The sequence below is a fragment of the Pantherophis guttatus genome, chromosome 13, assembly GCF_059756535.1.
Source record: "Pantherophis guttatus breed Tessera chromosome 13, ASM5975653v1, whole genome shotgun sequence".
NCBI lineage: Eukaryota > Metazoa > Chordata > Lepidosauria > Squamata > Colubridae > Pantherophis > Pantherophis guttatus.
In genome coordinates this window covers 6,660,578-6,732,666 of record NC_142075.1, presented here as the reverse complement: position 1 = coordinate 6,732,666, position 72,089 = coordinate 6,660,578, and the positions used below count along the sequence as shown (strand labels likewise).

Here is a 72,089-nt window from a genome sequence, read left to right as displayed (position 1 = left end):
TCCTATTTTTATTGCTATTTAGCCACAAAGAAAGGCTCCAGATGGATCTCCTTTCCCATAGATCTTTTTTCTAGTTAGGAACCATGAATAAACAGGGAAGCTATGGAGTCAAACAAAGATCACCCATAATGCAAAATTCAGCTGATAAAATTACCTTCAAGCTGAGATTGACTTCTAATGGCTTTATTGGCGACAAGGTGGATGTCCTGGCCATTGCTTTCTTCCAGAATTTTCTTTCTAGGATTGCCTACAGTTCTGGAATTTCTTAATTAACCCTCCCAAATATTAACCAGATTTTGATTGTGCTTAGTTGTTTGAGATCAAATATGTATCGACACTTGGAAAAGTAAAGGAAATTCACATCTCAGAGAAACAACAGAGAGACATTCAAAACAAAATTCTTAAGCTTCCTGAAAATAAGGTAGAAAGCCATAACTTCTTTTCCATGGGAACAAAACTCTTGAGAACTTGAAAAAGAAACTTTGACCACAAAAAAAATAAAAATAAAAAAATCCACAGTTTCTGGATAAGTGGCCAGTTCCTGAATGCCCAAAGCAGACTTGATAAGAAAGATTTTTCTAGGACTGCTAATACACGTCGCGGATATACTTTGATATGGAAAACTGAACCTTCCTTGCTGAAAAGATTAATTACAAAGTTAAATAGCACACAGCTGAACATCAAATTGGCAGCCATTTCAAGACAGGAAACTATTAATTATTTAGACGGAGAAGTGATAAATCAAGACAGCATCGAGCATTGTTAAGAAAAAGAGCAAATTTACATTCACCATCTTAGTCTTGAAAGTCTAAGGCAGGTTCGGCAAAGATATTTCAAAGGGTGGCCTTTATTTCACGGTAGAGTGGTAATTCATTTAATTTTGCCTTCTGATCTTCCTCTTTCTCGGGGGAATTTCACTTCTAGACCATAAATTTAATTTACCCCTTTGGTTGTCTAGTTTACCCTATTGGCAGGATTCACTCCGCTCGTTCCTGAAAAAACCTGCGTGTTTTTCTCACATTCCTGCAGCTTCTCCGAATGCGTACAGGTGTCTTGCTGGAGGGAAGGAACCAGATTCCTTCTCAAGAAAGTGGGAGGGTGTGGAATTTGAGGGATGCTACAAATATTCAATGGACGGCTGCAATTTATTACAGCAACGGGTGTAGCAGGGAATTGCCAACGCAGAGTGAAAACGGATAACACCCCATCTGTATTGTTCACCTTGAGGCCTTAAAAATGCACTCTTGGGGCTTCCTGAGTAGTTTCTTCTAAGGCATCATTTGCGTTCAGGGAGACGTAGTATCAAAACACATACTTGGGTTAGCCCTGTCATGCCCATTTTTTTTTATTATTTTTTTTGGAGTGGTTAAAGCACCAGGCTAGAAAGTGATAGACTGAGTTCTAGTCCTGCCTTAGGCACAAAGCCAGCTGGGTGACTTTGGGCCAGTCACCAGGAGAGTGTGAGTTCTAGTCCTGCTTTAAGCACAAAGCCAGCTGGGTGACTTTGGGCCAGTCACCAGGAGACACTGAGTTCTAGTCCTGCTTTAAGCACGAAGCCAGCTGGGTGACTTTGGGCCAATCACCAGGAGAGAGTGAGTTGTAGTCCTTCCTTAGGCATGAAGCCAGCTGGGTGATTTAGGGCCAGTCCCTCTTTCTCAGCCCTAGGAACGAGGCAATGGCAAACCATTTTCAAAAATGCCAAGAAAACTTCAGGGATTTATCCAGCCAGTCTCCGAGAATCGGACACAATTGAACAGAAGAAGAAACACACAATTCATATGCACCCTGCCCCTTTTCTGTTTGCTACTGTCAACATGCAGAACCACAAGCATGGCACGTTGTCACGAAATGAAGGCGTCCTCCAGGATAACGTTGCAGGATCTAATCTGGGTCGGTCCCCGGGACCAGACGTTTTAATCTTCTGAGCTTTCAGATTTGTGCTGCAACCCATCCTCGGGGAACTTCTCTCTCACCAGAAGGTGTCCCTTCTCTACTTCTGCTCTGCCCAAGTCTCTGCGCTATTGCAGAAGTCAACCTCGGGGCAGGTGGCCATGCCAAACCCCTTGCATCATTTGAACTGGATGAGAGATCCTTGACTGTTGAACTCCTTGTTAAGGGAGGGAAGGAAGACAACCTCTCCGATTGCTTACCTGTCATCAATTAACAACGCCTCATTACGTAAGTCACCCCGAAAGCTGATGAGGTTTCACTCCAACAAGAGAAGCCGGGGGCAATCAATTGCCATCAAACCTGTGGATTATCAATGGATGCAGAAAGGTTAACCTGGTTCTGAAGGCCTCTGCCGTGTCAGCAGAAATTAGCAAGGAAGTAGCTGCTTTGTCAATAGAGGACCGAGACAATTAGTTGATGATTAGAACGGGAGCACTTGGGGGAATTGATAACTGAATGAAGCATCGTAGATACATTTCCATGTATTTAGAAAATCTATATTGGCCTGCCAGGGGTGGGAATCAGGAGGGAAACTGGCAAAGGAATAAAGTCTAAGAGGGATAAAATAGTACTGCATAACTTAGCAGAGACACCAAAAAAATCCCTTCCATATTTTAAAGTTAGGATTCAAGGCTGAGAAGCATGTTTGCTTTCATTTGCTGGCAGAGTCCAGTAGTTTGTTCCTTCCTTCATTCATTCATTCATTCTGTTCTGACCCAGCTCCCCGAACACGACAAACCGTCTGAAGTGAACTCAAAAGATTCCTTTATTAGGAGTGCCGGCAGCCCCGGCAAAAAAGTTTCTCAGGCTAACAAGTCTGTCCAGCAGGGAGATGAATAGTTTATTTATTTATTTATTTATTTATTTATTTATTTATTTATTTATTTATTTATTTATTTATTTATTTATTTATTTATTTGTTAGACTTCTATACCGCTTCAAAGTGCTTTACAGCCCTCTCTAAGCGGTTTACAAAGTTAGCATATAGCATATTGCATATTAACATATTGCATTAGCATATTGCCCCCCAACAATCTGGGTCCTCATTTTACCCACCTCGGAAGGATGGAAGGCCGAGTCAACCTTGAGCCGGTGAGATTTGATCTGCTGAACTAGCAGTCAGCTGAAGTAGCTGCAGTACTGCACTCTAACTACTGCGCCACCTTGGCTTGTTGTCTGCCACATCTATTCATCTCTGCCCCCTGCCTTTTATCCCCAGAGCTAGGGTGGGGCTTCGCTAGCAGCAGTGACTTTTCCTTCCTGAGGATCGGCCCATGGATTTCCACTCCTCTCCTCTCCATATTAGGCCAGAAGCTTCCATGCTTCCACCTTCTCATTTTTTAATTTGATTTATATGCCGCCCTTCTCCAGAGACTCAGGGCGGCTTACAATGCATTAAGCAATAGCGTTCATACTTTTGTATATTTATGCAAAGTCAGCTTATTGCCCCCACAAACTGGGTCCACATTTCACCTACCTTAGAAAGGATGGAAGGCTGAGTCAACCTTGAGCCTGGCGGGATTCGATCTTACTTTAATTGCAGACAGCTGGTGTTAAATTACAGAGCTCTGTCTGTTAAACTATCCAGGCTCTTTTTGGGAAAATAGGAGGGGGGATTTAGTAGAGGGTTGTCTGTAGACCTAATAGCATTCTTCCTGTCGGTCAAGGTTAGGCTGATCCTGCATCTGGAGAAGGAGTGGTCGGAGTGATGTCTCGAGATGGGACAGTGGTGAGACAGAGCAGGTGATCGACTGAGGACTGAGGGGATGGTTTTAGGGGTTTTGATTTACTGAGGGAAAACCCGGACCTCTCAGATTCGGGTTTTCCCAGGTGTGCCAGTTTACCTATTCTAGTAAATAGAACTTTGAAAATGTTTGCTTCAGAGTCTTTACTTGGAGCTCGGGGGGTTCCTAGAATGCTGACACTCTGGCTTCGTGCCTTGGCCAGGATTAGAATTCACTGGTTCCTAGCCTGATATCTTAACCATGTTATCAAACTGTGTTTTTTTTTTCCCCTTACTGCTTTCCTAACCTCATTTCAACTGAACAGTTATGGATTTAGCAGAAACACTGGCTGTCCGTGTGGTTTTTAACTAAATTGGAGCTGTGGTGGCACAGGGGATAGAATGCAGTATTGCAGGCTAACTCTGCCCACAGCCAAGAGTTTGATCCTAATCGGTTCATAGTTGACTCAGCCTTCCATCCTTCCAAGGTCAGTGAAATGAGGACTCAGATTGCTCAGGGGAAATATGCTGACTCTGTAAACTGCTTAGAAAGGGCTGTGATGCACTATGGAGTGTACGTAAGTCTAAGTGCCATTGCTGTTAAATTGCAATCAATCCAAATACTCATTTTCCACTTTTAGATGTCTTATTATGCATTTGCAATTCAATCCAGAACGTGGCCTCAAATTGCCTAATGGAATTCCCTGCCCTTCAATCTTCTTCAAAAAGTATTTGTATTCCCAAGCTTTTTCTGAGCACCCTGATAGAAAAGAAACGTTTTTTTTTCCAAGACCTGCCCAAAAGAGTTAACTAGATAAGGTGATTGAATGGGTGAGTAGGTTGTTAAGTAGATAGACAGATAGACTCAGGCCTTCATCCCTTACGCAGAACCTTCTGGGCCTCTTCTCAATGCTCATTCTTCAACTGATCATGAAAAGAAAGGAGAATATCAAAATAACAGAGTTGGAAGGGACCCTAGAGGTCTTCTAGTCCAACCCTCTGCTCAGACAGGAAATCTTATACCATTTCATACAATTGGTTGTCTAATCTCTTCTTAAAAACCTTCAGCGATGGAGCACCCACAACTTCTGGAGGCAAATCATTTTACTGATTAATTAGTCTTTCCTTTCTTTCTCTCTCTCTCTCTTGTTTCAGAATGACTTTATATGTTGACCTATCTGCGTATCAGTGGAGCTTGTAACTTCTGACTGCACTTTACTGGAATAAAATCTGAAGGGCTGATTTAGGTAGGACATCCTGTTGTGGCCTGCCAGCAGCCTGCGCGGATCGTCGCTGATCCCGATGACGAGGAGGCTGGTGTGGTGTCACACCAGCAGCTGGCGCAGCCGGCACTCGCGTCGGACAGCGTGGAGGCTGAAGAGGATGTGGTGCCAGAGGCAAAGACTCAGCCAGGGCCTTCAGAACCTCCAGAGGCTCCTTCAAGTGAAGAGGATGAAGTGGAGGAGCCTCTTCTCAACGCTCGAGCACGCAGGGCTGCCAAAAGGCAGGAGTGGCTACTCAGGAGGAGGAGGTCTCTTCGAGAGTAAGACTTGAGGATAATAGGCCACTCCCTTAGCCTATTTAAGTCACACACCGTTAGTAAGTTTCTTGCTAGAAACAACTTGTAATTATCATCAATTAGCATTTTTGGAAAAGTCTTATCGTATATTGCTTTCTGGGCTGGTTGCCAACTTTTGCCGGACTTTGGTTTATTCTTGCTACTTAATAAATTTGATAAGGACCATTGGTGTGTGTCAATATCTTCAGAAATCCGGAGCTGGGGCAAAACACATCCTTTGCTACAACTGAGGAAAGTGGGATGACTGCAACTAAGAATCTCATCTAACTAATGACCTGCCACTTTGGAAGAAAGTTACTTGCAAAGCTGATCTCTGCCATCGGCAAGACAGTATAGCTCTGTGATGGCAAACCTATGGCACGTGTGCCAGAGGTGGCATGCAGTGCCCTCTCTGTAGGCATACAAACCATCATCCCAGCTCAGCTGCATCATGCATCCACGTGCACCTTCCACCAGCCAGCTGGTCTCCAGGTCACTGCCACGCATGCATGGGGAGATGGGGCTCACGCAGTGGGCCGCGCACATAGGGGGAACCCATGCGCATGCACGGGGGCAGGGTGCATGCACAGGGGCTGCACAGGGGTGGGGCACATACGAGGGGGTCGCATGCATGGGGGTGGGGTGCATGTGCAGGGGCCACACATGCATTGTATTTTGGAGCTTCGGGTGCATGCATGTGCGCTTTGGGCACTTGGTCTGGAAAAGGTTAGCCACCACTGGTATAGCTTATACACAACAGGAGTCCTGGTGGCACAGTGGTTAGAATGCAGTATTGCAGGCAAACTCTGCCCACAGTCTGGAGTTCGATCCTGATGGGGCTAGAGGTTGACTTCCATTCTTCTGAGGTTGGTAAAATGAGGGCCCAGATTGTTGGGGGCAAAATGCTGACATTGTAAATTGCCCAGAGAGTGCTGTAAAGTTCTTCTTCTTCTCCTCCTTCTCCTCCTTCTTCTCCTTCTTCTCCTTTTTCTCCTTCTTCTCCTCCTTCTCCTTCTCCTTCTCTTTCTCCTTCTCCTTCTCCTTCTCCTTCTTCTTCTTCTTCTTCTTCTCCTCCCTCCCCCTCCTCCTCCTCCTCCTCCTCTTCTTCTTCTCCTTCTCTTTCTCCTTCACCTTCTCCTTCTCCTTCTCCCTCTTCCTCCTCCTCCTCCTCCTCTCCTTCTCCTTTTCCTTCTCCTTCTCCTCCTTCTCTTCCTCCCCCTCCCCCTCCTCCTCCTCCTCCTCCTCCTCCTCCTCCTCCTCCTCCTCCTCCTCCTTCTTCTTCTTCTTCTTCTTCTTCTTCTTCTTCTTCTTCTTCTTCTTCTTCTTCTTCTTCTTCTTCCTAGCGTATTCCCACAAGTGCAGAGTCCGCTTTTCGGATCATTGAATGCCACTTTGCATGATCAGCAGTGTCTCCAGGGCGCAGGCCTGCAGCTTGCATATCTTTGTTGATGGTGTCTTGCCATCTCTGTTTTGGACGCCCGTATGGTCACCGGCCACTGACTTCTAGTTGGTAGGAAGTCTTGGCCATGGTGGAAGGTCCTGCTCTCTGGACATGTCCATACCAGCGGAGCTGCCCTTCTCTCATCTTCTCTATAATTGGTGCCATACTAAAATGTTGTTGAATGGTGTCATTTCTGATGCGGTCAAGAAGAGAGATGCCTGATATCCAATGGAGCATTTGCATTTCCATGGCATGGAGAGGGCTTTCGGTCCCTGTTGTTGCTGCCCAGCATTCCGTGCCATACAGTGTAACAGGGCGGATGGTTGTCTTGTAAATCTTAGATTTAAGACAGGTTGGCATTTGTCTGTCAGATAACACACCAGTGAGTTCTCGTCAATGCATCCAGGCTGCATTCACTCTTGCTCGCACCTCGCCATTGATGTCACCATTGCCTTGGTGGTGGGATCCCAGATACTGAAAAATACCAGAAAAAAGAGTGCTGTAAAGTGCTATGGGACCGTATATAAGTTTTTACTATTGCTAACTACACTGCAGGGCTCTTGAGAGGATCAAAGTAAAGGATACGAACACACTATCACTTCAGCCTGAGACTCTTCCATCTCCACTCTACACCTGGTTGAAAATTTCTGCACATAGTAGCAAATCAACTGGACCTTGGTCTGAATATTCAGTATAAAGGTAAAGGTAAAGGTTCCCCTCGCACATATGTGCTAGTCATTCCCGACTTTAGGGGGCGGTGCTTATCTCCGTTTCAAAGCCAAAGAGCCAACGCTGTCCGAAGACGTCTCCGTGGTCATGTGGCTGGCATGACTCAATACCAAAGGCGCATGGAACGCTGTTCTCCTCCCACTAAAGGTGGTCCCTATTTTTCTACTTGCATTTTTTACGTGCTTTCGAACTGCTAAGTTGGCAGAAGCTGGGACAAATAATGGGAGCTCACCCCATTATGCGGCACTAGGGATTTGAACCGCTGAACTGCCGACCTTTCGATTGACAAGCTCAGCATCTTAGCCACAGAGCCACCGCGTCCCTCGAATATTCAGTATAGACAATAATAAAAACTGTTTCCAGGGCACAATCTTCTCCACCCAGTAATATGGGGAATGAGATACATTGAGAGGAATGGGGCACATGAAATAAAATCTGACTTAGAAAAAGCTGTTATCTTTCCAGAGAGAACCTCACCGGACAAATTGATATCTTACCCTAACTACATCAAATCTCGGACATCTCCTTTTATTTTACAAACAGTTCTCATTTCCATCCCTGGTGACATTTTAAATAGCTTCTCAGTATGAACCAAGAAATTACCTAATCAGGCAATTTAATAGTTCTTTCTGTTTGTTTCTATCTCCATTTAGCTTTTTTTTTCCAGTCCACTCTCTCTGCAACCGGAATATCAATTGCTTTCTGCTTCTTCTTGCCCGTCTTTCTGTAAACTCTAACGGTGAGAATGGGATTTTTTAAAAAATGCTAGGTTTATTCCACATCCATTACTATATGTGAACAGTAGAAATGAAAATTGAAAAAAAAATAAAAAAACATTTTGGTAGATACAGAAAACTCTTGGATGCACACTGCTCGCCTGCTAGATATGAAGGTATAGAGCAGTGATGGCTAACCTTTTTGTCGTCGTGTGCCAAAAGTGCATGCATGTGCCTGCACCCATAATGCAATGCGTGCGTGACCATCCCCCGTCCCCTGCCCCCAGGAGGCTGCAGGGAGGCCTGCTAGGCCCAAAACGGGCTGCAGGGGGGCCTGCTGCACCCCCCACGCTCCCCCCTTCCCCCCATGCATGTGTGTATGACCCAGCCATGCATGCACACATGACCCCCAGGCATGCATACATGTCTCCCGCATGCGGCCCCCCCTCCGCAAGAGTGGCAGAGACCCGAAAATCAGCTGGCCAGCAGGAGACACACATGCATGCAGGGTGGAGCTGAGCTGGGTGACGGCTCCCATGACCACAGAGAGGGTCCGCATGCCACCAGTGCCACGCCTGCCATAGGTTCACCATCACGGGTATAGAGGAAGAAGGTAGACCTTGCACATGAACTGGACTTCCTCTCTTGTAAACATAGAACATACCTAGAAAATAGAACATAGAGTAATAACATTGGAAGGGACCTTGGAAGTCTTTTTTTGTCCAATACCCTGATGGAACAGGAGATACCATATCATTCTGGATAAATGGATGTCCAGAAATCTCCAACAATGGAGCACCCACAACTTCTGGAGGTAAGTCGTTCCTGTTTGTTTGTTTGTTTGTTTGTTTGTCACCCATCTGAACCACAAATATTCCTTTCAGGTAGTCCTTGACTTACAACAGTTTTGGAAGACAATTTTTTTTTTGCTTCTAAACTGCCACATATTTTAGCTGGGGAAGTTGGGAGGCGGTTGTTGTTGGAGTGGTAGAAAGTTAGTCATAACAACATTCCGTATTCAAGGACTTTTGCCTGTGTCTAATGGAGACTGCCTGAAGATTGTATCCGGTGGAGTGTGAAGAGTTGATTGGACAATGTGATGAACTTGTTGGGTGTGGGACAGGGCTGTGAACTCTTAGCTGGGTGGGGGAAACCTGGAAGCTTTCAGATTCGGGTTTTCCCAGATGTGCCAACATGACATCTCTAATAAATTGGAACTTTGAGGAACCTCAGGCCTCAGAGCTTTATTTTGTTGGGGGTTTTCCTTGGAACCCTGACAAGTTCATTTAGTGACTGTTCAAACTTATAACGTCACTGAAAAAAAGTGACTTCTGACCATTTTTCACACTTATGACCATTGCAGCATCCTCATGATAATGTGCCAAGATTTGGACGCTTGGCAAGCTGTCTCATATTTATGACGGTTGCAGTGTCCCCAGATCATGTGATTCCCTTTTGGGACCGTCTGACAAGCAAAGTCCATGGGGAAGCCCAGATTCACTTAACAACTGGGTTACTGACTTAACAACTGCAATGATTCACTTAACAACGGTGGCAACGAAAGTCCTAAAATGGGTCAAAACTTACTAACAAATGTCTCACTTAGCAAGATAAATTTGGGGCTCAATTATGGTCGTATGTTGAGGACTACCTGTATACCGCCTTTTGACATTATGATGGTGGACACTCCTTAAATTCCAGCAATGGAATAAGTGACAAGCTCATTCATGGGTTATTTAGGGAGCATTGAAAAATCTCAAAAATGTCTGTAGCTTTTTTTTGCTATCTGGTCTTAAGCTTGGGAAATGCTCTATCGGTTGACTTTGATGCTGCTTCATTGATTAACTACGGCCGTTTTCAAATTTCTCACAGTGTTTGGGCCCTCAGGAAATTTATTTCAAGCTCGTATTTGATAGAGAAATCAAACTGGCTCTTCGTTTTATGGGAGGCCATTTCTAAGTTTTGTAACTAAACGCATCGTCCAACTGTACATCCACCCTCGTTCAAAAGGCGTTAGTGACTTGCTTGTGGGTGTAACAAGCTATTTCTGTGGGTTTTCAGAAGGAGCTTAAGAAGATTTCGTAGAAGCACAGAGACCCTCGAACACATTATAGGTTATCTTCTGACCCAATTGCCAATCTCTTTGATGCGCAGATACTTTCCTTTATGTGTCCGAGAGCTTTGACATACAAGCATCCAATTATATTCAATTTAGTTTCAGATGGCAAGGACCTTTGATTTATTTTTTTTTTAAAGCAAGCTTGAAACCCATAGGTTGTGAGAGAAATGTTACAAAAGGAAGACCATTTTAGATGTTTCAATCCTTTTTAGTTCTCTACCAGCCCATGTCCCTTACAAAGAGAGAGAGAGAGAGAGAGAGCAGACAAGATCTTTCATGATTTACCTTGCCACCATTGAAAGGTGATGTTTGCCATCAAGGACACCCAAAACAGCAGAAAGTGCCTTCTGTAGAAGACAGAGAGACGATTTCTGGATATCGCCGACCAACGTTCACGTGCTTTTCTGTCCATGTTAGATAAACATGAAACGCCGGTGTGTGTCTGTTCTTGTGAAGATGAGGGGAGAAGAATGCAGTGCTTCAAAGACGCAACTCCTTGAATTGCCCCATTTGAGAGAGAAAGCCTAATTGTGTGGAATATTGATCCCTCCGGGCTATTGTCACAACTGTCTGTTGAAGATCCCTTTTTCCCTTGCATCTTTTCTTCCTCGCAAGGAAATTGTCAGCTCTGCACAACTCTTGAGTCTTCTTAATAGCAAACTCCACAGGTTAATGTTGTCATCCTCAGAAATGCTTTCCCTGATTTTGTGAATCGCCCCCAGTGGAATTAACGGTGCTTTGGTGGGAGAGGAGGGAGTGAAAGGCAGAAACCTCAACCTTAGGACTGTGCAAAGCAGCTTTGGCTTGTTAGGTAAAGAGGGAACACAACTGCACAATTGGGTTCAATGAGGCACTTTGCATTGACTCGCACTGTGCAGATCTTGTAGTTGGAAAACTTTTCTACACCACCACTGAGCTTGTGGAGGGCGTTGTTGAAACAATCACAGGGAAGTAATGCAGCATTTTTTGAACTAGAGTTTAGATGGGATGGGATGGGATGGGATGGGATGGGATGGGATAGAATAGAATAGAATAGAATAGAATAGAATAGAATAGAATAGAATAGAATAGAATAGAATAGAATAGAATAGAATAGAATAGAATAGAATAGAATAGAATAGAATAGAAGCACCCACAACTTCTGAAGGCAAGCTGTTCCATTGGTTGATTGTTCTCACCATTTGGAAATTTCTCCTTAGTTCTAGGTTGCCTCTCACCTTAATTGGTTTCCATCCATCGTTTCTTGTCTTAGCTTCTGGTCCTTTGGAAAATCAATTGACCCCCTCATCTTTCTAGCAGTCCCTCAAATACTGAAACACTGCTATCATATCTCCCCTAGTCATGATGATGATGATGAATTGCCAGCCTTCATTACTGCTCTAGAGCCGTGATGGTGAATCTATGGCACGCGTGCCACTGGTGGCACATGTAGCCATATCAGTGGGCACACGAGCTTAGCTCCGGCACACATGCATGCACTGGCCAGCTGATTTTAAGGCCTTCTGGGCCCACCAGAATGGGGAAACAGGCTGTTTCCTGCCTCCAGAGGGCCTCAGGGGGTGGGTGGGGAAGGCCTGTTTTTTGCTGTCCCTAGCCTCCAGAGCCTTTCTAGCAGTCTGGGAAGGGTGAAAACAGCCTTCCCTACCACCACCACCCCGGAGGTCCTCCAGAGGCCAGAAACGGTCCATTTGCCAACTTCCAGTGGGACCAGAAGGCCCGTTTTTTGCTGTCCTCAGCCTCCAGAGCCTCTCTAAGAGTCTGGGGAGGGCAAAAACGGCCTTCCCCACTCCCCCAGAGGTCCTCCAGAGGCTGAAAACGGCCTGTTTGCCAACTTCTAGTCCCACCAGGTAAGACAGAAAAACGGGCCTACTGGGCCATCACGTGCCAGGAGTGGGGTGAGCGGGGGGGGAGTTGCATGTGCATGCATGGGGGCGGGGCACATATAATTATGGGTGTGGGCATGCACACACGCGAACCACACACATACACACCCATGGCACACGATGTCAAAAAAGTTAGCCATCACTGCTCTAGAGTCTAGACCAAGGATTCTCAACTTTATCACCTTTAAGATGTGTGGACTTCAATCCCCCAAATTTCCCCAACCAGCCAAAAAAACCATTTGTTTGTTTGCTTGCTTGCTTATTTACTTAAAGTAAGCAAATAAATGTTATTAATTAGTTGCCTGACCGTATCGAAAACCTATAAAAACAATACAAAAGGAACAGTGGAACATATTCATGAGATATTGTCACCACTGCAGTCAACTCCAATCTGTTTTACTTAGTTTTGTGATTTATATACTGTCTCAATCCAGAAGGAACCTGAGGATGTTTATAAATATTATGTACATTACCAAAATATTGGTAATACATTAATATTTTATGAGCTGAATGCATTAATTATTAATTGTTATTAAACTAAGATGGTCACTAATGCTTATACATTCTTGGACTATGATCCAAAATGTATAATTTTAGATAATGATCTAATAGAAGGTTTCTTCTCTTTAGATGGTAATAGGTAATAGTTTTAACTTTATATAGTTCAGATACTACCCTCATTCATCACCCAGGAAAACGATGAATTATTCTTTCAAATGTTCAGGACTTACTCATGTTAGTCCTATTTGTCCCCCAAAATTTTATTCGTCCTGCTAAAAGCATTTAGAGAAGCTGCTCGGGAGACCCATTTATTAATTTTTAAATTGGTGGCTGGGAACAGAACAGAAGAGCAAAACTATCCAAAGCCAATTATCGTTGGCTACATCAAGCAGAAAGGAAAGATATTCAAATTTCTACTCTTTGATCTAAATAAAAGTTACCCTTTCGGAAGTGTTTTCCAGCAGCCTCGAGAGACCACAAAGAATTAACTAGAAACAGATGATTGGAACTTTTAAATTAGGCCTCCAGCTGAATGTGAATTAAGAAACATAACTGCCTAAAATGAAAAGCAAATTACAGATAAATTCAAGCTGAGGATCAGGAAAGAAGGAAGAACTTGGCAGATGATTCAGAGATTGGTCAGGAACCTTAATAGCAGGGATGGTATTCGGCCGGTTTGTTCCAGTACGGGAAAACTGGTAGGGTTAGGGCTAGGGTTCTGCAACCCAACAAGACAGACACAGACTTCAGAGGATAAGTAGAACTGCAGAGAAAACAATGGCTACCAACCTGCCTTCCATTGAGGACCTGTATACTGCACGAGTCAAAAAGAGGGCTGTGAAAATATCTACAGACCCCTTGCATCCTGGACATAAATTGTTTCAACTCCTACCCTCAAAACGACACTATAGAGCACTGCACACCAGAACAACTGGACATAAGAACAGTTTTTTCCCGAACGCCATCACTCTGCTAAACAACTAATTCCCTCAACACTGTCAAACTTTTTACTAAGTCTGCACTACTATTAATCTTCTCATCGTTCCTATCACTCATCTCCTCCCACTTCTGACTGTATGACTGTAACCTTGTTGCTGGTATCCTTACGATTTATATTGATATTGTTCCTGATTGCTTATTTGTACCCTATGACCAGTGGTGGGATTCAGCCAGTTCGCACCACTTCGGGAGAACCGGTTGTTAACTTTCTGAGCAGTTTGGCAAATTGGTTGTTGGAAGAAATCATTAGGGCAGAGAACCGGTTGTTAAATTACTTGAATCCCACCACTGCCTATGACTATCATTAAGTGTTGTACCTTATGATTCTTGACGAACGTATCTTTCCTTTTTATGTACACTGAGAGCATATGCAACAAAGACAAATTCCTTATGTGTCCAATCACACTTGGCCAATAAAGAATTCTGTTCTATTTTCTATCTTCTATTAAGAAAGACTTAATTAAGAAAGACTCAGGGGCTGCTTCCTGCTTCTATAAACATGTTTCTCCATTTCTCCTCTAGGGAAATAACATAATATTCTGCCTTTTTTTAATATTTCCCAAAATATTTCATTCTTCTAGGAGCGGCTTCACACACACACACAACACACACACAAGCAAAAGAGGGAAGAATTTTACATTACGGAAAATAAAGAAGTCGTCTGCTGTGATTCCATGTCCTTGAATCAGTTCAAAATATAAACTAGTCCCGTCTATCTTTTCTTCGAAGAAAGAGATAGAGGTTTCAATCTTCCCCCAGTGAACGCAACCCATTTAAATAAGTCCCATCTTTTCGATCAGTCCTCTCTTTTGTTTGACTTGTCAGTAATAACACTTGAGCTGACATTGTACAGGCGTCCTGCTAATTTAGTAATTATTGACATGGTGGCGGGCAAGAGATGATAGCAAACAGAAGAACGGTTAGCAGGAAATGAAAAAGAAAAGAAAAGAAAGAAAAGATCTTCCTATTGTTGAATAGTAACCGAGATCGGTTCTTTGTGGGGTTTGCGTTCTAAGCAAACCTTGGGTGCCGTTTCCCATTTTTTTCTGAAACATTTATAATTTATGCTCTGTAATAATTCCAAATATTTTTTAAAGACTGTGTCGTTTGAGAAACTGGAAGCACTGAATGAAGATGATGGAATGCACACAGTAAGACATTGATTTCTCTTGCATTCTTAAAGATTTTTAAAAAATGAGGTGTTATTTCTTTTTTCCATCATTTCTCAATTTTTACTTGCATTTAGATGTGATGGTGACGTTAGCCAAGAGAGAATTGTGGTTGATCTCTTCCTCTAGTGAAGTCTATGGCAGGCAAATGATGCTTCTTTGAATCATAGAATCATAGGGCTGAAAGGCACCTTAGAGGTCTTCTAGTCCAACCCCTTGCCCGAGGCGGGAGACCAATAGTGGGTTGCTACCAATTCAACCCGGTTCGGGCAAACCGGTAGTAGCAACAACAGGAGGCTCCGCCTACCCACCTGGACATCATCAAATACACTCTGTGCATGCACAGAAGCTTCACGCGAGCGAACCGGTAGCAAAGGTAAGTGAAACCACTGCAGGAGACCAGGGGTGGATTCTACTTACCTTTACTACCAGTTTGCAATGGGGCCGCACGCACTCGCTTCACTCACGCGTGCATGCGCAGAAGCATTTTGATGATGTTGGGGTCGGTGGGCGGAGTCTCCCCCGGTTTTACTACCGGATCTATAGAACCGATGCGAACCAGGGGCAACCCACCACTGCAGGAGACCTTATACTATCCCAATCTAAATGTCAAATGATCAAATGATCTGTTTTTGAAAACCTTCAGTGATGGAGCACCCATAACTTCAGGATGCAAGCTATTCCATTGAATCACCATCAGGAAATTTCTCCTTACTTCCAGGTTGCATCTCTCTTTAACTAGTCTCTACCCATTACTTCTTGTCTTGCCCTCAGGTGCTTTGGAAAATATATCAATCCCCTCTTTTTTGTGGCAGCCCCTCAAGTACCAAGAGCCTTGGTAGTACAGTGGTCTAAGGCACCCTGTTATTAAGCTGGTTATTAAGACCAGCTGCCTGCAATTACTGCAGTTTCGAATCTCGCCAAGGCTCAAGGTTGACTCAGCCTTCCATCCTTTCTAAGGTAGGTAAATTGAGGATCCAGTTTGTGGGGGCAATAAGCTGACTTTGTATAAATATACAAAAGGATGAAGGCTATTGCTGAGCACATTGTAAGCCGCCCTGAGTCTCTGGAGAAGGGCGGCATATAAATCAAATTAAAAAAAAAAAAGATAGTTATCATGTCCTCCCTAATCCTTCTCTTCGATAGGGTAGACATACCTAGCTCCTTCAACATCTTCTTGATTGATTGAGCCTCCAGACCAGGGGTAACCCTATTCAGCAGATTCTGACAGGTTATGGAGAACCGGTAGTGGAAATTTTGAGTAGTTCGGAGAACTGGCAAATGCCACCTCTGGCTGGCCCCAGAGTGGGGTGGGAATGGGGATTTTGCAGTATCCTTCCCCTGGAGTGGGGAAGGAATGGGGATTTTGGAGTATCCTTCCCCCTGGAGTGGGGAGGGAATGGGGATTTTGCAGTATCCTTCCCCTGCCACGCCCACCAAGCCACGCCCACAGAACCGGTAATAAAAAAATTTGAATTCCACCACTGCTTCAGATCATCTCTCTTCTCTGCACACTTTCAGGGCCTCGGTATCTTTTTTTGTTTCGTGGTGACCAGAACTGGACGTAGTATTCCAAGAGTGGCCTCACTAGTTTGGTATAAAGCGGTATTATCACCGAGTATTAAAACAGAGCTGAAAACTCAAGAAACAAACCAGAAGTTATTCTGGTCCTCCATCTTCTGTACTTTTAATTAGGGGCCTGCTGTCTTTTCTCTACTGGGAGCCCAGTAAGTTAAACAGAAATGAGGCAGGCCTTAAGGGGCCATCTACCTTTCCCCCCTGCATATTTGAGAAAGTAAAATAAAAGTCATAAAATGCAAACAAACCTCTTCCTCCCACCTGAAGTTCCCCCGTTTCCAGCCGTTCCTTTTCATCTTAATTCTCGAACAGTTGTTACTCCAATTAAATTCTACCACCTAGCATTTTCAAACAGGGCTCTGTTGTCGTGGCAAAACTCTTTTTAACGGACAGCTGTTTTTGACATTTCTCTCTGATTTGCCAGATCTCTGTCATCTGCTGCGCTCTGTTTGGAATTTTGCTGCTGGCATGGGAAGGGATGCAAATCTCCAGATCAATCGCGCTCGCTGCCGCTACAGATCCCCCCCCCCCGCGCATAGAAATGAGGAGGTGGCGTTGGGAATTCAATGAGCTTAAAATGGGAGTGAGAACGCTTGCAGGAATCAGAGGCTGGGAGAACCATCCTAGCTAGATTCCTTAAAGTGGTTTCTTCTTTTTTAAACCATTTCATTTCCAGCGCTTCAGATCCCCTCATTCCACGTTTGAGGGATTGTCAGAAGAATTAGGGGTGACATGATAGCAGTATTTCAGCATTTAAGGGGCTGCCACAAAGAAGAAGGGGATCAAATTATTCTCCAAAGCACCAGAAGGCAAGACAAGAAACACTGGTTGGAAACTAGTCAAGGAGAGAAGCAATCTGGAATTAAAGAGAAACTTCCTAACAGTGAGGACAATTAACCAGTGGAACAGCTTGCCTCCAGAAATCATGGGTGCTCCATCACTGAAGGTTTTTAAGAAGAGACTAAACAGTCACTTGTCTGAGATGCAGAGGTGAAATCCAGCAGGTTCTGACAGGTTCTGGAGAACCGGTAGCGGAAATTTTGAGCAGTTCGGAGATCCAGTAAATACCACCTCTGGCTGTCCCCAGGAGTGGGGAGGGAATGGGGATTTTGCAATATCCTTCCCCCAGGAGTGGGGAGGGAATGGGGATTTTGCAGTATCCTTCCCCTGCCACGCCCATCAAGCCACGCCCACTAAGGCACACCACACCCACCAAGGAACACCCACAGAACCGGTAGTAAAAAAATTTGGATTTCACCACTGCTGAGATGGTATAGGATCTCCTGCTTGAGCAAGGAGCTGGACTAGAAGACCTCCAAGATCCATTCTATTCTATTCTATTCTATTCTATTCTATTCTATTCTATTCTATTCTATTCTATTCTATTCTATTCTATTCTATTCTATTCTAATCTCTTGCTTGGTGATCAATTTGCACATGCCTTTTTTAAAAAAATAATAATTGCTAAATTCTCCTCCCCTTGCATAATGGGTCTGCAAATAGTTATAATCTTTCTCGTCCTTATTTAACAAGGAAAATATGTAAAGAAATATTTCAGATGAGGTGTTCTCTATCTAATAATCAAATTAACCTAACATCTAATATATAGAAAAAGTGAAAGCCAGAAAAAAAGTATTTAAAAAAAAACCAATAGTCAATAGGTTAGCCCAAATATTACACTAGTCTTCAAATCCCTCTGTTAACCATCTGTTAACAATGAATTAAGATGGAAAATTTATTAGTTTTTTAAATTTTCTTTTCAACATCCAGTTAGAGTGGATTTTTTTTTTTTATGTTTAATGTTGGACTTATCAGTAGTTTGGGTCATTTTTTTTTTCCTTTTTTGTACATTTCTTTTTTGTTGTTACTATTGAATATATGTTTTTTCCGGGGTTTTTTTTTTTCCTGTTTTGTATTTTATTCCCATTGATAATAAAATATATACATATTTTAATCACAAGAATTATAGAAAGATTTATAGAAATTGATTTATCTATAGAAAGATTTAATTCCCCGTTGAATTCTGAGCTTATTGAAGTACCTTCTGAGATTCAGAAATTACTCTTTGTGAATTTAAGGTACCTTAAATATTACAGTTAGCTTAATGAATTTGGTAGGACTTCAGTTACCATTAACTGATATTCTCTTCTTTGTATAAAAGAATCGATTTGACCATCTCTGCTTCTCTTTGCTGTGGGGAGTAATATATACTTCTGTTAACTCATTAATCTTTATCATAATTTATATTAAGAAAATCCTCTATATTGTTTCAATTTTTTTAACCCTAAAGAAAGAAAACACCTTTTTTGGTTTTGATATTTTGCCAAATTTAAAAAGAACTCAAGTATTATATATAAAGAAGGGGGAAAAAAGACCTTTCATTTTAAACCCAGAACCCAAAACACAATACTACATTAGTACAATAATATTTTCATTCAATGATAGAGAGAGTGGGGGGGGGATGGATTGACTGATAGATTGAAAGATGAGAGAGAGACAGAGACAGAGAAAAGAAACAGAAACAGAGACAGATAGACAGGTGATAGATAGGTGAAAGATAGACAGATAGCTATATAGATAGACAGATAGACAGACAGACAGACAGACAGACAGACAGATGATGGATGGATGGATGGATTGACTTATAGGTTGATAGATTGATAGATGAGAGAGAGAGAGAAAAGAAAGAGACAGAGATAGATAGATAGATAGATAGATAGATAGATAGATAGATAGATAGATAGATAGATAGATGATAGAGAGATAGAGAGATTATATATAGAGAGAGAGATGAGAAAGAGAGAGAGAAAAAAAACAGAGACAGAGATTAGATGGATGGATGGATGGATGGATGGATTGACAGATAGATTGATAGATTGATTGATAGATGAGAGAGAGAGAGAAGAAACAGAGACAGACAGATAGAGATGATAGATAGATAGATAGATAGATAGATAGATAGATAGATAGATAGATAGATAGATAGATAGATGATAGATGAGAAAGAAAGAGAGATTAGATTGTTGGATGGATGGATGGACGGATGGATTGACTGATAGATTGATTGATAGATGAGAGAGAGAGAGAGAGAGAAGAAACAGAGACAGAGACAGAGACAGAGACAGATAGAGATGTTAGATAGATAGATAGATAGATAGATAGATAGATAGATAGATAGATAGATAGATAGATAGATAGATAGATAGATGGATAGATGGATAAATAGATAGATAGATGGATAGATGATAGATAGATAGATAACAGAAGATGATAGATAGAGATAGATAGATAGATAGATAGATAGATAGATAGATAGATAGATAGATAGATAGATAGATAGATAGATCACACCAATATAAGTCCAATTAACTCCAATTAGCAATGAGATCGCAATTTATTACATTTATGGCAAAATTTCCATTTACGACTGTCCCATTTGTATAACGACCCCTGCCAAAAAAGATGGTAAAATCCTGTCAATCACATGATGATCCATTTTATGACCATCACGGGTTACAACTCTAGTTGCCAGGCTCGGTTATAATGATAAGCCGAGGGTGACCTCCATGCATTCTTTTTTCACTTGGTCTGATTTTTATACTCTTAATAAAACATTTGTCTAAGGATCACGTGATTAGTTGGCTTGTTCTACCTTGTGAACAAAGCTCCCTTTGCCATGAGAGGGTTCCTATTTGTTAGATTTGTGTGGGTGTGTGTAACTTTATTTATCTGTAAGAATAATCAGGGCCTGTGAGTGCTTTAACTTTGCACGCACATCTTTTACGTGAAGAGGAGATGGAAGGGCCTTGAAAGATATATATTTTCAATTAATAATTCACCGTGGAACAAGGAAAAAAAACCAGAAACGCTTCATGTAACAGCAGCACTGAGAAAACAGACCATTCAGCGAAAACCTCTCAGCTTATTACAGTTAATTATATTTAGATGCAATATTTTATAATCACCATTGAAAGGACATTGTTAGTTTTTCTTCTATAGTATCTAGAGAAAATGGACCTTGGAAATCCACAAATAAATGCGTTAGAGATATTTAGCTTTTTGAAGTACAAGGAGAAGCTTGGTCTATTCATTAATTTTTGATATCCTGGATAATGGAAAAAAAAAGAGAGTTTCTATTGTTCTTTGAATGTTGCACTATTGATATAAAGCTTAAAAATTTCTTGATTCACTGGTGTGCTCATTGTCTCCAGAACCAAAATAATTGCCTGGGCAACAGATCTCTGTTCTGCACCAGTGGTGCAAATTAATGGAACAAGTGGGAAAAAAAACAGTGGAACCAGTGGGGGGAAACGGTGGAATGACTTGTTTTCAGAAGTTGTGGATGCTCCATCGTTGAAGGTTTTTAAGAAGACACTGGACGGTCACTTGTTCAAAATGGTCTAGGATCTCCTGCTTTGATTGGATTACAAGATCTCCAAGGTCCCTTCCAACTTGGTTATTCTGTTAAGTGGAGTTTGGATAGTATTTCCAATCGTTCAGACCTGGTCTTAAATCTTAAGGTACCGTGAGTACAAATTGTTTTTTTGCCTTTACTTTTTCTGATCAGTTTTATTTTATTTTTTATTTTATTTTATTTCAAATTTATATACTGCACTTTCTCCCGAGGGACTCAGGGCAGTGTACAGCCAGATAAAAACATACAATACAAACGTTAAAAACAATTAAAAGAATGTATATTAATTTGGCCCAATTTAAAAAGACAAACCAATTAAAATATTTAAAAATATGTTAAGCCAGCCCGGCTTGCTGAAAAAAGAAAGTTTTAAGGGCACGGCGGAAGGCACCGAGGTCTTGGATTCTCCTTATCTCTGGGGGAAGCTGGTTCCATAGGGTAAGTGCCCCCACAGAGAAGGCCCTCCCCCGGGGGTCACCAGCCTACATTGTTCCCCATGCCCTCTCTATGGGAGCACACGGGTCGATGGGAGGTCGCCGGTAGCAGCAGGCGGTCTCGAAGATAACTAGGTCCTATGCCATGGAGCGCTTTAAAGGTGGTAACCAACACCTTGAAGCGCACCCGGAAGACCACCGGGAGCCAGTGCAGTTCCTATTCATTGGAATAAAAAATGTTTTTTAGGCAAATTTTTCTAATTTTCCTCAAAGAAATGGGCATTCTTGAACATAGTAGTAAGGAAATATATCTCTCACTAAGATCACACCTAGAATACTGCATCCAGTTTTGGTCACCACAATATAAAAAAAATGTTGAGACTCTAGAAAGAGTGCAAAGAAGAGCAAGCAGGATGATTAGGGGACTGGAGACTCAAACATACAATGAACAGTTGCAGGAACTGAGCATGGCTAGTCTAGTGAAGAGAAGGACCAGGGGAGACATGATAGCAGTCTTCCTATATTTGAGGCTGTCACAGAGAGGAGGGGGTCAAGCTATTTTCCAAGGCACCCGAAGGCCAGACAAGGAATAATGGATGGAAGGTTATCAAGGAGAGATTCAACCTAGAAATAAGGAGAAATTTTCTGACAGTGAGAACAATCAACCAGTAGAACAGAAGTTGCTTTCAGAAGTTGTGGGAGCTTCATCACTAGAGGCTTTCAAGAAGAGACTGGACTGCCACCTGTCAGAAATGGTGTAGGGTCTCCTGCTTGGGTGGGGGGTTGGACTAGATGACCTACAAGGTTCCTTACAACCCTGTTAATCTAATCTAATCTTGTCAGTCCGAATTTCACTGGTCTACCGTTCTTCAGAATGAACATAGAATATAAAACATAGAATCACAGGACTCAAAGAGACCTTGTAGGTCTTCTATTCCAACCCCCTTGTTCAAGGCAGGAGACCTTACTCCATTTTGACTAAATGGTTGCCCAACCTTTTCTTGAAAGCCTCCAGTGATGGTGCACCAACAACTTTAAGAGGCAAGTTATTCCATTGTTTAATTGTTCTCACTGTCAGGAAGTTTCTCCTTAGTTCCAGGTTGGGTTTCTCTCTGATGAGCTTCTATCCCATTGCTTCTTTTCCTGCCCTCAAGTGCTTTGGAGAATAGATAGACCCCTTCTTCTCTGTGACAGCCCCTCAAGTACAGGAAGACAGGTAACCTCCCCCCCCCAATCATTCTTTTCATTAAGCTAGACATACCTAGCTCCCTCAACTGTTTATCATGATTTAGCCCCCAGACCCCTGATCATCTTTGAGTAGCAACTATTTGTAAGTTTAGCTGATTGGTTTATATACTAGCATTCCTCTGCACGCTTTCTAGGGTCTATTCATCTTTGCTGCATTATAGAAAACCACAGCTGTCATTAATACCTTCAGTCACCTACAAAAAGAAAGCCAATTCCAGGACAACATCAAGAAAAAAATTGATAGAAATTCTCCAGAGTTTCAAAAAAAGAAAAGAAAAGAAAAGAAAAGCAGAGACATGGGGAGAAAAGCAAGGCAGATGCCAAGAGTTTTAAATCAAAGTCTTTCTTTCTCTGTGATCTTAAGTGTCTACCCTGATTGACATGATCTGGCAATAACTCTTCCTCTTCCTCTCTCCTTTCTCCTTTGCTTCTTCTATTCCATTCTTTTCTTCCCTATTGCTCTTTGCTGCTGTTGTTCCTTCGAAAAGAACAGTCGAAAAGATTGTCGTTGCCTTGGCATAAAGTAAAACACTTTATTTTATTTTTTTCCCCAAGAAATAAAATGCTTCATTATTTCTTTCATTATGGTTCATAAGGAGGAATGCTTGTACATTCCCTCCTGCGGTGAAATGATGCTTCGTCATATCGAAGGAAATTAAAAGCAAAGGACGAACAATGTGATACAGTCAAAATGAAGAGTCATCGGATGGTTTTCCTGCCCTCAAATAAAATGCCAGCGTTGTAAACTGTAGGGGTTATAAACCAACTAAATAATAAATAGCAAATAAATAGCAAAAATAATAGCAAATAAATAAATAATAAATAAATAACAAATAAATAGCAAAAATAATAGCAAATAAATAAATAATAAATAAATAGCAAATAAATAGCAAAAATAATAGCAAATTGTGTGGTATTTAAGACCCCTACCTCCCTTTAACAGTAAGAGGTTCCTTAAACAGGCTGATTTTTTTTATGTAAGGCAGAAGGGCTGTTTTGATTTTATGAACAGTGTTTGCCATATTTCTTTATTTATAAGCATGCCAGCTGAACCTGCAGAAATAGGCAAATAACCAGAGAGACACTGCTAGTAGATAAAGCAAACAGCCAAACTTACAAGCAGTTGCTACCCAGCCCTCATCATGTTTCCAAATACATGTCTAATTGTTATTTTTAATTATTTAAATTCACTTTTTAGAAAATGCCTTTCTTCTGTGCACATGAATTGGGCTTAGATTCAAATGGGCTGGCCTGGAACACAAAATGCAAGAGATAAATAGATGTGAAACCCCTTCCAGCTGAATATATTTCACTGAGAATTGGCTACAATAACTTCTTTCAAAAGTCAGCAAGTTTTTCATAAAGTCATTAAGATGACATCATCTGAGAGCATTAGCCATAGTAGAAATTTGGGATGTATCCTGATATTTAAAATAAAAAATATATAGAATAATAAACATTACAACGTTCATATCATATATAGGAGATAACTCTTGTGTAACTTCAAAAAGTATGAGTGGGTGGCTTTGGATCTGAACATTTAAGGCCTATCTTGGAACTATTTTTATCTTAAATTTCTCATTAAATTTGTCTATAAGTTGTCAAGAATTTCTTGTAAAAAAAATTGGAACTATACTTCTCTAATACGCTATATTAAATCAAAATTCTTATAGCTAGTGTGGGAAGGGATGCAGTTTAATTGCTACAAACAGAATATGATCTCTTTTTTTATTTCTATATTATGGCATTCATTTTTAATTTTTGACATTTGGTTGCTATACTCTTAAAGTTGACCATGGTTTTTCTGGTTATCCAAAGCTACTTGGATGTTCCTAGCTTGCTTGTATTCTTATCTCCTAGCCTATCTCACAGGATTTTTGCAAAGATAACAGAATATCAGAGGGACCTTCTAATCCAACCCCCTTCTCAAGCAGGAGATCTTATACCATTCCAGACAAGTCACTGTCCAGTCTCTTCTTAAAAGCTTCCAGTGATGAAGCACCCACAAGTTCTGAAGGCAAACTGTTCCACTGCTTAATTGTTCTCACTGTCGGGAAATTTCTCCTTAATTCCAGGTTTCTTCTCTCCTTGATTAGTTTCCATCCATTGTTTCTTGTCTTGCCTTCTGTTGCTTTGGGAAATAATGGCTGTCCAGTCTCTTCTTAAAAGCCTCCAGTGATGGAGCACCCACAACTACTGAAGGCAACTGGTTTCACTGATTGTTCTCTCTGTTAGGAAGTTTCTCCTTAGTTCTATGTTGCTTCTCTCCTTGATTAGTTTCCACCCATTGTTTCTTGTCTTGCCTTCTGGTGCTGTGGAGAATAGGCTGACCCCCTCTTCCTTGTGGCAACCCCTCAGATATTGGAACACTGCTGTCATGCCACCTCTAGTCCTTCTTTTCACTAGACTAGCCAAACCCAGTTCCCGCAACCGTTCATCAAATATAAAATGGGAGAGTGTGTAGAAAACTATTGGGGGGTCATGTTGTGACCCAGGCCCAAGTAAGTAGTAGGAAAATCAGTCCGTGAAAAAACAAACTTTATTCGAACAGCTGGGAATTACTTCATTCTCAATGTCGTTCAACTAAATTAAAGCAAATTTAAAGCCTTGGTAGTACAGTGGTTTAAGGCACCCTGTTATTAAGCTGGTTATTAAGACCAGCTGCCTGCAATTACTGCAGGTTCGAATCTCACCAAGGCTCAAGGTTGACTCAGCCTTCCATCCTTTCTAAGGTAGGTAAATTGAGGACCCAGTTGTGGGGGCAATAAGCTGACTTTGTATAAATATACAAAAGAATGAAGGCTATTGCTGAGCACATTGTAAGCCGCCCTGAGTCTCCGGAGAAGGGCGGCATATAAATCAAAAAAAAAATTTTTTAAAAAAAATTCCTCCCAACACAAATTCCTCAGTCCTATCGCAAATCTTGGTCCAATTAGGCAAACTGCCAAAGGTCTTTCTTGGCAAACGTTCAGAAGTCACAGATACAAAAATAAATACAAGACATAGACGAAGAAGAAGACGAAGCTACCAATATTGTTTTCCGGCAAAGCCCAAACACCGTTGCTGGTCTGTTTTAAGCCTTATGGGAGCGGCCAATCATCTCTTGGCCTTACTCCCGAGTTGTCCTCTTTGCTTGAGCTGCTCCTGCCTTCTGGCAGCTCTTCTCATGCATGCAGTAGGAACAGGCTTCTCCTGTTCCTCTGCCTCTCTACTGTCAGCCTCTGGAGGCTCTGGAGTCTGCACATCACTCCCGATGGCCCTGGCCCCATCTCTGCCTCCGACGCAGAGCCCTCATCCAGGCCTTCCCCAGCCTCCAGGACTGGCCCATGTTCTTCCTCAGCCTCATCGCTGTCCGACTCTGCTGCTAGCTCCGCAGGCTTCTGGTGGATCACAAAAGGTCATAAAAATATATATGCATAAAATAAGGGCTCCTATTCAAGTCGCTAACTCTCCTTCAGATAGATGGAAGGATATTTGAAGGTATTCAAGAATTCCAAGTGTTTGTAATAATTATGTTGCAATGGAACCCTTGGTTGACTTTCGTATCTAAACAAAGATTTGTTTTGTTTCAAATTGCCATTTACTTGTAGCCCTCAAACCATTCTCAAGCCTTTTAAGACAGAATCTATCAGGAAAAGTAGAACTGGTATTAGAATGCTCACAACGGGGGGCAAGAATTCAAGAAAAAGGGATAGGCAAAAAAAAATCTATTAAAAACGAAAATAATAAAGTCTTTTAATGTCTAGGGGGAAAACCAAAGGTTGATTTTGTACAAAAATGGTGCGACGTGTTCATTGATCTCCTCTTTGTTTCCCCCCTCAAGATAAAGAGAAATTGGCCAGTGATTGAATAGAAGAAAATGAAGTTCCATTAATACAATCTGTTGAAAGACAAGTTGTGTAAATTGATCAATGCAGCACAAGCTGTTTCTAACCTTTCCTCTCATCTGAACAGGTTACAGTCAGGTTTTCCGTTTGGGGAAGAATTTTTTTAGACACTTTTCAAAGACTTTCCTATCCTTAGCAGAGCTAGACTAGAGTTTTTAAAAGAAAAAATAATCTTAAAATTATTTGGCGATACTTTTCTTATTTATGACCAGGAAGGCACGCATAAGATCTTACTGTCAGCCTCTAATAAGGGAAGGGAAGGGAAGGGAAGGGAAGGGAGGGAAGGGAAGGGAAGGGAAGGGAAGGGAAGGGAAGGGAAGGGAAGGGAAGGGAAGGGAAAGGAAGGGATGGGAAGGGAATGGAGAAGAGATGAAGGGAAGGCAAGGCAAGGCCAGCCATTAATCAAATGCAGAATCTTGCTTGCTTGCTTGCTGTCTGATCCACTGTATTATCCACTTTATATGCCATGGTGGCGCAGTGGTCAGAGTGCAGCACTGCAGGCTCCTTCTGCTGATGCTGGCTGACTGCATTTGGCAGTTTGAATCTCACCAGGCTCAAGGTTGACTCAGCCTTCCATCCTTCCAAGGTCGGTAAAATGAGGAGCCAGATTGATGGAGGCAAGAGGCTGAATCTGTAAACCGCTTAGAGCAGTATGAAGCGGTGTATAAATCTATGTGCTATTGCTGTTGTTATTATGCTAACCTAGAAACTGGATCAAGGTGTCAAAGATGTTACAACTACTCCATCTTCGCAGAAGTAGCCATGTATGTGTATTTGTCTATTTAACGGTTTATAATATTAATTTTTAACTTCCTATTCTATTTTAATTGTTTTCTGCATTTTTTTAAATTTTTTGTTATATTGCAAGTTCTGCCCAGAGTCACTGTTATTTGTGAGAGGGATGGCATAAAAATTCAATAAAGGATATATAATGCAACCGCCCATCTTTCAACCAATTCTGAACGGTTCCTTGACACATAAAATCACATAAAAACCATATATTCAAACTCATTAAAACATTAGAGAGCAAGGCTAGGAAGTGGAATATGATGGATTCAACTTCGGCCTTCACCATGAAAGCCAGCTGCAGACCTCTCTCTCTCCCTCCCTCTCTCCCTCTCTCCCTCCCTCTCTCTCTCCCCTTCTCTCTCCCTCTCCTTCTCTCCCTCCCACCCTCTCTCTCCCTCCAACCGTCTCTCCCTCCAACCGTCTTTCCCTCCCTCTCTCTCCCCCTCCCCTCTCTCTCCGTCTCTCTCTCCCTCCCTCTCTCCCTCCGTCTCTCTCCCTCTCTCTCTCCTTCTCTCTCCCTCTCTCCCTCCATCCCTCCCATCCTCTCTCTCCCTCCCCTCTCTCTCCCACCCTCTCTCCCTCCCTCCCACCCTCTCTCTCCCTCCCCTCTCTCTCCCACCCTCTCTCCCTCCCTCCTTCTCCTCTCTCTCCCTCCCCTCTCTCTCTCACCTTCTCTCCCTCCCTCCCACCCTCTCTCTCCCTCCCCTCTCTCTCCCACCCTCTCTCCCTCCCTCTCCTCTCTCTCCCTCTCTCCCTCCCTCTCTCTCCTTCTCCTTCTCTCTCTCCCTCCCTCCCTTCCTCCCCTCTCTCTCCCTGTCTCTCTCTCTCCCTCACTCCCTACCGCCCTCTCTCCCTTCCTCCCCTCCTTTCTCTCTCTCTCTCCCCCTCCCTCCCTCCCTCCCTCCTTCCCTCCAGCCAAGTTGGGAAAACAGGAGGAAGAAAGTGTGTAGGATATGTTTGCAGCCTTATTTGTAAAAGTAATAAAAGCTAGAGATGATAGATCATGTAAATGTATAGGTAGTCCTCAACTTACAACCACAATTGAGCCCAACCAGCTTGGCAATTGGTTCATACTTATGACTCACTTAACAACAGACATGTTGGACTCGGTTGCAGTTGTAAATTGAGGACTGCCTATAAATTTACATTATTCTATTGTTCCACTTTGAGAGTTTAATTTAATGCCTAAATCCAATTATTATGTAAATGCAACCCTGGTTATAATTGTCAGAAAACAAGTTACCATAACAATAGATCGTGGGGACTTCCTGAAGTAAAACGCCAACCCTGATTTATGAGAGTCTTTCAAGCGTGATTGATAAAGCCAATTCAGGATTGAATAGCAAATGTGACTTCTCTTCCCTCGCTCCACTTTTCTCTCTTCCATGGTGTCTTCGGTGGTTTTTGCTATTCAGAGTATTTCCCCCATAATGTAATGTATAAAGTTTCTTCAGAAGACAAAATATATCCATAAAATTTATGGTCTTCGCAGAGTGTTTGTCTACACTTTTGTTATTTTTAAAGGCATGGCGGCACAGCTTTATACGCTGAATAAAACCACAACAAAATCATTATTTAAAGCAACACTGTTCACGTTTCTTTGCCTCCCTTTTGAATATCCTTGCAAATGCTTACGTGGAAAAAAAAAATGCTAGAGCTCTGTCTACTGAATGCCGAAGGGTTATTTCTTGAAGGTTTTAACAGAAAAGGATATCTTCCACCTGATTTCTATAAACGTCTGTAAAAGGCAACCTGATTTTTATGATCTGGCTAACTGGAAGCACAAGAAATGAAGAAAAAGTTTAAAAGAAATGCAAGCAAAATTATTAAATGGGACTGATTGATAAATAAGTAAATATCTGTTTAAAAGTCTCTTGCTTCGGTTGACGTTTTTCCTCAGACATCTTCATTCATTGCCTCCAGAGGTTTTTGGGTGCTCCATCACTGGAGGTTTACGGGAAGAGACTGGAAAGCTCCGAGAACACTAAGGGCCCCTCATTTCAACCCTGAGTTACAAATATTTTACTTTATGGAACAGCCATTTGTCCAGAATGGTACAGGACAGAGGATTGGACTAGAAGATTTCCATGGTCCCTTCCAATTCTCTTATTCTGTATTGGTCCAGAATCATAGAATAGAATAGAATAGAATAGAATAGAATAGAATAGAATAGAATAGAATAGAATAGAATAGAATAGAATAGAATAGAATAGAATAGAATAGAATAGAATAGAATAGAACAGAACAGAACAGAACAGAACAGAATAGAATTCTCTATTGGCCAAGTGTGATTGGACACACAAGCAATTTGTCTTTGGTGCATACGCTCTCAGTGTACATAAAAAGAAAAGATACATTCGTCAAGAATCATAAGGTACAACACTTAATGATAGTCATAGGGTACCAATAAGCAATCAGGAAACAATCTCAATATAAATTGTAAGGATCCAAGCAACAAAGTTGTAGTCATACAGTCATAAGTGGAAGAAGATGGGTGGTGGGAACAATCAGAAGATTAATAGTAATTAATCTTAGTAAGACTTAGTAAACTTAGCAGACTTAGTAAATAGTTTGACAGTGTTGAGGGAATTATTTGTTTAGCAGAATGATGGCGTTCGGGAAAAAACTATTCTCGTGTCTAGTTGTTCTGGTGTGCAGTGCTCTATAGGGTCATTTTGAGGGTAGGAGTTGAAACAATTTACGTTCAGGATGCGAGGGGTCTGTAGATATTTTCACAGCCCTCTTTTTGACTCATGCAGTATACAGGTCCTCAATGGAAGGCAGGTTGGGAGCCATGGTTTTTTCTGCAGTTCTAATTATCCTCCGAAGTCTGTGTCTGTCTTGTTGGGTTGCAGAACCAAACCAGACAGCTATGGAGGGGCAGATGACAGAATCAATAATTCCTCTGTAGAACTTTATCATCAGTCCAGGATCATCCAGCTGGCTTTGTACCTAAGATGGGACTAGAACTCATGATCTCCCAGTTTCAAGCCTTGTGCCTTAACCACTACACCAAACTGGCCCCTTTACCTGCTCAGAAACCAGTTCATGCAAAAGAAATAAACCACTGGAAAAGAGGTACATTAGGCAGAAGAAAGAGACCAAAACAGGCACAGATACAGATCAAGCTACTTTATTTATTTATTTTATTTATGTTTATTTTATTTATTTCTCAAGCATATATAAGATTACAGATAAAAGTATAAACATTATTATGAATACTTGAAATGTATAAACATGATTATGAATACATGTGATGGATACGAATAAAAAGGAACATTAGGACAGGGACGGAAGGCACACTGGTGCACTTATGGGCGCCCCTTACAGACCTCTTAGGAATGGGGTGAGGTCAACAGTAGATAGTCTAAGGTTAAAGTTTTGGGGGTTTGGGGAAGAAACCACAAGGTCAGGTAGTGCATTCCAGGCATTGACCACTCTATTGCTGAAGTCGTATTTTCTGCAATCAAGTTCGGAGCGGTTCACTTTAAGTTTGTATCTATTGTGTGCTCGTGTATTGTTGCAGTTGAAGTTGAAGTAGTCATTGACAGGTAGGACATTGTGGCAGATAATTTTATGTACTACTCTTAGGTCAGACTGAAGGTGGCGTAGTTCTAAACTGTCTAAGCCCAAAATTTCAAGTCTGGTGGCATAAGGTATTTTATTGCAGGTAGAGGAATGGAGGACTCTTCTCGTGAAATATCTCTGGACTCTCTCAATTGTATTACTGTCCAATATGCAGTGCGGGTTCCAGACAGATGAGCGGTATTCAAGAATTGGTCTAGCAAAGGTTTTGTATGCTCTAGTTAGTAGTACAATATTACCAGAGAAGAAGCTACGCAATATTAGGTTAACAACCCTTAATGCCTTTTTGGCAATGTTGTTACAGTAGACTTGGGCACTTAGATCTTGAGAAATAAGTACTCCAAGGTTCTTGACAGAGTGAGGGTTGTCTACACGGTCATGTCCATCTAGCTTGTATTTTATGTTCTGATTATTTTTTTTGCTAATGTGTACGACAGAACATTTGTTGGTTGAGATTTGAAGTTGCCACTTGTTTGACCAATCTGACATATAGTCAAGATCTTTTTGAAGGGTAGCAGCATTGTCAGTGGTGTTGAATAGTTTTACATCATCAGCAAAGGGAATGCAGTTGCTTTTAATATGATCGCAAAGGTCATTTATGTAAAGTATAAAGTATAAAGAGTGTTGGTCCTAAAGCGCTTCCTTGAGGGACACTTAGGATACCAATAAAGGAGAATATTTGTAGCTCAGGATTGAAATGAGGGGTCCTTGGTGCTCTCTGAGCTTGCTTGTTTTCTTGCAGACGTTTCATCAAGATCTAAACCCATGTTTAATATTTTTTATGGTTTAAATTTGTTCAGGCCACTGAAATTACTAGGTTTTTTTAAAAAATTATTATTGATAGAGTTCCATCTTTGGTACAAAGGAGGAAAGCATTTCAAACTCTAGAGTGCTGAGATGAATTTGGGGAATAGTCCAAAGCTACGGGTGACTCATGCAGTCCTGATTTAAGGATTCATTCTACTATAAAACAGCATCAATTAATTGCTTATGTTTAATTCTGTTTCTACACCAGCTGGTAAGCTTATTATGTGACAGTTGTAAATATTTGTAATACCCAATTTCACTTTAAAAAAAAAAAAAGCAAAAAAAAAAAAAACCAGAACAGCTTTTATAATTACAACTTCATTCAGGACAGCCTTCATCTTACACTTGAATGATTTGTACAATCACTAACACAACTCAAGATATCTTAACTTGACAGGGGGAAAAAAAATCAACTCATCTGAGCTATGGTGCTAGAGAACGGTCCTGCATATTCCTTGGACAGCAAAGGTAACTAACAAGCAAGTAGTGGAGCAGATAACACCAGACATGTCTCTAGAAGAGCAAAATCACAAAACTGTGTCTCACTTACTTTGGCCACGTCATATGGGGGAATTCACTGGAGAAAGCAATTATGCTGGGAAGAGTTAGTGGTAAAAAGAAGCCAGACCATCAAAGAACACGATGGATGGACACCATCAAAGCAGACACCGGCCAGAGCATAGAACAACTCAAAGAAGAATAGAATAGAATAGAATTCTTTATTGGCCAAGTGTGATTGGATACACAAGGAATTTGTCTTGGTGCATATGCTCTTAGTGTACATAAAGGAAGATACGTTCATCAAGGATCATAAGTGTTGTACCTTATGCTTCTTGACGAATGTATCTTCTCTTTTTATGTACACTGAGAGCACCAAAGACAAATTCCTTGTGTGTCCAATCATACTTGGCCAATAAAGAATTGTATTGTAATGTATTATTGTATCATCATCAAGGCATAGTTTGGTTAATCAAAACAGCCGCAATGACTGGTTTCTTTTATTACTCCACTGCTGAATTGAACTCTTTGAATTGATGGCCCTATTCTAAACTGTAAACCATGGGTTGCAAGGAAGAACTAGTTTTGCATAATATAGTAAGCTAAATAAGTCACAATTAGTTTTAGCATGATGTGGGAACCCAAGACATAAAGAGCAATCAAAGTGGATTATATAGATGCAAAAACAGAAAGATTCACTAGGATCAGAAATTCACTAGGAATTTTGGCTGATCTGTTGGTTCTTTGTTCACATAGAAGATGGGGTCAACTTCTTTTTCCAAAGCACCAAAAGGCAAGAGAAGAAGCAATGGTTGGAAACTGATCAAGGAGAGAAGCAACCTAGAACTAAGGAGAAATTTCCTGACAGTGAGAACAGTCAATCAGTGGAACGATTTGCCTTCAGAAGCTGTGGGTGCTCCATCACTGGAGGCTTTTAAGAAGGGACTGGACAACCATTTGTCAAAAATGGTACAAGGTCTCCCGCTAGAGCAGGGGGTTGGACTGGAAGTCCTCCAAGGTCCCATCTGTTATTCCGTTACTCTTGTTATATAGATCCAAAACCAGAAAGATTCACTAGGATCAGAATTTTGACTGATCTGTTGGTTCCATTCTTTGCAAATGCAACCATCACAGCTTGCAATGCTTTGCATTTGTAGCTTTTTGTTTCAATAAAATGAAGTTGAAAGCCAGCTCTGGAAAAGCATGTGAAATAGGTTAAGGGCACACATTTTTTATATTTATTGGAAACAGCCTAAATAACTAAATAACAGGGTTTCTTGGTGACTTTTAGGCTCATGACTAGAGCGAAAGGCCGTGACCTGACATACCATCAGCCCACATGGTACAGATGATTGACAGGAAAAGGAAATAAGTCGATATCCTTCACGTGGGAATCGCAGTGTGCGACGCCCCCCAACATACGAAAGTGGTGGAGAATGTTGTGGGAAAAGTTAATTGTGTTATTCTTTGAAATCTCCTTTCCCAAAGATTGGCTTGCTGGCCATTTATTTACTTAGGTGATAAAATAGTTTTGTGTCATAATAAAATCCAGGTCATGGGTTGATATTTTAAAAGTACAAAGTGGGAACCATCAGCATTGCCCTGGTTAAATTTGTATATGTGAGAATGCCCCCAAAGTACCAAGTTCCTGGAAGTGCGGTTGTTACATAAGAAATAATGAGTGTTAGCCTTCCCAGCTTATTTGCTTTATTTTTAGGAACTGAAACTACTGTAGACTAAATAAATCCCTTTTCCTATTGCCTGGGTTCCAATGGAGAGGTTAACTCTTCAGTGAAGTCAGTGGAGCTGCTGTCTCTCTCACCAATCTCAGAATGGAAGATTCTGAGAAGCCCAAATATATTGATTTTTGGGAATGTGGGGGGGGGGAATAAATCTTCCCTATGGAAAGCAAACTGAATACCACTTTAGATTGAACTGAAAAGGGAAACAACAAGAGAGAGGGGAAGGAGTAGAGAGAGAGGAAGGGAGAAGAGAGGAGAGGAGAGGAGAAAGAAGAAAGGGAAAAGGGGCCTGGTGGCTCAGCAGACTGATAGCATTGTGATTAACACCAGCTGTCTGCAATTACTGTAAATTCGAATCTCACCAGGCTCAAGGTCGACTCAGCCTTCCATCCTTTCTAAGGTGGGTAAATTGAGGACCCAGTTTGTGGGGGCAATAAGCTGACTTTGTATAAATATACAAAAGTATGAAGGCTATTGCTTAATGTATTGTAAGCCGCCCTGAGTCTCCGGAGAAGGACGGCATATAAATCAATATTTTTTTTTAAAAAAAAAAAAAAGGAGAGGAAGAAAAGGGAGGGGAAAGAGGAGGAGAAGAGAAGGTTAGAAGGGGGGAAGAAGAGAGGAGTGGGGGAAGAGAAGGGGAAGTAGGAAAGAGAAGGAGAGGAAGAACGAAGAAAGTAGGAGGAGAAAGAAGAAGGAAGAGAAGGGGAAGGAGAAGAAGAAAGGTTATGGTAAAATAAAGAAGGGTAAATGGTAAAAGAGCAGCCCCGAAAAAGTAAAAAGTAAAGATGAAAGTTAAAAGATAAGGTGAATGAAAAATGATGGATAAATGACTGTATATGTAAATGTGTTTATGAGAAATAAAAATAAAAAACTTTTTTTAAAATGATGAGAGGGTTTCCTTTAAATCTCCAGGGGAAAGTCTTAGGAATGAAGCACGCGTTTGTTGCAGAAAACAGGAACATACAGGTAGACCTCGACGTATGGCCACAATTGATCTCAATATTTCTGTTGTTAAATAAGACGTTTGTTAAGTGAGTTTTGCCTCATTTTATGACCTTTCTTGCCACCGTTGTTAAATGAATCACTGCCGATATTGAGTGAGTCGCACAATTGTGAAGTGACTCTGGCTTCCCCATGGACTTTGCTCATCTGAAGGTCGCAAAAGGGTATTGCATGATCTTGGGACACAGCAACGGTCATAAGTATGAATCCGTTGCCTGAATTTTCATCACATGACCGTAGGGATGCTGCGAAGGTCGTAACTCTGAAAAATGGTCATAAGTCACTTTTTTCAGTGCATTGTAATAATGAACGGGTCACTAAATGAACTGTTGTAAATCAAGGACTATCTGTATTTTAAAATTATTGTCTCTCCGTATAAGTGACCACTTGCAGAAGGAGGGAGGGAGGGAGGAAGGAGGGATTGAGGAAGGAAGGAAGGAAGGAAGGAAGGAAGGAAGGAAGGAAGGAAGGGAGGAAGGAAGGAAGGAAGGAGATTGAGAGATGATGTATAAGAGAGGGAGAGAGAAAGTAAGAGTGGGTGGGTGAGTGAGTGAGTGAGTGAGTGAATGAGGGAGGGAGGAAGGAAATGGAGACATGTTTGGGAGGGAGGGAGGAAGGAAGGAAGGGGAAGGGGAAGGAAGGAAGGAAGGAAGGAAGGAAGGAAGGAAGGAAGGAAGGAAGGAAGGAAGGAAAGAAGGAGATTGAGAGATGGTGTATAAGAGAGGGAGAGAGAAAGTAAGAGTGGGTGGGTGAGTGAGTGAGTGAGTGAATGAGGGAGGAAGGAAGGAAGGAAGGAAGAGAAAGGAAGGAAGGAAGGAAGGAAGGGGGAGGGAGGGAGGGAGGAAATGGAGAGATGGTGTGAAAGAGAGAAAGGGATTTGCTATAGGCTAAAATCAATGCTGAGTTTCTACTAGTCCTTCAAGATAGTCTAGACAAGAAGCACAGTCAGGTGAACTTACTTTATTGATAGGCGACACTAACAGAATCCTGTAAGAGTGAAAGTATTTCTCCCTTCCTTTCCTTTTAAACTCTGGAAAACTAGGGAGGGCCCCTTCTGAAATGTTCCCTATGCCCTCCCTCCTTCTGTGGACTGAGGTATCCTTTGCATGCCAGATGTCCAGTGTGTGGCTCTCCCTCCTATCTACCAAGGTTGTTCCCACATACCATTACAGATCCCCTGGCCTAGCAAGGACCCATGTTGATCCAGAAGTGATCAGAAGTCACCATCTTCTCTTTTTGAAAACCTCCAGGGATGGAGCACCCAGAAGCTACTGTTGCTGTGAACATTGAACAAAGAATGCTTCCTTCTCCCATGTAGACTCATGTGCAAGAAGGCCAGAGTTTCTAAACAAGATGGTTAGCTTGCATCCTACCTTTGAGCAAATAAGAGTCCCCTGTCCAACTGCTGAATTGTTTTCTGTGCTTTCTGTGCATGGCGATCTGAACACAACAGAATAATAGAATTGGAAGGGACTTTGGAGGTTATCTAATCCAACCCTCTGCTTGTGCCTAAATTCACATTTAGAATAGAATAGAATAGAATAGAATAGAATAGAATAGAATAGAATAGAATAGAATAGAATAGAATAGAATAGAATAGAATAACAGAGTTGGAAGGGACCTTGGAGGTCTTCTAGTCCAGCCCCCGCTTAGGCAGGAAACCCTACACCATTTCAGACAAATGGTTATCCAACCTCTTCTTAAAAACTTCCAGTGTTGGAGCATTCACAGCTTCTGGAGGCAAGTTGTTCCCCTGGTTAATTGTTCTCACTGTCAGGAAATTTCTCCTTAGTTCTAGGTTGCTTCTCTCCTTGATTAGTTTCCACCCATTGCTTCTTGTCCTACCTTCAGGTGCTTTGGAGAATAGCTTGACTCCCTCTTCTTTGGGGCAGCCCCTGAGATATTGGAAGACTGCTATCATGTCACCCCTAGTCCTTCTTTTCTCCAGACTAAAGGTAACAGTAAATGTTCCCCTTGCACATATGTGCTAGTCGTTCCTGACTCTAGGGGGAGGTGCTCATCTCTGTTTCAAAGCCGAAGAGCCAGCGCTGTCTGAAGACGTCTCCGTGGTCATGTGTCCAGCATGACTAAACACCAAATGCGCACGGAACACTGTTCCCTTCCCACCAAAGGTTGTCCCTATTTTTCTACTTGCATTTTTTATGTGCTTTCGAACTGCTAGGTTAGCAGAAGCTGGGACAAATAACAGGAGCTTCACCCCGTTACGTAGCACTAGGGATTCAAACTGCTAAACTACCAACCTTTCGATCGACAAGCTCAGCCTCTTAGCCACTGAGCCACCGCATCCTACATGTCTCCATCTAGACATGCCCAATTCCTGCAATCGTTCTTCATATGTTTTCACCTCCAGCCCCCTAATCATCATCGTTGCTCTTCCCTGCACTCTTTCCAGTGTCTCAACATCTTTTTAATAATATGGTGACCAACACTGGATGCACTATTCCAAGTGTGGTCTTACCAAGGCATTATAAAGTGGTACTAACCCTTTATATGATTGTCATGAGTGTTTCCAGGATTACTGTGGCTACTTGCCTACTCACAAACAGTATGGTTTTAATCAAGCCATCTCCTGTTTGTAATTACCTGCAAGCCTTCCCCGCCCTAGTTAATTGCAGGTTAACTCCCCATATAGGCAAGGACCTTTTCGCTTGCTACTTGGGCCTAGACTCCTGGTTTAGGCCTAAATGCACAGCTCCTGCAGGAAGCTTAGTGCAATGCCGCAGATGGGAGAAGAATGCAGATAAGGACTCCAGACGCCGTTGCAGAGAAACTCCCACGGATGCTTGCCTTTTGCTGTTTTGTAGCACGCAAGCTATCATCGGGACTGCTGTTGCTGGACCTTTTTCCTCCCACAAGCTTCAAGCAATGTTTGCTGTTTGAACTGTTTTTACTTCAGGTGACTTTTAGCTGTGAAGTTTGTGCTGCCCCCATTTTGATTGCCTTGATGATGTATCGACGCCGAAGCTGCTTACCTTCATGCTAGCTTTATCCTCTTGTGAACTGTTTCGGTATTGTGGAGAGGGATCTAGGGAGATAGCCTTGCTTCACATACCCAGATAAGACTTTGCTTTTAATGTGCTCTCTTAAAAACATAGTGCTTTTTAAATGTTTTAAAGTAAATTATATTTTTACACAAGACGCCTCTCTCAGAATTATTTCAGTCTCAGTGTGTTTGCTCATGAGCTGGTTCATGGTCTGGGGTACCCCTCAACCTCATTTCATAACAGTGATGTAATCCTGCGGGCGGCTTTTGCCCAGACGAAGTAAATGGGACCCATTAAGTCTTTTTCGATGCTGGAGTTCTGTTGCCAGCAAGTCCTTTCTTCCTTCTAACTGATAAGAGCCAATGCTGGGTTTTGCCCTGAAGTCGTTCTTTCTTTGACTCTCCCACCTTCCCTGGTTTATCACAATCCTCCTCTCGCCCCATTGCAAATACAACAAAACCCATGACATCGCAGAACAGTGCAGCAGAAAGGAAGACAATATGCGAAGTCAGGGGTGGGAGGGAGAGAAGAGAAAGGAAGGGGGAGAGAGAGGGACCTTTCACACAACTGTTCTGGTGCCAAACGTGCCCAATCACCTTCACCTGCAGATTTGCTGGTTGCCATGGAAATGCGCCATTCCCTTTCAGGGCTCCAAGAGGGTGGTACCCAGATTACTGTCTTCGGAGAAACACAATAGGGGCGAAGGAATTGTAGGTTATTATTGGAACTGTGGCAGGAGATTATGTTATAAACCCAGGATTGCATCGGTGGATAAACAGGTGCGGAGGTAGAAAAGGGAAGGTGAGGCGAGAAATTAATGCCACCATAGCCTTGAAAGTCAGAGGAAGGGAAGGAGAGAGGAAGCTTAGAAGAATGAGTGATCAAAAAATGCTCGCCGCAAAAAATTGCCTCCTTTGTTCATCATTTCTCATCTTGGAGTTTGAATGGATTGAAGGGACTGGAGGGCGAATCTGTCAGGGGGGAGCTAACAGTAACAGTAACCGTAACCAAGTTGGAAGGGACCTTGGAGGTCATCTAGTCCAACCCCCTGCTCACTCAGGAGACCTGTACTGGAGATTCGAACCATCGAACTGCCCACCTTACTGATCGACTAGGTGGCTCAGTGTCTTAGCCACTGAGCCACCTAGTCAGGCTGCTATATGGTAAGTCAACCAGCTGAGCACATTGTAAGCCGCCCTGAGTCTTCAGAGAAGGGCGGCATATAAATCAAATTAAAAAAAAAAAAGCTATATGGTTGACTTACGACCATTTGTTTTGTGACTGTTTGAAGTTATAACTGTGCTGGGGGGAAAAAAGTGACTTACAACTACTTCTCCATATTTACAACTTTCACTGCATTTCCCACAGTCACGTGATCAAAATTTGGGCACATGGCAACCAGCCCATCTTTATAATGGTTGCAGCCTCCTGGGGTCACATGATCCCCCAGGAAGAGGGGGGTCAACCTATTTTCCGACGCACCAGAAGGCAAGAGAAGAAACGATGGATGGAAACTAACCAAGGAGTGAAGCAATCTAGAATTAAGGAGAAATTTTCTGACGGTGAAAAGTATCAACCAGAGGCACGTCTTGCCTTCAGAGGTTGTGTGTGCTCCATCACTGGAGGCTTTTAAGAAGAGACTGGACAGCCATTTGTGGTCTTACCAAGGCATTATAAAACTAGAAAACAAATACCGACAATCAGCATTTGGACTGGAAATACAGTACAACTGGAAAACATAGGCATATCTTGCTCACAGGACATATACTGTATCACATGAGGGACTAGTTTGTGGTTCTGTGTGCAGTGAGCCGTAAAATCCCGTTGTGTGTAGCCCGTCACAATGTATTAACAGCATATGACATTTTGGTAAAGAACAACACTTCCATTTTCTCACAGGTCCTTGTGTTCTCTGTTTTTGTATTCATTTGCCTTCCATTACGTTTCTATTCTGAACAGACAAAGAAACCGCAAGTTGATTCCGCTAGTGTGAACGTCGATGGCGTTTGTTGAGTTGTTGCGTGGAGTTTTAGACGTATAATGCTTTGCAATGCAGAATATAGAGGCACCCATACTATGCTCTTAAAAGGCCCTTCAGTATAAAACCATTCAGTCTGTGTTTACTCCGCCTGACTCGTTGACAAACATTTTGCTAGCACAAATAATTATAAATAGGACTGAGTCAAAAGGAGGCCACTAAAAACCACTCAGAAATGTTTACCAGTTCAGAAACTGTGAATTCAATTGAATTTGTTTCCTTACTAGTGACACCGTCATGTGTTCCCGTCTCAATGGCTCTTCGGCAATGAGATGCAATTCAAGACATCGCAGAATCTCTGGGCGAACTACAACCCTCTATGCTTTTTCTTTTCCTCTTAGAAGACTCTGTTCAAGGTCATCATGCAGCAGATATAACTGTATTTATCCATTGTGACATTTCACTCAATCCAGGATCCCTAACTGGTTACCGCTTTAAGAGATAGATACTTGGTGTATGTAAGAACATTAAGAGATATTGCATCAGTAATTTAGTGGTGGTGAATGTAGCCTGGATTCCCAGACTCCAGAGGGCAAAGAGACTGAAAAGAATGGAAAATGTGGTTGTGAGAAAGAGGGTTAAGAAGGCTCCTTCTTAGGAATTCTCAGAGTATATCTATAGAATTGCAAAGAGTTTCTTTAGTTTGGCAAATTCAAGTTCAAAGTAGTGTTAGAAGGGACCTTGGAAGTCTTCTAGTAACCCCCCTTCTCAAGCATATACCAGTTTAAGTGGCTGTCTAGTGTTTTCTTAAAAGCATCCATGATGAAGCCCCCACAATGTCTGAAGATAAGCCGTTCCACTAGTTAATTGTTCTCACTGTTAGGACGTTTTCAGGTTGCTTCTTTCCTTGATTAGTTCCCATCCATTGTTTCTTGTCTTGCCTTCTGGTGTTTTGGAAAAAACGTTGACTCCCTCTTCTTCGTGGAAGCCCCTCAAGTACTGGAATACTGCTATCATGCCCCCCCCCCCAAGTCCTTCTTATCTCTAGACTAGCCATACCTAAATCCTGCAACCATTTTTCATATGTTCTAATCTCCAGGCCTTTAATCGTCTCTGTTGCTCTTCTCTGCATACTTTCTAGGCCCTCAACATCTTTTCTGTAATGGGGTGGCCAAAACTGAATGCAGTATTCCAGGGGATCATTGCATGATCACCCCTGATAGCAAGAGCACTTAGATTTATATACTGCTTTACATGGCTTTCTACAGCCCTTTCTAAGTGGTTTACAGAGTCAGCATATTGCCCCCAACAAATTGCGTCCTCATTTTACCAACCTCGGAAGGATGGAAAGCTGAGTCAACTTTGAGCCGGTCAGCATCGAACTCCTGGCAATGGGCAGAGTCAGCCTGCAATAGTACATTCTAACCACTGCGTCACCCACGAAGACAGACAGACAGACAGACAGACAGACAGACAGACACCAATAGCACTAGCTCTTTGACTTTTATAGCAATAGCACTTAAACTTATATACCGCTTCACAGTGCTTTGCAGCCCTCTCTAAGTGGTTTACAGAGTCAGCCTATTGCCCCCAGCAATTTGGATCCTCATTTTACCCACCTCGGAAGGAGGGAAGGCTGAGTCAACCTTGAGCCTGGTGAGATTCGAACTGCCAAATTGCGGGCAGCCAACAGTCAGCAGAAGGAGCCTGCAGTGTTGCACTCTTAACCACTGCGCCACTGAGGCTCATGATCTTCTGAGACAGGAGAATGGATTGCAAACAACAGCTCTGCCTAGGTTCGTTCTGTACAAGACCCACGATGCATTGTGCCCAGGATGAGCACCTGCCCATCGGTGTACAAGCGATGTTTCATTTGCCTGCTGCACAACATGAGCCCATGCGGCACCATCGTAACTACAGTGGCACCAACTGGAGGCATTACCTGAAGCATCCTTTCGCTGCCGAGCCCTTTGCATTGGCAGTGCTTGATGCCACGCAGAGAGCATGACCACCGAATCTTTTTCTCTTTCTCTTTTCCCCTTCTTCTCTCCAACTTATTGTCCTGGCCTTTGACGTCAGCTTTGAAATTGCTTGCTGTGATGTGCTGCGGTGTGTGCGGTCCGTGTGCGTGTGTGTTCTCTTTCTAGTCATAATATTGCTTCAGCCTTCCGCTCAACACTTTGTAGGATAATTGTCCCTGACAAGAGGGTGAATCACGGTGGAGAGTTGATAAGCATTACGTACAGATGACAGAAGTCAGGACATATCGGATTACTGCTGTGAATATAATAAAAGGGAAACTAAACATGTTGGCAGCTTAAAGACAAGCCATTTCATAACTCTCTAGTGGGGCTATTATCATCCATTTATTGCCACTGATAACCAAGCTGCCATGGCTTCTCCATAGGATCCCGTTACAACCCATTTAACACTTTGTTTGCCAGGGATGGGCCAGCAGAGGAAGGAGGTGACGTCAAGTTTAATTTTAGCTTCTCTCTCTTCCTTTTGATCTGATTCAACGCTGCTTGTTGTAACAAAAACCAGGACAGAAATACTTTGAAAGTAGGTAGGGAAATAAGAATTCACAAATATAGACAAACTTTGGAGTTCTGGAGGTAGGAAAAAAACACTAAACTGAAGATCAGTATTTCTCAACCTTGGCAACTTTAAGACCAATGGACCAATTCTCAGAATTCTGCAAGAATAGAATAGAATAGAATAGAATAGAATAGAATAGAATAGAGTAGAGTAGAGTAGAGTAGAGTAGAGTAGAGTAGAGTAGAGTAGAGTAGAGTAGAGTAGAATAGAATAGAATAGAATAGAATAGAATAGAATAGAATAGAATAGAATAGAATAGAATAGAATAGAATAGAATAGAATAGAATAGAATAGAATAGAGGAGTTGTGACTTTCCCACCATTCAGTCAGAGCTGAAGAAGCTTCTTGGATGAGAAGCGAAATCTCTTCGAAGGAAAAAGCAAGGAAGTCCAATTGCCTCCTGAAAAAACACCTTTGGGACCACCGTAACCAGAATTTCTGTTGCTACGCAAGATGGTTGTTAAGTAAGTTGTGCCTGATTTGACAACATTTTGGGGGCATGGCTGTTAAGCGAATCCCTGCATTTAAGACAATCATTATTTGGTCATTAAGCATTATCCAGCATTGACTTTGCTTGTCAAAAGCTAGCTTTGAAAGTTGTAAGTGTCAACCACCCTGGGATGCTGCAATGTCATAATACATACCAGTTGCCAAGCCCCCAAAATTTAATCACATGACCATGGAGATGCTGTGACAGTCGTAAGTGTGAGAACCAGTCATAAGTCACTTTTTTTCAGTGCCATTGTAACTTTGAATGATTGTGAAATGAATAGGTGTAAGTCTGCCTGTAGACCAGTGGTGAAATCTAAAATTTGTTACTACCAGTTCTGTGGGCATGGCTCGGAGGGGGTACTGTGACTGGGTGGGCGTAGCCAATTTGTTTTTTTGTTTTTACTTTTAAAACCATTTTTTCTACAACCTCTTTGGTGGAGAGGTTGTTAAAAAATGCTTTCAAAAGGCTCTGACGATCCCAGCTGAGATGCCTGATCGGCAGAGGCTTTTTTTTCTTTTAAAAGCCTCTGCTGATCAGGCAACTCAGCTTGGATCATCAGAGGCATTTAAAAGAAAAAAAGCCTCTGCTGATTAGGCAACTCAGCTGGGATCGTCAGAGGCATTTAAAAGCCTTTGACGATCCCAGCTGAGCCGCGCGATCATCAGAGGCTTTTTTTTTTTACTTTTAAAAGCATTTTTTCGGCCGAAGAGGTTGTAGAAAAAATGCTTTCAAAAGTTAAAAAAAAAAAGCCTTTGATGATTGTGCGGCTCAGCTGGGCATAGCGGGGGCAGGGATTTTTGCTACCGGTTCTCCGAACCACCTGCCTCCATCGCTACCGGATCAGGCGATCCGGTCTGAACAGGGAACATTTCACCCCTGCTATAGACTTAGAACAATAGGAAAAAATGACAGAAGGTCTATGCTTTGATTTACACATGCCATATCCATAGAAGCAGAAGAATTAAAAAAACCCCAATCAAATAATAGGGAGTATAAAGCTTTTAAATTTCCCAGTGACCTATGATTGATTATTGAATGAGAATATTGCTTTGTTTAAATGTTTGTGGAGATTCTCTGTCGTCCAGGTGATGGTTGTCCCAAAGGGGCTTTTTCAAGAGGGAACTGGACTTTCTTTAGTTTTCTTTGACGACGTTTTGCTCCTCCTCCTAGGAGCTTCTTCAGTTCAGAAGAAGCTTCTTGGATGAGAAGCGAAACGTCGTCAAAGAAAAATCAAGTCCAGTTGCCTCTTGAAAAAGCCCCTTTGGGACTTTGCTCTATCTAGTTCAATATTGTCTATACCCGTGATGGCGAACCTATGGCATGCATGCCTCAGGTGGCATATGTAGCCATATTGGTGGGCACACAAGCTCAGCTCCAGCATGCATGTGTGCACTGGCCAGCTGATTTTTGGGCCTTCTGGACCCATCAGAAGTAAGGAAACAGGCTGTTTCCTGCCTCTGGAGGGCCTCAATGGGGGGAAGGCCCGTTTTTTTATCTCTCCCCAGCCTCCAGAGCCTTTTTAGGAGCCTGGGGAAGGCGAAACTGCCTTCCCCATCCTCCAGAGGCCCTTTGGAGGCCAGAAACGACCCATTTGCCAACTTCTGGTGGGACCGGAAGACCCGTTTTTTGCTCTCCCCAGCCTCCAGAGGCTTTCTAGGAGTGTGGGGAGGGCAAAAATGGCCTTTCCGTGTGCCCCCCAGGGAGGCCCTCCAGAGGCCGGAAATGGCCCGTTTGCCAACTTCTGGTGAGACCGGAAGTCGGCAAATGGGCTGTTTTCAGCCTCCAGAGGGCCTCCGGGGGTGGGGGGAGGCCGTTTTCACCCTCCCCAGACTCCTAGAAAGGCTCTAGGGGCTGGGGAGTGCAAAAAACGGGCCTACCATGCCATCACGTTCCAGGAATGGGGGTCACATTGGGGTCACGCATGCATGCGCGGGGGCAGGACACATAGAATTATGGGTGTGGGCATGCACGTACACACACACACACACCCCACTCCTGGCACATGATGGCAAAAAGGTTAGCCATCACTGGTCTATACTGATTGGCAACAGTTGTTCAAATCTTCACAAGATTTTTTCAGGCCTCCATGGAAAATCCAAATATTTCACGTTGGACCATCTGTAGGCAAAGTATCTGCTCTATATTGAACTACGAACCCAGCAGTAGCATTTCACATTACAAAAGTGAATGATGGGTTACAATCTCAGCCTGATAGAGCGTATAACATCACTGTCACTATTGGAACACTAGACAGAGAGATGCTGATTGTATGGATTTATCTTTCTGAGCTACCATGGAGATTCTGAGAAATTGTTGTCACACTTACCGCTAACGTCCTGAAGTGTGGGAGGTAGATCCTTCCCTGTAATGTCCTTATAATTATACTCTGAACAAAGTCATGTTTAAATATGAAATGTTGATACGGATATAGGATTTCTCCTTCTCTCAGAAGATGTTCTTCTCCGAAGTTCATTGGAGTCCCTTAATAGAAGATATTTATCATCATAAGAATGTGTAAAGTACATAACGTATTAATAGATTTGCGGATGCACATAAGCTATCATTATCTACATTTAATGACCCCATAATCCTTTGCTGGGTGGAGTCTGGGAAACCGAATGGAGCTGAGTGTTTACTGGCCGGATGCCTTTCCTGTCACCAATGCGGAGTTATATTCAGCAGATAAATTCACATCGTGCCCGGAGAGAGAAATATCTGCCTCTACCTGGGATCGAACTCACAGCCTCCATGATTGTGAGGCGAGAGCTCCACCTCTAGGCCACTGCACCACTCGATGCACGTAAGTTATATGAGCTCTTATTTCCCAGACTTGTCTTTAGACATTTCTGAATCATCGGGTTCCATGGTGGAATATCCAGCTGGATTGGAGGAATCTCCAGCTAGACTTGAGGGAAGGATTAAGAATGGACCAAGTTTGGAGTCTTTGCATTGCAAGAAGTGGCACAGGCTAGATTTCACCTGTTTCCAAGGGAATGCAGTCAAGCTGGTGAGATTCATATAACACATTTCATGGAGTATAGTAGTGGGTTTCAAAAAAAATTATTACCGGTTCTGTGGGCGTGGCTTGGTGGGAGTGGCATGGCTTGGTGGGTGTGGCTTGGTGGACGTGGCAGGGGAAGGATACTGTAAAATCTCCATTCCCACCCAACTCCAGGGGAAGGATACTGTAAAATCCAGGGGTGAAATTCAGCAGGTTCTGACAGGTTGTGGAGAACCGGTAGCGGAAATTTTGAATAGTTCAGAGAACCGGCAAATGCCACCTCTGGCTGTCCCCAGAGTGGGGAGGGAATGGGGATTTTGCAATATCCTTTCCCTGGAGTGGAGTGGGAATGGGGATTTTGCAGTATCCTTCCCCCAGAAGTGGGGAGGGAATGGAGATTTTGCAGTATCCTTCCCCTGGAGTGGGAAGGGAATGGTGATTTTGCAATATCCTTCCCCTGGAGTGGGGTGGGAATGGAGATTTTGCAGCATCCTTCCCCTGCCACATCCACCGAGACATATCCACCAAGCTACACCACGCCCACCAAGCCACGCCCACAGAACCGGTAGTAAAAAAATGTGTATTTCACCACTGGTAAAATCTCCATTCCTACCCAACTTCAGGGGAAGGATACTGTAAAATCTCCATTCCTTCCCCAGTCTATGGGAAGGTTACCACAAAATCCCCATTTCCTCCCGATCAGCTGGGACTTGGGAGGCAGAGAATAGATGGGGGCGGGGCCAGTCAGAATTTTTACTACCGGTTCTCTGAACTACTCAAAATTTCCCTACCGGTTCTCCAGAACTGGTCAGAACCTGCTGGAACCCACTTCTGATGGATTAGTGATGAAACTCTTGTTGAGACTATCCATGGAGATTCTCAATCAACCAGGTCATGGTTGTCCCAAAAGTATTTTTCCAAAAGGCAGCTGGACTTTGTTGTTTTTTTCTTTGCTTCTCATCCCAAGAAGCTTCTTCAGCTCTAGTTGACTGGTGAGGAAATGATGGGTCTTGTTTTGAGACTCTTCATGAGTGATTCTGGTTGCTTTTGCCTGACAGGTTCTAAGGTATCAAACAATTGTTTTTAAGGCGTCTTCTAAGATTTATTCCCCTTTGGCACATAGTCAAGCGATGTTCTCTTTCTCCTCCAATGGATCACAGGTTTGGAAGTATCAACCTCATGATGAAACCTTCCTGTCCCCTGTGTGAAACGAAACTTTAGACTCCGCTAAAATTGTTCCTCATAAGAAAGATGCTATCGAACAGGAAGCCTGGAGCTTCCTTCCGGTCTCTCAGTTTCTGACAGACAAAGTGTTGTCATATGTAAGACACAAACCCTTCCTGGATCTTGGGTACTAATACGAGGCAGTGATCTGGAAATGTTTGGCTGCAGAAATGTGCTTGGGTGCAGGCCAGCCAGAACAAATTCTCTCGATGCAAATGATTTCTAGCCCAAACTGTTGTCTGTGCTGAGGGAGGAAGGGCAAATCAAACAGCTACTTCTTGGCCATCGTAGACAATCCTGAAACATTTCTCTACACCGGATTTTGTTTCTTTGTTTGTTTCGTCTTAACCTGGGCAGGTTATGCCATACTGGACTGATTCCATTAGTAGAACAGTTTCGAAACTGTGCTCAGGTTTAATTTTGAGCATTTGGTTAAAGGTAAAGGTAAAGGTTCTCCTCGCACATATGTGCTAGTCGTTCCTGACTCTAGGGGGCGGTGCTCATCTCCGTTTCAAAGCCGAAGAGCCAGCACTGTCCGAAGACATCTCTGTGGTCATGTGGCCGGCATGACTCAACACCAAGGGCGCACAGAACCCTGTTACCTTCCCATCAAAGGTGGCCCCTATTTTTCCACTTGCATTTTTTACCTGCTTTCGAACTGCTAGGTTGGCAGAAGCTGGGACAAGTAATGGGAGCTCACCCCGTTACGCGGCACTAGGGATTTGAACCACCAAAATGCTGACCTTTCAACCGACAAGCTCAGCATCTTAGCCACTGAGCCACCGCATCCCAATGAGCATTTGGTTGTAGATGTTCAAATAGATGTTTTTAGATGTTCAAATAGATGTTCTCCAAATAGATGTTACTCAATGGTGAACAAGCTTCCTTAAAAACTGTTTTAGGCTACTAAACCTTATTTTTTTCATTGTACAGAAAAGTTTTCAGGATCCTGTAAGGCAGTGGTGGGTTCTTCCTGGTTCGGCCTGGTTCAGCCGAGCCAGTAGCGGTGATGATAGGATTATCTTGAAACGCCCCTCCCCCCAAAAGAAGTGGTGTTATTAGCCATCAAACTTCAAAAATACACTTTTCCCAAAAGGTTTCCATAATTTTGGCCACTGCTGTATTGTTTGATTGAAAGAAATGGAAGCACTCCCCCTTTTCTTGATCTTTCCATCTTCCTGTGTTCTTGAGCCTGGTGAGATTCGAACTGCCACATTGTGGCCAGCCGACAGTCAGCAGAAGTAGCCTGCAGTACTGCACTCTAACCACTGTGCCACCATGGCTCATAAATAGATCATTGAGCTAGTTGACACTTTCCAATAAGTCACAGTTTTCATACAAAAAACAGAAGGTCTGTTGAGACTCTAGAAAGAGTGCAGAGACGAACAAGAAAGATGATTAAGGGACTGGAGACTAAACCATACAATGGAAAATTTCAGGAACTGGGTATATATCAGGAGATAATATAGCAAAGAGAAGGACTAGGCTGCTATACAATAATAGCAAGCTTCCAATATTTGAGGGGCTGTCACAGAGAGGAGGGAGTCAACCTATTCTCCAAAGCACCTGAAGGCAGGACAGGAAGCAATGGATGGAGCTTTATCAAAGAGAGCCTTAATAGTACAGTGGTTTACGCACCCTGTTATTAACACAGCTGCTTGCAATTACTGCAAGTTCAAATCTCACCAGGCTCAAGGTTGACTCAGCCTTCCATCCTTTCAAAGGTAGGTGAAATGAGGACCCAGATTGTGGGGGCAATAAGCTGACTTTGTATAAATATACAAAAGTATGAAGGCTATTGCTTAACGCATTGTAAACCGCCCTGAGTCTCCGGAGAAGGGCGGCATATAAATCAAATTAAAAAAAAAAACAAACCTAAAACTAAGGAGCAATTTCTTGACAGTAAGAACAATTAATCGGTGGCTTACCTTCAGAAGTTCTGGGTGCTCCAACACTTGAGGTTTTTAAGAAGGGATTGGACAGCTGTTTCTCTGGAATGGTACAGGGTCTCCTGCTTGAGTAAGAGCTTGGACTAGAAGACCTCCCAGGACCCTTCCAGTTCTGTTATTCTGTTGTGGGTTGACACGCAACAATCCAAATCAAACTGCGATGAGGTTCATATAGACTAAGAGAGAAACCAAAGAAAATAATGTTGTGGTATCTCAGCCCGTGTATTAAAAGGAAATTCTGTATACTGTTTTAAATATTATGGAAATTTAGTTTAATGAAAAGAAGGACTAGGGGAGACATGATAGCAGCCTTCCAATATCTAAGGAGCTGCCACAAAGAAGAGGGAGTCAAGCTATCCTCCAAAGCACCTGAAGGAGAAGAAGCAATGGATGGAAAATTACCAAGGAGAGAAGCAATCTAGAACTAAGGAGAAATTTCCTGACAGTTAGAACAATTAATCAGTGGAACAATTTGCCTCCAGAAGTTGTGGGTGCTCCAACACTGGTGGTTTTAAAGAAGAGATCAGACGACCATTTGTCTGAAATGATATAGAGCAGAGGTGGCAAACCTTTTACTTACCAAATACCAAACAGGAACGCGCTTCGCGCACTGAGTGCGCTCGCGTGCTATCTGCAGTAACGCACGGCTCCTCCCCATATACTGCGTGCACAGTTGCACCATCTGGCCATGCGCACAGCTTTTATGCGTGCCCCCACCATGCACTGTGCATGCACCCGCACCATCTGCGCATGTGCACAGCTTTTGCGTGCGCCCCCACCAGGCGCTGCATGCGCAACCGCACCATCTGCGTATGCATGCAGCTTTCACGCATGCACACTAGCATGCACTGCATGTGCAATCTCACCATATGCACATAGCTTTTGCATGCGCCCCATCATGCGCTTCATGCGCAACCGCACCATCTGCGTATGCGTGTAGCTTTTGTGCATGCACACTAGCATGCACTGCATGCGCAATCTCACCATATGTGCATGCACACAGCTTTTGTGCATGCAATGCACACATGCAAACACTGTCTGTGCATGCATACACTGCGCACCAGTCATTTCATGTGCATGTGCAAACATGCACACATGCACAGGAGAGCTCCGAAGACCAGCTGGGTCCCCTGAATTGCATGCATGCGCACCAGGGGCCTGAACACCAGCTGGGGCACGCACGCATGCACAGCTTCAGGTGAGCTTGGCGACAGCTCGCGTGCCCGGAAAAATGTCTCTGTGGTGTGCCATTTCTGGCACGCGTGCCATAGGTTTACCAACACAGGTATAAGGTTTCCTGCTTGAGCGACGGGGTTGGACTAGAAGACCTCCAAGGTCCCTTCCAACTCCGTTATTCTGTTAAAATCATCAGGACACAAATATTAGTTTAAAACTGCATTGGAAACCAAGAGTAGAGAATTCTGTTAGATTTGCAAGCGTTAAAATGGTCAAGAGCCCAGGCGATTCATTTAAAAAGCTATCTTCTTAATTGTTTCAGTTTAACAAGTCTAAATGCAGAGGAAGGAGGAAATTCATGTGTAATCTAAAACCCACCGACATAGGGACCCTCTTGGACAGGGAAAACATTAGCTCTGAGATTGCCGTTTTTCTTAAAAAATTATTTCTATTAGCCTACCCCCGGGGGCTTTCCATTCTGTTGCCTTCCTTCCACAGTTACATCACTTGGTGTCATTAACATGCTTTAGGAGTATAACGTTACCATTTTATTTCAGAAATCTTAAACACCTCCAAAGTAGTGAATCTGGTTATTACCCTAGCTGACTGGATCATGGCCCATTAGGATTTTATTGCTGGTTGTTGTTGTGTTTTTAAAGGGACTCCATTTGAATACTTGAGGGAAAAGCACGTGGCTGAGAAAGGCTTAAATTTATTTTCGCTGTTAATGAAAAAAAAAAGAAAGAAAGAAAGAAAAACCTTGAGAATATTTTTCCTCTGCTGAGAATGTAAGACACATTCAAGAGCAACAATCAGATGTATTTCAATAGGCATTAAAATGCGTCTCTCGCACCTTGGCAAAGAATGGGGACGGATATTGGGAGCCCCACGCAAATGTCACATAGCAGCTATTCCATAACCCCAAAACATCTGCAGAAATCTTTTATGCATGTGGATAAAATTACATCTCTCTCCCTGCCTCCTTTACAGCCCAAGAAACTAGGGAAGGTCCCTTCTAAGACATTTGTCATGCTTCCGTTCTACGACTGAAGAGACTAGACTGTGCAGTAACAGATTAGACCCATGATGGGAACCTATGGCACGCGTGCCACAGATGGCACACGGAGCCATATCGGTGGGCACGCGAGTTCAGCTCCGGTGCATATGTGTGTGCTGGCCAGCTGATTTTCGGGCCTTCTGGGCCCACCAGAAGTCTGGAAACACCCTGTTTCCAGCCTCTGGAGGCACTCTGGGGGTGTGGGGAAGGCTGTTTTCGCCCTCCCCAGGCTCCTAGAAAGGCTCTGGAGCCTGGGGAGAGCAAAAAATGGGCCTTCCGATTCTACCGGAAGTCGGCAAACCAAAAACAGAGGAAGTATGGGGGGGTCATGTGTGCAAGTGGGGGGGTGGGGCGCATAGAATTATGGGTGTGGGCACGTGTGCTCATGACCTCCCTCCCCGCTTCCCCCGCTTTTGGCATGTGATGGCAAAAAGGTTAGCCATCACTGGATTAGACTGTTGTCTAGTCCAGGGCAGAGGTAGGTTTCAGCAGGTTCTAACCAGTTCTGGAAAACTGATAGCGGAAATTTTGAGTATTTCGAAGAACCGGTAAATACCACCTCTAGCTGGCCCTGCCCCCGCCTATTCTTCTGCCTCCCGAGTCCTAGCTGATTGGGAGGAAATGGGGATTTTGCAGTAACCTTCCCCTGAAGTGGGGAGGGAATGGAGATTTTACAGTATCCTTCCCCTGAAGTGGGGAGGGAATGGAGATTTTACAGTATCCTTCCCTTGCCATGCCCACCAAGCCACACTACGCCGACCAAACCATGCCCACAGAACCGGTAGTAAAAAAATTTGAATCCCACCACTGGTCCAGGGGTCCCCAATTTGTGGGCCACGGCCCTGTAGTGGGCCATGAGGGGTTTTTGCAACGGGGCCACAGAAATGTAACACCAGCTGCCTGCAATTACTGCGAGTTCAAATCTCACCAGGCTCAAGGTTGACTCAGCCTTCCATCCTTCAGAGGTAGGTAAAATGAGGACCTGGATTGTGGGGGCAATAAGCTGACTTTGTGTAAAAAAGAACACCGCTTAGCGGGGGCCGAAAGCCCTACTAAGCAGGTATATACAAAAGTATGAAGGCTATTGCTTAATGCATTGTAAGCCGCCCTGAGTCTCCGGAGAAAGGCGGCATATAAATCGAACCATAAATAAATAAATAAATAAATAAATAAATAAATAAATAAATAAATAAATAAATAAATAAATAAATAAATAAATAAAAGACCATTGCTAACGTCTTGTCTCAGAGCAAGAACCCAAGTGCTGCGCGATGGAAGTAATGTACAAAAGGATTGTGTGATTATTATTATTTTTATCCCTACAATCAGGTAGTTCAAACTGTTCTTCTCCGCTGCAGTAATCTTGCCTACTATTAAGAAACCTTTTAACAATTGCACCCATGTTGCCAGAGATCATATTCTTTGAAGGGAACGGACGCTTTCTCTTGAAAATTTGCATTGTGTTGGACACACTGAAGTCTTCTAGAAAAATGGTAAATTAACCAATCATTGTTTGGCATATGCACGGTCTCCCTAGCAACAAAGGTGACAGCTTGGTAACAACAGCTGCTGTTTCACTGGAGGAGGGGTAGTGGTGGTCAGAAAATACTCCAAGAATAATCCACATATTGTATATTACACGTTTGAAAGGAACGGCATTCAAATGGCATAACCCCAAATTTGCGCAGGGAAAGTTAACTGGCAGTCTTAATGGTAACTTTGGATCTATTCATGGGCGCCCCCCAGGAACAGTGCCATTTTAAAATGTGCAAGAAATGACCTCTTATTTTTATAATATATCTGGTTTTTCTGGTGGTCTCTGCGAATATTTTCTTTCAGGCGTTTCATTACCCAGCCATGTAACATCATCAGTGCTAGAAGGGAGCAGCTCTCCATCTGGACACCAATGGCTTGTTCCGTCAGTGTTGGCGGGGGTGTTCTTGGTGGCTCACTACAGTGGTGGAATGCTGCGTGCTTGCGTGCAGCGCTGAAAATGAAGCATTTAAAAGCTCAGCTGCTTACCTTCTAAGTCAGCAACAGCAAGTAGAACAGCGAGAGGGGAGGAATCAGCCGTGCTGCGCGATTGAGATGAGCTACAAAGCAGGAAATATAGGACAGGATAGAGCAGGTGTCTGCAACCTGCAGCTCCGGAGCCACATGCGGCTCTTTCGTCCCCCTGCTGTGGCTCCGTGTCCACCGAACCCACCACCCGCCCCTCGCCCTTCCCTCCCAGTCGGTTCTTGCCTGGCCTAAGAAGGTAAGGGCGATTAGCTAAGGTAACGCCAGGAGGCACAAAACCTGGGTAAGCGTGGCTGGAGGGATGGGTCATGTGACTGGGTGGGAGTGAGTAATGTCAAGTTGGCCACGCCCACTCAGGTTTTGTGGCTCCCGGTGATTTCTTTTCTGTGGGAAACGGGTCCAAATGGCTCTTTGAGTGTTTAAGGTTACAGACCCCTGGGATGTCCAAATGTCCAATCCAGTAGTGAAATCTAAAATTTGTTACTACCGGTTCTGTGGACGTGGCTTGGTGAGGGGGTGGGGTAATGTGACTGGGTGGGCATGGCCAATTTTTTTTTTCTTTCAAAACCATTTTTTCTACAACCTCTTCAGCGAAGAGGTTGTAAAAAAATGCTTTCAAATGGCTCTGATGATCCCAGCTGAGTTGCATGATCGGCAGAGGCTTTTTTTTCTTTTAAAAGCCTCTGCCGATCAGGCAACTCAGCTGAGATCATCAGCTGACGATCCCTTTGATGATCCCAGCTGAGCCGCACGATCATCAGAAGCTTTTTTTTTTACTTTTAAAAGCATTTTTTCGGCTGAAGGGGTTGTAGAAAAAATGCTTTTAAAAAATAAAAGAAAAAGCCTTTGATGATTGCGCGGCTCATCTGGGCATGGGGGGGGCAAGGATTTTTGCTACCCGTTCTCCGAACCACCCGCCTCCATCGCTACCGGATCGGACAATCCAGTCTGAACCAGGATCATTTCACCCCTGGTCCAATCCTAGAACTACCAAGAAGAAAACAACTGTCGTGTGTGTCCTCCCCCACCCCCCACCCCCCGAGGTCAAACACAACCTTGATGCAGCCCTCAATGAAATCAAGAAATACAGGCAGTTCAAATGAATATAAAGGTTTATTGCAACCTTAAGCTCTCTGCAAGAATCTGAACTACTAGCGGTCAAAGCAAATTGATGGTAGATAAGAGTCAGTGGAATTCAAGGAGGGTTGGAGTTAGATCTCTCGTGGGCACAAAGGGACTCCAGACTGATGGTGTACTTGACCCTTCCCTCCAGCTCAGCCTAATCATCTACTACAACAACACTTCCACCCACACTGACAGGCAAGCCCCTTTTAGATAAACAGAGAACGAATTCCACTCCCTTCTAGCACTGATGAGGTTACCTAGTTGGGTAATGAAACGTCTGCAAGAAAACCACCAAGGACTCCATGGTTCAACCCCAAGCTACAAATGTCCTCTTCTTTAAGTACTGCTTTTAATTTCTTGATAGGAATTCCTTCCCTGGTCAAAAGACAAAGACACCATGATGCAAAATTATCTCTTCCCTTGGAAATAGGGAGATATGTTGAGACATGCATGAAGACTCACATAGTGTGACAACTTAGGAAACCCCAAGCAAAGGGGAACAGCTAACGTGTCCATGACAGCTTCTTCAAGTTACCATAAATCATTGCTAACTTGCCATGAGAATTAGAGGGACTGGGTGGAAATATATTTTGCAGTGACATTAGCTCTCCTGGAATAATCCACTTTATTAAATGATAGTAATATGGTAATGGCCATTGCCGAATAAGCAATAAAGCTAAATTACAAGGTAACTTGCATTAACTTCCTGACACTTTATCCTGATGAATGTACAATTAATGTGACACCTAATCCTGTCCATGTGTTTGTAGACAGACAGATGGGTTCAATTGCATTGCACGCAAGCATATGCCCTCCATTTATCACTCTCTCGCCATTTGAGGGTATCAGTTGGAGGAGAGATCTTATTTTCTTCTTGCAATAACACAATAGATTATCTTGGGTGCTTTCGTCAGTCTTCCTCAGGTGTTCAGCTCATTCATAGGAGCTGAAGGCATAATGGGGACATGATTTGGTCCCTTGTGTCAGACCTGCCCCCCCACTGCAAAGCTTCACACCTAGAGGGTTAAAATCTACAGGAAAGGATTATAGCAATAGCTCTTAGACTTACAGTACAAGCCACTTCACAGTGCTTTCCAGCCCTCTATAGCAGGGGTGTCAAACTCAAGGTCTGGGGGGAGGATCTGGCCCACGGGGTGCTTAGATCTGGCCTGCGGGACCTCCCTGGAAACAGCAAAGGGCCAGCCCATGTTGCCTCTGCCAGCAATAATGGAGCTCGGGTGGCTCGTTTTCGACTGTGACGGCCTCCTGCAACTCTCTGCCTGAGCTCTGTTTTCGTTGGCAAAGTGCTTGGGCCACCACAGATGCCTCCAACATGAGTGACGTCAAGCCGGCCATGCCCACCCTGGCCACGCCCACCTCCCCCACCTCCCGAGGTCAAACACAACCTCGATGCAGCCCTCAATGAAATCGAGTTTGACACCCCTGGTTTATAGAGTCAGCATATTGTCCCCCAACAATCTGGGTCCTCCTTTTACCAACCTCGGAAGGATGGAAGGCTGAGTCAACCTTGAGCCAGTCAGGATTGAACTCCAGACTGTGGGCAGAGTTTGCCTGCAATATTGCCTTCTAACCAACTGCACCACCAGGGCTCTTAAAAGCACTACCATAACTGGATCTCTGCCCATCATCTCTATGTGATAGGAAGGGCTCTTTGATATTCTTTGCAATGTGTATCCGAAGGAGCACTGCCACTGTTTGCCTGATTACTACTGACATGACACCGAGTAAACCGTGTGGATAGAACAAACACCAAAATAGGCAAGATAAATTTGCATTTATTAAGCTGAATGCTATTCAAAGATGGCTGTTATATTTTAAACTACAATGGTAAAATTAGCTAACAAAGTGGGCAAAATACTCTTTTTTTTTCTATTGCCATTTCTTTCCTCCTTTCTAGCTTGCTTCCTCCCTACCCAAGGGACAGCTGGAAAGGGAAGGGGAGGGGAGGGGAGGGGAGGGGATGGGATGGGATGGGATGGGATGGGATGGGATGGGATGGAATATTAGGGTTGGACGGAGCCTTGGAGGTCTTCTAGTCTAATACCGTGTTTAAGCAGGAGATTTTATACTATTCCATACAAATAGCTATCCAGTCTCTTCTTGAAAGCCTCCAGTGATGGAGCACCCACAGCTCCAGGAAGCAAGCTGTTCTCACTGTCAGGAAATTTAGTTTATGTCTTGTTAAGAGTCCCTTGGGAGTTGGGTGGCATAGAAATATGATCAATTAAATTAAATTAAATTAAGAGAACTGTTCTAACTTGGAAAACTAAGACTCTGGCGTGCCCAGTCAACAAGCCCTAATATTTTAATCTTTACCTGGGAACCTGTAACATCACAGCTTCAGACCTTCTCCTTTTAACTTGTTCTTCGGCCTCTTGGATAAAAGATATCCATGTTTGATGAAACTAGACAAAGCGTTCGAGAAGAAAGTGTAGGTTGGAACTCTTCCTGTTACGACAACACAAATAGGTAGAGTGATGGATCTAACTGGGAAAACCAGCTTCAAGTCTCCATTCAACCACAGAATTCATTGAATGGCCTTTAGAGCTGTCATTATCTCTTTCAGGTGCCCCAACTGAGAATGAAACTGGAAAAGTGCTCATAATCAGCGGAGATATATATGCATCAGGGTGAAATCCAGCAGGTCGTGACAGGTTCTGGAGAACCAGTAGCGGAAATTTTGAGCAGTTCAGAGAACCGGTAGCGGAAATTTTGAGTAGTTTGGCAAATACCACCTCTGGCTGGTCCCAGAGTGGAGCGGGAATGGAGATTTTGCAATATCCTTCCCCCAGGAGTGGGGAGGGAATGGGGATTTTGCAGTATCCTTCCCCTGGAGTGGAGTGGGAATGGGGATTTTGCAGTATCCTTCCCTTGGAGTGGAGTGAGAATGGAGACTTTGCAATATCCTTCCCCCAGGAGTGGGGAGGGGTGGGAATGGAGATTTGACAGTATCCTTCCCCTGCAATGCCCACCGAACTGGTAGTTTAAAAAAAATGGGTTTCACCACTGATATGCATGTCATCCGAATAAAATTATACCCCCAAAATTAGAGATTATTCTTTGAACCAAACAAGACAGACCAAATATTTCTACATCTGGCATTATGACTTTTGCCGTCCCCGAGCTGATGCCAAGACTGTATACTTGGGCAAGGATAACTCAAGAGTCATGTTTGAAAAACGTTTGTTTGTCTTGATCATCATTTCCACCTCGGGCATGTTTGCTTCTCTCAATGGCCTTCTACATTTGGGCCCTGTCACTTTTCGACTCCTTTGCTGACAGAAAGAAGAGAAAAGGGAAAATAAATAAATAAACAAACAAACAAACCCATCGCAAGTCATAAAATTCCTCAGGCTGGGTGTGCCATCTCGGTACCTTTCAAAGGAAGAGGAAGAAGGCGACAGGGGGAAACCAGCCTGTCACTCAAAGTAGATATTTATGAAAGATGACAGTTTTCAAATATCTCAATCTTGGACAAGGTTCTTTCGGTGACACAAAGGAATGTAACAAAATTGGAAGCGTCAGCAGCCAACATTTATTTCATCAGGACCTGTCCAATCTCCGATGACCACTTGACAGTCCTGGGATTGCTGGCATGAGCTGATCCTCTCCTCATTGGCTCATGGCGCTGTGTTTGCATGGATCAGTCTAAAGGGTTGTAATAAATATGTAAAGGAGGATAATGAGACCTATTGAGGAAATGGTGTTGCCCTATTCTCTCTAGCTATACCAAATAGGAACAGGGGTAATTACATTCATATTGATCATTATTGTGTGGAAATGAGGTGATTAGTCTTCCTTCATTTCATTCCTACTCTAAGCCCCCCCCTCCCCATCTCTGACTTACAAGTAGACAAATCTAACTCTTTAGGGAGTTGATTTCTTACCATCTACTTTCCGGTCTTCACTCAACTTCTCTAATCTCTGGGATGGCTACCTGAGAACATCTGTTCGAAAGAGGAATAAAACTCAGAAGTTGCACTCCAAACTTATAAGGCCTACTCAGAAAGAGGTCACTAAGACTTCAATTGTTTTTCTTGCCACAATGGTCCTCTTGACGGTATGCATAGAATTATGCCTCAAAAATTTCAGGACCGTTCATTTGCATACAGCATAATGGAACTTATTATTATTACAGTTCTTCGCACAATCAGCCAGGTGTTCAAACTGGGTTTGGGTATTTTTGTCTACCTATCGAGTCCTTTCCAAGGACCTGGGATGGGCAGACCTGAACGTTTGATTGTGTTACCGATATCATCGCAGGATGGAAGATGTTCCTAGCAAAGATTCCTTCTGCAATTGACCGATGGCGAATTTGTCAATGATGATAGTGTTCAAATGGTTCTCCAGATGTTTTGGGATGACATTCAAGGCCCCTATGACTATTGGGCCTACCTTTGCTACTTTGCTTCTGCCAAAGTCATTCTATATCTATTTGCAGGTCTTTGTATTTTGTGATCTTCTCCAGTTCCTTCTCTTCTATTCTCCAGGTACTGCCACATCCACTATCCGTTATTTCTTAAAGGCAAGACATCTTCAGTGACCTGTGATGAACATGGAGAGCAGGACTGTTCTTTCCTTCATGAGGCAATCCTTTCTCCAGCAATCTGCAGCCTCCATGGCTTCTCATGCTTCAATCAATCCCAGGAGAAGACTTCAAAAGGGATCTCCTCCAGCATGGAGTGACATGATAGCTGTCTTCCAGCACTTGAGAGCAGTGGTGGGATTCAAAAAAATTTACTACCAGTTCTGTGGGCGTGGCTTGGTGGGTGTGGCATGGCTTGGTGGGAGTGGCAGGGGAAGGATACTGCAAAATCCCCATTTCCTCCTGATCAGCTGGGACTTGGGAGGCAGAGAATAGATGGGGGCGGGGCCAGTCAGAATTTTTACTACTGGTTCTCCGAACTACTCAAAATTTCCGCTACCGGTTCTCCAGAACTGGTCAGAACCTGCTGAAACCCACCTCTGTTTGAGAGACTGTCTTACAGCTTGCTTCTTGAAGAAGTGGGTGCTCCATCACTGGAGATTTTCAAAAATAGACTGGACAACTAGGACGGTGTAAGGTCTCCTTCTAGTTGGACTAGAAGACTTTCAAGTTCTCTTCCGGCCCTATGATTCTATTATTCTAAATAATATGACTCTACATAATTTGTATCATGGAACGGATATATAAGTATGGAAAATGTTAGAAGTTGATTCTAAATTTAAAAAGTAACAATCCATCGGTAATAGTTAAAGATGACCAATTCTATCTTTTGTGTGTGTGTTTGTACCACTGATATTTTCAATTGGCTGGATGAAATTTCTATTTAACCTACTGCTTGCTAACTTGGTAGAAATGACATGCACAAATATTCATACCTCTCCTGGAGCAGGAGGAGGAGGAGGAGGAGGAGGAGGAGGAGGAGGAGGAGGAGGAGAGGAGGAGGAGGAGGAGGAGAAAAAGAAGAGGAGGAGGAGGAGGAGGAGGAGGAGGAGGAGGAGGAGGAGGATATAATCCAATACTTTCAAAAGACCTTGTTCCCAATTAATCATATATAGTGCACAGGCTTCTGAAAAAGAGCTTCACAATATACAGGAGTGTGGTTGCAGCTCCTGTTTGCAACACCTTAAAGCAAACATCCCTTTCCCCAGAATAGGAACCTTCCACCCCGCCTTCCCTATCCCTGCAGATACCTCTGAGTACCGGCCCTCCACAGCTGCCATTCAGTCCTGAGAAAATCATTACCTTGCTTTAAAGTATGGTTGGCCAATGTTTTTGGCTTGCCTGAGCCCCATTGAGTAGAGAGGGAATGTCTTGGGGCTGCATATAGAATATAGAATATAATTAATGAATATAAATAACAAACTTTATTTTTATATATGTTTTTATTATCTTGTGGGGCAGCATTACTAGCTGCCCAGGGCTCCATGAGGCCTGTGGGCACCAGGTTGGATACACCTGCTGTCAACTATGGCAGACAGGCAGGGGTGGGCTGCTGGGGGTTCGGCAGAACCTCTAGCTGTGCAGTTTGGAGAACCCCCAAATCCCACTCCTGGCTGGCCCTGCCCACCCCTCCCTTCCCCTCCCAGGAGTCCCCATGCAGCCCATTTTGGAACTGCAGGGTGCGCGTGGAGGCTCAGAGAGGGCAAAAAATGTGCCTACCCCGTTCCGGCCTCCAGAGGGCCTCCGGAGCCTGGGGAGGCCGTTTTTGCCCTCCCAGAGGCTCAAAGAAAGCCTCTGGAGCCCAGGGAGGGCAAAAATACCTTTAGGGTTGCCAGGTCTGCTTCCAAAAAATAGCAGACAAGTGGGGGGGGGTTTAAGTAGTAAAAAGATAAAAATAAAATTTACAATTAAATTATTTATTTTCTTACAAACATTTAACGCGTATTAAAATAATCACTTCAAAACTTTACTTAAAATTCAAAACATCAAATGTTATAATAATATGTAAAATATTAAATTACATTTTACTTTGCTGTTGTGTGTATTTTTTATTTGACTGCACAGCTTTGATCAATTCTTTGTGTTTAAGGAATAATTCTTTAATTTCAGTACAACTTTGAGAAATATTAAAAAACATACAAAGTTCACTTCGAACTGATGGTACAAGGAGTCGGTTACGTTCATCAGTCCACAAATTTCCCATGACGCTGAAAATTCGTTCAATGTTTGCGTTTGATACCGGAATTGATGCGCAATATTGAAACAGTTTCAGTAAACTCGGAGCTGGCTCTTTCTTGAAAAAGTACGTCCACTTATCAAGGGATGAATCGCCCTGCAGATGAACATAAACTTCTTCTAAGGCAGAAATTTCATCGAAGAGAGTGTTGGGTGGAAGTTCTTCTCGCCATGGTGATAATAACCAGATGTTGGTCATTTCTTCTAAAGTTAGAGGATTATTGCGATCAATTAGATTGAAACAATTTAGCTCATATACTGAATCGGTGAAATTATACCACTTTTCTAGGTACGCAATGGCTCTTTGATACACGTTGATGGCTTCTTTCTTGAACTTTTGCATGGCATTCTCAGGCAAATGTTTTTTATGCAAGGCAAATAAAACTTTCATTCCAAAAAACTGCTCATCGTATTTTTTTTGCAAAGAATCATGCAGTTTACACATGATAATGTGAAGATCACATGCAAGAATTTTCTTGCTTTCCAGCTTCAGTAGGGTATCTTGCATTATTGACATGAAGAAGTGCGTGAAATATAAATACAATTCTGAAATTGTTGGTTCATCGTCCTTTGCGAGTTCATTTTTCTGATCCGAAATAAGGTTCCAGATAACCTTACGGCACTCATCAGATCCAAGAGAAATAAAATACCATTTTAGAGGTATCCAGTTTAAAAGAAGTCTTTCGACTGCTTTAAACAAACTTAACCAACGTGTTGGAACATGGCGCAAAACTTCATGGAATTCTGACTCGCAAAACTTACATACCATTTCATCATAAAGCTTTTGAATAAAAAAAATGTCCACCATTTTGTGAAAAAAAATAGTGAACATAATGTGAAAAAAGTGGACTGTCCGCTCAAATAGTGGACACCTGGCAACTCTGAATACCCTCCACACACAGCATGGTGCAGGAGGCCGATTAGGCCACGCCCACCATGGCCACACCCACCCAGCAACCAGGCAGAGAACCTCTTGCTAAAATTTTTGAAGCCCACCCCTGAAGACAGGTGCTTGGCTTCCCACACCCTAGGAAGCACTGATTCAAATCTGAATCAAAGCTTGCATGTACCTCACAGCCAGCTCTTCCAATGGGGCTGTTTTCAGACATTCTCACCCAAATATCTATGGAGATTCTCAGTCATGGAGATCGTGGTTGTCCCAAAGGTCCTTTTTCAAAAGGCAAGTGGACTTCCTTGGTTTTTGCTGGAAGACATTTTGCTTCTCATCCAAGAAGCTTCTCCAGTTCTGAATGAATGGTGGAGAAAGGAAAGATTTGAAAGAGGGGGTCAAAGATAAAAGAAAAAGATGAAAGGGAATATTACTTAATATGGAATAAATGGTATAAACGGTTAGAGGATAGGAATATTTTTTATTTATTTATTTATATGCCGCCCTTTTCCGGAGACTCAGGGCGGCTTACAATACGTTAAGCAATAGCCTTCATACTTTTGTATATTTATACAAAGTCAGCTTATTGCCCCCACAATCCGGGTCCTCATTTCACCTACCTTAGAAAGGATGGAAGGCTGAGACAACCTTGAGCCTGGCGAGATTCGATCTTACTTTAATTGCAGACAGCTGGTATTAAATTACAGTGCTTCTGTCTGTTGAACTAAACCAGGCTTATATATAAGAAAATGTATAACAGAGATGATCTAGAAATTAGGAAGTATTAGTGAAACGGTATTAAATATACAATGTATGTAAAGTAACAAACTGATATAGTACTATACATAATAAGTAAGGGGTAGTATATACAATATGTAAGGAATAAGGGAACCACAAATATAAATATGTATTAGTAAAACAGTTTTAAATATACAATGTATGTTAAATAATATAGTGATATAATAGTATGTATAGTAAGCAGTGGTGGGATTGAGCAACTTTGCACCACTTCGGGAGAACCGGTTGTTAACTTTCTGAGCAGTTTTGTGAACTGGTTGTTGGAAGAAATCATTAGGGCAGAGAACCGGTTGTTAAATTATTTGAATCCCACCACTGATAATAAGTAAGGAGTAGTATATACAATATGTAAGGAATAAGGGAACCACAAATATAAATATGTGAATATGTAGGGGAGGAAAGTATAAATTGTGGATAGATAGATAGGAACTGTTGCAAAATGGAAATGTTGTTTGTTCTTGTTTTTAAAGAAATAATAATAAATTATCAAAAAGAAAAAAGAAAGAAAGAGGGGGTCAAAGAGACCATCTGCGTTAAAATTGAACAGCCCTCTCTCAACAGCAGGGGAAAGATACAACACCACCTACTTCCTGTTTACAACACAGTCCTATCAGTAGTCCCAAGATGGCTCCACACCCATTTGCACAGATAAATCTCCAAGGGGCCTCCACGATTCTCAGAAAGAGTGCTAACAACCAGATGACTGCAAGTAATATAAATCCTTCCATCCTCCAACATTCATTAAGAACCGAAGACGCTTCCTGGATGAGAAGCGAAATGTCTTCAAGCAAAAAGTTGCATTAACAGAAGGATACAATCAATTTCAAGTGAGGTACTAATACCACTCTATAAAGCCCTAGTAAGACCACACCTAGAGTACTGCATCCAGTTTTGGTCACCACGCTATAAAAAAGATGTTGAGACTCTAGAAAAAGTGCAGAGAAGAGCAACCAGGATGATGAGGGGACTGGAGGCTAAAACATACCATGAACGGTTGCAGGAACTGGGCATGGCTAGTCTAGTGAAGAGAAGGACCAGGGGAGACAGGATAGCCGTCTTCCAATACTTGAGGGGCTGCCACAGAGAGGAGGGGGTCAAGCACCTGAAGACCAAAGCACCCGAAGGCCAGACAAGGAATAATGGATGGAAACTGAACAAGGAGAGATTCAACCTAGAAATGAGGAGGAACTTTCTGACAGTGAGAACAATCAACCAATGGAACAGAAGTTGCCTTCAGAAGTTGTGGGAGTTTCATCACTTGAGACTTTCAAGAAAAGATTGGACTGCCATTTGTCAGAAATGGTGTAGGGTCTCCTGCTTGAACAGGGCGTTGGACTAGATGACCTCTAAGGTCCCTTCCAACTCTGTTAATCTGTTTAAAAACAAAGAAAGCCCAGTTGCCTTTTGGAAAAGCACTTTGGAGTTCTCCCCCAAAGTAAGCATAAGAATTGGAGACTACAGATCTACAGTATCAGACTCCCAGCTCTTCTGGATGCAAGTAACGAAGTTGGCCGGACGAAGGAAAGAAACAGAAGATTGGAGTAGACCCAAAATGCTTCTCAGTGGTGCCACGTATGGAATCGTCCTTCGCATTCCTGCTTTTATTCTGCCTCCCTTTTGTACGGCCCCTTGCAGAATACTGGTGGGTGGGGGGGAGAGACTGTGATTTAATTAGCCATTGTGACACAGTGTTGTGCTTGCCAGCCTCGGTCCCATGGATGTGCATGCAAACCGATGTGCGCCTACGGCTGGATGGCTAGCAGATATCTCTGGGTGTCAATGGAGGTGGATTATGTTCGCAGAATACCAAACCGATCTTCTGTTGTAGGTTTTTCAGCCGCTCTTTTGAAAGGGATGATGAATTCAATTAGAGGCCATGTTCGTCTCTTCTTTTGTGTCTCTCTTACAGCCTTGCATAATCTAAGCAAGAAATGTAACCCAATCAAGCTGTCTGCGAAGAAAGACAGGGGTTGTTTTATTATTTTTTTTCCCTTGACGAAATGGAGAGGCGAGGGGGATGAGGGAGCCGGGAGGGTCACCTCATAATACTTGCCCTTGGAGAGTGGGAACGGAGGTGGGGCAGTGGGGGGGGGGAAGAAAGGCCACTTCTCAGAGGTGATCTTGGTCTCCTGTTGCTTTCTAAGAACCTATTTAAAAGAACACCGTTAAGATTAAAGTGGAATTTAACCATGAGCTCCTACTTTGATGATTCAAGCAGACGAGCCTCTCCAAGTGTCATCAGAAAGGTGCTAGTTGCCGCCTTTTTCTTTTCCTAGTTGGATTCACACAGCCCACTTTGTTGTTATTATTAGTTGCGAAGTCGTGTCCAACCCATCGTGACCCCATGGACAATGTTCCTCCAGGCCTTCCTGTCCTCCAACATCCTCTGGAGTCCATTTACGCTTACGCCGACTGCTTCAGCGACTCCTCCATCCAGCCACCTCATTCTCTGTTGTCCCCTCCTTTTTTTGCCCTCCATCTTTCCCAGCATTAGGCTCTTCTCCAGGGAGTCCTTCCTTCTCATTAGGTGGCCAAAGTATTTGAGTTTCCTCTTTAGGATCTGGCCTTCTAAAGAGCAGTCAGGGTTGATCTCCTCTAGGACTGACCGGTTTGATCGCCTTGCAGTCCAAGGGACTCACAGGAGTCTTCTCCAGCACCAGAGTTCAAAGGCCTCCATTCTTTGATGCTCAGCCTTCCGTATGGTCCAACTTTCACAGCCATCCATTACAACTGGGAAAACCATCGCCTTGACTAAACACACTTTTGTTGACAGGGTTGGCAACCTACTAACCCTCGTCAATAGGACGAACCATATTACCCAATGAATTACCCAATTCTCCAGATTCACTCAATTCTAACAGGCAACCGTCAATTAGCCACAATGCCTGGGTAGGCATCCATGCATTAGCCTAGCATGTTACATAACCCACCCCAGAAGGTTAAGCTGTAATGAAAGGACAAGCATAAGAGCAAGAGTTTTGGAAGTTTGATGCCTATCCTACATTGGGATGGGTCAAATGGGCCCAGACCTTCTCTTGGCTGAATGAAACCAACTGGACTCCAACTGCTTCAGAGTGTGGCCGCGCGGGTGGTTATGGGAGTGACATGGCGCTCCCATATAACACCTCTCCTGCGCGAGCTGCACTGGCTCCCGGTGGTCTTCCAGGTGCACTTCAAGGTGTTGGTTCTCACCTTTAAAGCGCTTCATGGCTTGGGGCCAGGGTATTTACGAGACTGCCTTCTGCTACTGATAACCTCCCACCGGCCAATACGCTCTCACAGAGAGGGCCTCCTCAGGGTGCTGTCGGTCAAGCAATGTCGGCTGGCAGCCTCCAGAGGGAGGGCCTTTTCTGTGGGTGCACCCGCCCTCCCGAATACGACTGATCCTGGATCTCCGCACTTTCCGTAAGGCCCTGAAGACATTTTTATTTCAGCAAGCCGGCCTGGCCTGAAAAGGTTTTATGGGTTAGTTTTTTAATTGTATAGCTTGGGGTTTTAAATTGGGAGGCCGATTAATTTAATTTATTTTTAGTCATCTTAGCTTTTATATTGCATGTTTTTAATTTTCGGCTGTTCACCGCCCTGAGTCCCTTCGGGGAGAAGGGCGGTATATAAATTCAAGAAAGAAAGAAAGAAAGAAAGAAAGAAAGAAAGAAAGAAAGAAAGAAAGAAAGAAAGAAAGAAAGAAAGAAAGAAAGAAAGAAAGAAAGAAAGAAAGAAGGAAGGAAGGAAGGAAGGAAGGAAGGAAGGAAGGAAGGAAGGAAGGAAGGAAGGAAGGAAGGAAGGAAGGAAAGAAAGAAAGAAAGAAAGAAAGAAAGAAAGAAAGAAAGAAAGAAAGAAAGAAAGAAAGAAACCTGCACTATAACAAAGTCACTGTCAAGCACCAAGGAAATCAGGAGAATCAGCAGTTCAAATGAGTATAAAGGTTTATTGCAAGCTTAAGTTCTCTACAAGAATCTGAGCTACTAACAGTCAAGGGAAATCACCCAGAGATAAGAAAAGCATTCAAGCTGGGCTGGACTTAGATTTCTTGTGGGCAGACAGGAACTCATGACTGATGATACATTTGACCCCTCCCTCATCCTGATCATCTCCTACAGTCATAAGGTAAGGAAAGTGGCTCACTCATACTCGATCCACCTGTAGTGATCATTCACACTCCACCCTCAGCCCAAAAAGAAGAGGAAGACAGAGTAGCACCTTCCTTCTGTCTATGGAGATCCTCAATCATCCAGGTCAGAGTTGTCCCAGAAATGCTTTTTCCAAAAGGTAACGGAACTTTCTTGGTTTCTTTCTTTGAAAAAGTTTTGCTTATCATCCAAGAAGCATCCTCAGTTCTCTGAAGAAGCTTCTTGGATGAGAAGTGAAATATTTTCAAAAAAAAAAAATGAAAACCAGAAAGTCCAGGTGCTTTTTGAAAAAAAAAAAAAGCACCTTTGGGACACCTTCCTACTGGAAATCTTGAGGCAGGTAATGGAAGTGCCTTCCACTTTAGATGGGATGTTAGATCAACTCATCAGCCAAGCCTACCACCAGCTACCCAAGCTTTGAGAAAGGAATGGAATGGAATGGAATGGAATGGAATGGAATAGAATAGAATAGAATAGAATAGAATAGAATAGAATAGAATAGAATAGAATAGAATAGAATAGAATAGATGGAATGGAATGGAATGGAATGGAATAGAATAGAATAGAATAGAATAGAATAGAATAGAATAGAATAGAATAGAATGGAATGGAATGGAATGGAATGGAATGAATGGAATGGAATGGAATGGAATGGAATAGAATAGAATAGAATAGAATAGAATAGAATAGAATAGAATAGAATAGAATAGAATAGAATAGAATAGAATAGAATAGAATAGAATAACAGAGTTGGAAGGGACCTTGGAGGTCTTCTAGTCCAACCCCCTGCCTAGGCAGGAAACCCTACACCACTCCAGACAAATGGTTATCCAACATCTTCTTAAAAACTTCCAGTGATGGAGCACCCACAACACGAAGGCATTCCAGTGGTTAATTGTTCTCCTTGTCAGGAAATTTCCCCTTAGTTCTAGGTTGCTTCTCTCCTTGATTAGTTTCCACCCATTGCTTCTTGTCCTACTCTTAGATGCTTCGGAGAATAGCTTGACTCCCTTCTTCTTTGAAGACAGGTGGCAACATCCCAAAGGTGCTTTTTTCAAGAGGCAACTGGACGTTCTGGTTTTTCTTTGAAGACCTTTCGCTTCTCATCCAAGAAGCTTCTTCAGCTCTGACTTGGATTCCCCGCCATGCAGCCAGAGCTGGCTCTTCCGGCAGGCCTGGGGCCATTGATCTCGCTGTTGCGATCTGGCGAGATCCGGCCATGAATGGTGTGAATGGGTTTTAATTGTTTTTAATGGTTTAACTTTTAATGTTTTATATATGGTTTTCAAATGCATTGTAAGCCGCCTTGAGTCTTCGGAGAAAGGCCGCATACAAGTGGAACAAACAAACAAACAAACAAACAAACAAATAAATAAATAAATAAATAAATAAAATAAAAACCAGAAACTCCAGTTGCCTCTTGAAAAAAAGCACTTTTGGGACAACCATGACCTGGATGGCTGAGAATCTCCACAGACATAGATGGCAACCCATTCAAGGCCAGTTAAATGAGGCCTCACCTGAGAAGGACAGTACTTCATGAGGAAAAGTCAACCTCCATATGAAAATTAAGTAAGAATGTCAGTGCTTTAACTCCCACGTTCCTCAGAGGCTGGTTTGGCGCCTTGAAGTTTTTTTGCGGAAGAGAAGTTTTGCGGAATGTGTACCGAAGAGGGGGTGGTGGAAAATTAGCCTTTTTATCCTGGCAGTCTTCCTTTCATTTGCCTTGCCTTCAAAAGCACAGGACCCACGGCTCGTGCGATAGCTCAGGGCTAGCCCAGCTCATTAGCTCTGCCTTTCAAAATGGCTCCCTGTGAATTGAGCAGATGGCTTTCATTTCAAGGGACAACGCCACATCTGCGCTTGCCTTTTATTCTAAAATGTCAAAGTTCTATTGAAACATTTTGACAGCCTTTTCGTTTCTGAAGACGCCTCCTCTCAGCTGGGGGTTCCCTAGAAGCAGGGCTACCATATTGGGATCTCCAGGTATCTGTTTACTTGCCATCCGATACCTATGTGGAGTTATGCCGACCAACCGTAATACAGGTAGGACTACAACGGAGCCCACGATTTCCGTCGCTAAGCCAAGACAGTTGTTGAATGAGCGTGCCCCATTTTACGACCTTTTTGGACCCATTGCTTCATTGAATCATGAGGTCGTTGAGTAAATCTGGCCTCCCCCGTTGACGTTGGCTTGTTGGAAACCAGCTGGCAAATTTACAAATGGTGATGACATGACCCTAGGACAGTGCAACTATCATAAGTACATGCCAGTTGCCAAGTGCCCGATTTTTGATCACATGACCTTGGGGATGCTACAATGGTTGTAAGTCTTCTCTGTGGGTGCACCTACTATCTGGAACGAGCTCCCCCCGGAGATACGGAGGATCCCGGATCTACGCACCTTCCGCCGCGCTCTCAAGACCTTTTTATTTCATCAGGCTGGTCTGGCCTAACCTCTCCCATTCTCTTTTTAATGTAAATTTTAATGTAAATTTTTAATTTGTTCTTAACCTGGGGTTTTAAATTTGTCTTGGGCTAAATTGATTTAATTCGATTTTACTTCTGCTCTTAAATTTTTGTATTCTATGTGTTTTATCTTGTGCCTGTTCACCACCCTGAGTCCTTCGGGAGTAGGGCGGTATATAAAACAAATAAAATGAAAATGAAATGAAATGAAGTCATTTTTTTCCCAAAACTTCTGTAAGTCATTTTTTTTTCTTCAAAACTTCAAATGGTTGTAAGTCGAGGATCAGCTGCAATCCTAACAAAATGCTCTCAAAGTTCTTGTCCCAAAGGTGCTTTTTTCAGGAGGCAACTAGATTTCCTTGTTTTTTCTTTTGAAAAATCATCTTTGGGACAACCTTGACCTGGATGACTGAGAATCTCTACAGACTTTTAGCTATACAATTTGGGATGAGCAGCCTTCGAATGGTGTGGGAGGAGGAATGGATTTCCAGAGGAAAAAATGGCAGACTACAGGAACCAGGAGCCCCACTCAGGTGACCCTGAGGACACAGATGAACCTCCAAGTGCTTCAAAGACCCTCAAAAAAGGATGCAAATGAATTGGTTAAGGATTGTATGATTAAATGGGCACAAAACTTTCAGGAACCAGTGATGATGGAAACGTGGGAAAAGATTTGGGTCAGAAATGTTAAATTTACACAAGCACAAAATTTGAGAGAGAATTTTTATAAAATGTTTTATAGATGGCACTTAGATCCTAAGAAATTATCATGTATGTACTCGAATTTGCAAGCTAAATGTTGGAGATGTGAATGTAATGATGCAACCTATTATCATATATGGTGGACTTGCAAGAAAATCAAGGCATTTTGGATAAAAATTTGGTGGGTGATGCAGAATATTCTGAAAAGAAGGTTGAAATTTATTTCTCAATTGTTTCTATTGGGTATAACTACAGACTGTACAGTTTCAGAGACTAAATTGATTTTGAACTTAATATCAGCAGCTAGGCTGCTGGTAGCCCAATATTGGAAGAAGGACTTTTTGCCTACTATTGAAGAGTGGATATTGAAAGTAACAAACCTAGCAGAAATGGTGAAAATCTCAGCATACTTGAAGGACCACACGCAAGAAAGATACGTATCGGAATGGAGAAGATGGATTGATTATATTCAAAATAAGTATCAGACAAGAAAATATCAAATAGCTTATGAATGACTATTAATATTAGAAGTATTTGGTTATCTGTAGTGGAGTTAAGGTTTCAGTGGGGGAGGCAGTACTTTGAAGATAAGTAGATTAATCTAGTTTATGTTTGACTAAATGAAATACCTTGTATTTTGCTCTGGGAAGTCGGGGGAGGAGGGTGGGATGAAGGGGGGCAAAGGGTGGGGGGAACGGGGGGGAATTTTGTATTTCTTTTTTGTAAAACTTTTCAATAAAAAAAAGGATGCAAATGAATATAAGGTCTGCAAGGAATATAAATCCTTCCATTCCCCACTATCCTGTCAGAGCTGAAGAAGCTTCTTGGATGGGAAGTGAAACCTCTTCAAAAGAAAAAGCAGGAAAGTCCAGTTGCCTCTTGAAAAAAAGCACCTTTGGGACCTGGATGGCTGAGAATCTCTACAGACTTCTCAAAGTTTTTATTGTCCTGTTTTAGCAAGTTAAATCCAGCTTCCTTTTTTTATTCTCACAATCTTCGTCTATTTGACCAACCACTGGCGCAAATGGTTTCCAGATAATATTACAGATTTTAGTCAGGGATATCAAAATCATACGATGTCTTCTTTTTCCAAATTTGGACTGGGTAAAGATAGACACATTTGCATTGCTAAATTTAGCTTTTATCCAGAGGGTACTTTTCATTTGCCTTGCTTGGCTATCAAAATCAGCATCTTTCCTCAGCTGAATAATTAACACAGAAAAAGACACTGCAGGGATAAAATAATTCACTGAGAATGGCTCATCTCTGTATTCACTTTGGGTTGCATTCTGGTATGGGCCTTTTACATTTTTAGAACTATATTTGTTTTCTAGAATCCTAATTCCTTCGTTATGCCCTGTTGTGGCCTGCCAGCTGCCAGAAGAGCTGGCGGCAGACTCAGACAATGAGGAGGTTATGGAGGAACTTGGGCCAGTCCTGGAGTCTGGGGAAGGCTCTGATGGATGCTCTGCGTCGGATGCAGAGATAGAGCCAGGGCCGTCCGACATTTCCCAGCCACCGGAGAGGCAGCTGCCTTTGGAGGCTGAGATGAGTGAGGAGGAAGAAGAGCTGGGGCCTGTTCCAGATGCACATATGAGCAGAGCAGTTAGGAGAGGAAGACAACGGAGGACAAGGAGTTGACTCGGGAAGCAAAGCACACATGGAGAAGGAAAGAGGGGAGAGGGAGAGCAGGGGAGATGGGAAAGGGGAGAGGAAAGAGGGAGAGAGAGGGAAGAAGGAGAGGAAGCCTGAGTGGGATAGGAGGCTAATGCCTCCTACTAAGGCAGCATTTAACATCCCGCTGCCTGCAATTACTGCGAGTTCAATTCTCACCAGGCTCAAGGTTGACTCAGCCTTCCATCCTTTCTAAGGTGGGTAAAATGAGGACCCGGTTTGTGGGGGCAATAAGCTGACTGTGTATAAAATATACAAAAGTATGAAGGCTATTGCTTAACGCATTGTAAGCCACCCTGAGTCTCTGGAGAAGGGCGGCATATAAAAATAAATAAAATTAAAAAT

At 42.9% G+C, this 72,089-nt stretch overlaps 1 protein-coding gene across 1 annotated transcript; it reads right to left on the bottom strand.

Moving 5' to 3' along the window:
* Nucleotides 1–30,462: 30,462 nt before the first annotated feature.
* Nucleotides 30,463–32,094, bottom strand: LOC148112147 (uncharacterized). The gene is made up of 2 exons (XM_087878093.1): nt 32,081–32,094; nt 30,463–31,294 (listed from the first exon to the last, which is right to left on the bottom strand). Exons 1-2 carry the CDS (start codon nt 32,092–32,094, stop codon nt 30,463–30,465), a joined length of 846 nt encoding a protein of 281 aa, XP_087734219.1.
* Between the last annotated feature and the right edge of the window lie 39,995 nt (nt 32,095–72,089).